Genomic DNA, 72,089 nt, shown 5'->3' with positions numbered 1-72,089 from the left:
TGCTATTACTATGGGCAAGCAGGTCACCTGTGGGTCGAATGCCTGCAGCTGTCAGGAGAACTGATAAACTGTCCAGTGTTGGGAGAACTGTGATGCTAGCAGCCACTACACCCAATACCATGGATTCTGATCTCTCTCTGAAGGCAGAGATCTTCTGGGGTAAGGTCTTTGAGTTGAAGGCTTTTGTGGACTCTGGGGCAACTGGTAATTTCGGGGACTTGGGGACCACCCATTGACTCAACACACCACAGCAAGAGTTGAGCCAGTCCATGCCTACAACTGTCCTGGTCAGCCGTCCACTTGGTTCTGGGAAGCTCCAGGAGTAGACATTGGGTTTGCAGACGAGGACTGAGGATCACATGGAAGACATTAGTTTCTATATTATTGACTCACCTTGCATACTCCTGATCCTTGGGCCAACATAACCCTCTGTGAACCTGAAGGAAGGGAGGGTCATAGCTTGGTCCAGTCATTGCAAAAGGGTATGTTTTCAACATGGTGTTCCAACCCTCAGACTCTCACAAGACCATGGACCAATGAGGGATGGACTTCAGTTCGGGGTAACCAGAAGCATTCTGGAGATCCAGTCCTGCCCTCAAGGACAGACAAGCCAGCTCTCACCACCAGAACCGTGTCAGTCCCAATCCTGTTGAATCAGGGGGTGTGCTGGAACTGGAGAGAGGGGACCTCTATAGGAGGGGCAAACCAAGGAGGTGCTGAAGCAGTCTGAAACTCTGGCAGCTAAGCCTAAGGATCCTGCTGCCTGGTTCCGACTAAAGGAAATTCTCTTAGATGCAGACCCTTGTTGCCAAGTCCCGGGGGTGCAAAGACTTTTTGTAGTGCCTTGTTGCATTGTCTGAGGATACAGACAAGGATTTGGATTCTGGTTCGGCCACTGTTTCAACGAAAGTGTCTTGTGAGCCTATAGAGGAGACTCTGAGGCCTGGAGAATTGCCCCACCATCTAAGGTGCTTCTGGAGTCATCCTTGAAGAACGGTTCAGAGGTAATTATAATACCCAAACTGGTTGAAATCCCTTCCATCTACGTGGATTTTGAGGAGGTCTTCTGCAAGGGAAAGACCTCAACTCTACATCTATGTCATTGATCTACTGCCTGGTACTTGCCCTCTGCAGGGTTGATCATACACACTCTCAGACCCAGACAGAAGAGCTGTGCAGGAGGGCATAAAAGAGGCTCTTGCCATGGAACTTATTGAGCCCTCCATCTCACCAGCTGGCACAATTTCTTATTCATTCAGATAAAAGACGGGTGCCTGCTGCCATGTATTGATTATAGAGGGTTGAATCGCAGAACAGCCAAGAATTGTGACACCTTTCCACTCATGAACAGTGCCTTCAAGATTCCCCAAGGAACAAGATTATCCTCAAAGCTAGACTTGCAGAGTGCATACAGTCTGGTTCACATAAAGGAGGGTGATGAGTGGAAAACTGAACACACAAGGACACTGTGCCCTTTGACCTTGCAAATGCTCTAGCAGTTGTCCAGGCCTTTAGAATAACTTACTCCAGGATACTCTCCGTAAGTATGCCTTTGTCTACTTGGATTATATCCTAAACTTCTCAAAGTCCATGGAAGAGCATGTCGCTTATATCAGGGGCATTTCAAAAAGGCTTCTAGACAATGGACTTTATGTGAAGCTGGGAATGTCAGAATTTCATGTGACCACTGTTTCATTTTTGCGTTTAATCATCTCTAATGGCAGTCTCAAAATAGACCCCACTAATATCCAGTCAGTGAGAGATTGGCCACCACCATCCAATGTTGAACAAGTCCAACAATTCCGAGGATTTGTCAACCTTTACCGGAAATTCTTCAGGAACTTTAGCTCAGTGGTAGCTCCACTGACAGCTGTAACCATGGCTCCTTTTGCTTGGACCACTGAAGCTGAGGCTGCTTTTGCAGTTCACGGCAGCTCCCATTTTGGTTTCACCTTTCCCAGACCTTCCCTTCATCGTGGTAGTGGACGCCTCAGATGTCGCAGTGCTAACTCAACACACCCCTTTGGACAATAAACTGCACCCATGAACATTCTTCTCCAGGTGAACTGTGATATCAAGAATAGAAAGCTGCTTGCGGTCAAGCTGACTTTGGAAGAATGGCATCACTGATTGAGGGGATCAAAAATCCTTTTATCCTTTGGACAGATCACAAGAACCAGGGTTATATTCAGGAGCCAAGAGACTGAATTCCAGGCAGGTCAGGTAGTCTCTTTTCTTTAACTGCTTCAATTTCATCTGGAACTATCGTCCAGGGACAAAAAAGCCAGAAACCAAATGCCTTGACCTGTCAGTTCAATCAACCTGAATAAGGGGAGTAGCCTACCTCCATTTTGCCCCAAGCCAAGGGGATAGTGCCAATTCACTGGGTAATCGAAGCAGTCATTCTCAAGGCCCAAGTGCAAGGGAAGATTCCTAAGAATGGCCCTCTGGTTTGGCTGTTCATCCCAAGTTCTGTCCAGTCTCAGGTACTTCAATGGGGATAAACATCAAGAATGACCACTAACCCAGGAATTGCCAGGAGCCTCAAATTCATCAGGAGAAGATACTAGTGGCCAGGAATGACGAGAGAGGTGCAACAATATGAGCAGGCGTGCGAAGTGTGCACCTGGAACAAGGAACTCTGTATCCAACCTCAAATGCTCTTTTACTCCTGCCTGTTCTGGACAGACGTGGGCATACATCTCCATGGACTTTGTCACAGGTCTTCCTCCTTCAAAGGGGAAGACTGTTACCATGGTATTTGTCAATCATTTTTCAAAGGCCTGCAAATTCATTACCTTGGACAAGATACATTCCGCGGAAGAGACGGCCAAAATTGGACATTGTCATGGATCGTGGTGCACAATACACATCATGCTTCTGAAGGGCATTCTGTAAGTAGATTGGGACAACAGTGAGTCTTTCCTCTGGGTTTCAACCACAGCCCAATGGCCAACTGGAGTGGGTCAACCAAGATTTGGAACGAACCCTAAGATGCCTGGCCTCGGGAAGACCTGGTGAGTGGTGCGACCACTTGATGTGGGCAGAGGTCGCCAACAACATCTTACAACATTTGATGCGTGGATGTCACCATTCGAGTGCCAGATTGATTATCCTCTTCCCTGAGCTGAAGGCCAAGGTAGGGGTTCCTGCAGCTGCAGATCTCATCCAACGCTGCAAGGAGAAATGGACAAGGACAAGGGAGATTTTGCTGGCCTCTACTGAGAAAGCAAAAACCAAGACTAATCAAAGGACAAGACAGGGACCCAGTTTGCAGCCAGGGCAACTAGTCAGGATGTCCACTCAGGATTTGCCTCCCTGGGTGGAGTCTGGAAAGTTACTGCCCAAGTTCATTGAAAAGTTCAAGGTCCTCAGAAAAATAAACTGGGTGTCTAACACCCTAGAGCTCCCCAAGACCTAGAATATCAATCCCGCTTTCCACATCTCTAAGTTAAAACTTGTCAGTACCAACTCCTTACCCTCTACCATCAGCCCCACTGCCACCCAGGTTTATCAATGGGGAGCAGATCTTCACTGTAAGAAGCGTTCAGGACTCACAAACTATTCAGCCTTACCTTGTGGAACAGGCAGGATTCGGACCCGAGGAGAGGTACTGGGTGCCTGAAAAGAACAACTTGGATCTGGCTCTCATCCGCAACTACTATTGTTGGTTTTCAGAAATAAAACAGTGGAGATGTTTTACGTTTTAGAAAAACCGTCGCAACACATTCATTGAACACAAAAAAACTGACCTCAAATCGTGCTAAAATCTGTTTACGTAATTGCATCATCATGACAGACCGGCCTCTTAAAGTGGAACTCCAACTCAATATTGGTAGTTGGGAATTCTTTACGTTTCCACCAATTACATTACCTACGCAGCTTGCCAAGAATTCACTAAAACCGACAGTGAGCCTGTCCGGAGCTCAGAGGAGCTGCTCAGCTTGGGTCGTTTGTTCCAAGAAAGAGGAAGAGCAGATGCCTCCGATTTGTCCAGAAGTGCATTGACACGCTCATGGTCATGTCACAACTCCAGGGGCATGGCAGCAGAATCCTCCAAATCTTGGTGGGCTGGTAAAAGGTGACCGACCAAAATATATTCAGGTTTACCCCTCTTATAAAACTCTTTTCTCCCCATTCCAAAACGTGGAATGGGTTTTCATCAGAGGGCCTAAGGGGATGTTGCCGTGCATCATGGCAGACGAAAACAAAGAAGGTTAAGTGTAGGGCGACAGGAACCCGAAAGTGCTGCCATGCCGTGGTGTGATGTAGCCTAATGCCGAGGTTCTGGGCCATCACAGCCCAGTGGTTTGACATGATTTGGGGACCGCAATCTGAGGAAATATCAGACGGGATGCCAGACCAAGCAACCCATGTTCTGATGCCTGCCTGAGCCACGTCTGTGGGCACATTGGGGTGAGGGCGACTGGTTGAGACGTCACACAGGAGAGAAACTCCAGCTTCCCCAAACTTAATGCAAGCCACGACTGCTGTTCTGTATGCCTGGACCTCTGGATCAGTAGCTTGTTCGGCTGCCATGCCGGCACAGCTGACCGCTATGTGTATGGCTTCAACCGCTAGCAGAGAGAGGCAATCGGGCATGACGTTATTTTTCCCCTTGATATGTTGTATATCAGTTGTGAGCTCGGATATGTAGGCCAGGTGGCGTAGGCCGTGCAGAACAAGTGTCTGATATTTTGGCCATCTTGTGCACGAGGGGTTTGTGATCAATGAACGCAGCGAAATGGCAACCCTCTAAAAGAAAATGAAAATGGTGGACGGCCACCGAGAAGCTCTCAGTCAAACATTCTGTACTTCATTTTGGGGGGGACAGAGCTGGTGTTTGAAGGCGAGGAATGGCACAGCACCCTCAGCATAGTCTAAAGTGTCAGTAGTAATGGCTATGAGTGCATTGGGTAGTGGGTGCGTCAGTAGGTTTGTGCTAGAAAGAGCTCGTTTGAATTCATCAAATACCCTGGTCATGTCCACTGACCAGTTAAGCATTTGATTAGGGGTTTTGCCTTTAAACACACTATACATCAGGACCATACATTCAGCAGCTCGTAGAAAGAAGTGGTGATAGAAATACACCATGTCTAAAAACTCCTGTAGTATTTTTAGTAGTGTGGGGTGGTGGGAAATCCATAATAATTGCTTCTACTGATGGAGGGGTTTTCACAGCTGTTTTGGGAATGTACTTCGAGCACACGGGTACCTGATGGTAGCCCCCAAATGAATAGACTTTGGGAAAAAAAAATTAAACTCTTTTCCGGCTAAACGTGCTGAGAAGTTTTGGATGTGTGGGATTGGGGTGGTGATCCCATTAAGGCATCAGTAATTGCTGCATGAGTGGCAATCACCAACAGACTTGGGGACCATATGGTGGGGCAAAGTCCAGGGGCTATCTGACTGGCATACAATTCCAAGTTTTTCCATGTTGGCAAACTCAACCTTCGTGGTTGCCAGGTTTTCTGGGGCTAGTCTCTATGCACAGCATGGACTGGAGGGCCACTTGTGGAAATGTGGTGATCGACCCCATGTTTTGTGACTGTTGTGGGGAACATGGGCTTACCGAGGTTTGGGAATTCACCCCTCAGTCGAGTAAGCTCACATGGGGTGGTGCATGCACCTGATAGAATTATTGTGGGGAAATTAGTGGGGGAGCAGGGTAATGACCCAAAGTCCTAAACATTCACAAGTCAGAAGTTCTTAAGGTCAACCAACAATCTTTGGGCACATAGGGAATCTGCACTGAGCAGAGGTCCGGCTGCATTAACCAGGATCAACTATCACATGCAACATCCACTGCTGAAGCAGAGAATCACCCATCGTGCCTGTAGATCTGAATCTTGCTGCTGTTGGATTCATCGCTCTTTGCCCTCTCGTCAATAAATGAGGCTGGGAGCACACTCACTCGAGCACCCAATCACACAGTAAGCGTCACCCTGAGAGGGTGTCCGTGATGAACAGTAGACAACCCTGGCAGCTGGGACCCACGGTGTTCACAGACCTCTGATGTCCCGATGTGCTGGCAATGATGAACCTGCAAGATTGTCAGAACTTCTTAGTGTTCATGTCAAAGTGATCGTGGTAAAAGCACAGGCCTGGTGTCGTCTGTTTCCCAGCCACAGGCGTCCTTATGTTAGGCCTTGCTGACTGGGCTTACTGAGGTAAAGAAAGGGGGAGGAATGATGCATTGCTGCCTGGCAGAGTGTAGACTATCAGCCATTTTAGCAAGCTCCCTATGGTCTATCACGGGTACATTAGCGAGAGCTACAGTATACGAACTTGATCAGGCATTTGCTGCATGAAGAGTTCTTTAAAAATATAACAAGGGTGGTGATTTTCCAGAAGAGCCTGCATGGTCCATTAACACTGAAGGCTTACCATCGCTGAGGCAAAGCAAGAAGAGCAGCTGTTTGAAGTAATGTTTGAAGCACCAGTGAGGTAGCAGAGAAGTTTTATGTTTCAGTAAAGCTGTAGCAACTCATTTATTGAACTCCAAAGAAATGAACTCAAAGTGTGGGAAAAGTCCTTATGTAATGACATCACCACGTCAGACTTGCTTCTTGAAGTGAAACCCCAATTTTATATCAGTTGTTGTGAATTTCCACCAATTCTGTTACCTTACAGCATCACCATCTCTCTGCCAGGCCCATCAGCAGCTTGCTGTAAGGGGGGGTGGGGAACTGTTATGATACCCACCCAATCGTGCCAGCTTCCAGGGATTAGACACTCTAATTCTCTGGAATATGCATTGCTGGCAAGGTGCCTTTAAGGATTCAGGGCCATTTCACTAATTGGCAGCCATGTTTTGATGCCAGGGTTCAACATTTGAGGAGAATCTGAACAGTGGTTCAGTGCTTAATCAGTAGTTGGATTTGGATTATCGTCAAGTGTCTAGTTTAGTATTCTGTTCTTGTTTCAGTCTCATACCTCATCTCTATTCTAGTCTCCGATTCTCCAGCACTTGGGTCCAACCATCTCGCCTAGGTCTTCCATCACACTATGACAACCTTGTTGTGTGGCATGGTAGCATACTGTTAGTGTAACACAATTACAGTGCTAGTAACCCAGGTTCAATTGCTGCCGCTATTTGAAGGAGTTTGTATGTTCTCCCCATGGGTTTTCTCCAGATACTCCGGTTTCCCCTCACATCCCAGGTTCATTGATCACATGGCTGTACTTGGGTTGTACAGGCTTATTGCATGGGAACAGCTTGTTACCATGCTGAATCTCTAAATAAGAATAAAAATCAAAAACCTTCTACACTATGCACAGAACCACCAACTATCATGGCATCTACTAACTTGCCACGACACCCTTCCACTTTCTCACCCAAATGCCTTATAAAATTCACCAAGAGCGGGGATCTCAGAACATATCCATGTGGAACTCCACTAGTCATTGACCTCCAGAGAGAATACACTTCATCTATCTTTGGTGGGCAAGCCAGTTTTGAATCCACACGGCCAAGTTTCCTGCGATCTAATGCTTCTGACTTTGTGAATGAGTACAGGAAGGTGATCCTTGTCAAATCCATACACACCACATCCACCATTCTACCATCACTAGTTTGTTTTGTCACTACCGCAGGGAATTCAAAAGGACTTGTGAGGTATAAACTGGCCCTCACAAAAGCATGTTCTCTCTAATCAGTCCATGCTTCTCGATATGCTCACAAATCCTATCTCTACGAATCATCTCCAATAGTTTATCCACTGACATCAGACTCACTGGTCTATAATGCCCCAGTTTATCCCTCACAACTTTCTTAAATAAGGAAAAATATCCTCCAGTCTTATGATACTACTGCTGTGGCCAGTGGGGACACAAAGACATAATAATCTCTTCCTTCACTTCCTGTAGTAAACTGGATATATCCTGTCTGGTTCAAGAATGATCTATTCTAATATTTTTTCAAAAGATCCGACTTATCCTCTTTTTTAATGTTGATGTGTTCTGGCACACATCCCCTACCTGCTTTGACTCTAGGTACATGATTCCTCTTTTACCCCTGATAGGGCACTCTAGTCACCCTCCTGTTCTTAGTCATTCTCCTGTTGTTGTTTTTCATTCAATTCTATCTTTTTATTTGCATTATGGAAATACACCAGAGTTCCAAATTGATATTTTTATTTTCATGATTCAGATAATGTAATTGAGCAAGACAATAAGATGTTCAGTACAAACATGATTAGGCCATTTGGACCATCGAGCCTGCTCTGTTGTTGTGTCTGATTTTTCCCTACCTATTCTGCTGCCTTTATCCCCTTACATATTTAGAGCCCACTGATCTTTGCTTTAAGTGCACCCAGTGACTTCACCATCACAGCATTCCATGGCAATGACTTCCACAGGTACACCACCTTCAAATTTCTCTCATCTCAGTTCTAAAGGGACATCCCTTCATTCTGAGGCTGTGCTCTTGGATCCTAGACCTTCCTAATAATGGAAACATCCTCTCCATATCGATTCTATCCAGGCCATTCAGTATCTGGTGGCTCCCCCTCATCCTTCTGAACCCCATCGAATTCATGTCCAGGGACATCAACCACTTCTTATACATTTTATTCCTGTCGTTGTCCTTGCGAACCTCCTCTGGATACGTTACAGGACCGTCATACATTTCCATAGATAGGGGATCCAAAATTACTCACAGTAATCCAAAATATAAATCTCAGCATGATATCTTTAATTTTATATTCTAGTTCTCTTGAAATGAATGCTAAAATTGCATTTACCTTCTTTACTGCTGACTCGACTTGTATGTTAGTCTTAACACAATCTTGAACTTCAAAGTTGATTTGCACATCCGCTAGTCAATAGCTGATTGGTTCTTTTCTGACAAGCTTTATCAATTTTATACCTTTATAAGTGGATATAACCTCCTTCCATCTCTGTTGCTGATCAAACTTTATCAGTAACTAATTTGGACTTTTCCTGCTGACTATTCAAAGAATGAATATATTGGAATACAAAGGTGTCACAGAAAGATCAGTTGTTGATAAATTCCAAATTACTACTTAACACCAAACTCTCAGTAGATCTGTGAAAGCCCCATCAAAAACTAAGTGAAATTCTATCAAAAACAACTGAGAAATACTTGGATGGTCAGTTAAGCCGAATGCCCAGTTTTGTCAAAACGTTCCGATATGGACCAAGCTTGGAAAGAGAGATACAGACGTTGAAACACGTTGACAGTTCTCCAACTTTAATGAGAGCTGTTGCAGAATTTAAAGGAAAAGAAAAACAATAAATGCTAAGCCAAATAGGGCTGTATCTAAAACTCGCAAACTGAAAGTTAAATGCCAACACTGTGACTGGAATAAATAACTAAATACTAAATGAATCCCAGCAGGTCAGGCAGCATCTATGGAAAACGAGTACAGTTGATGTTTCGGGCCGAGACCCTTCAGCAGGACTCACTGAAGGGACTTAGTCCAAAACGTCGAATGTACTGTTTTTCCATAGATGCTGCCTGACCTGTTAGGTTCCTCCAGCATTTTGTGTGTGTTGCTTGGATTTCCAGCATCTGCAGATTTTTTCTTGTTTGTGACTAAATGAATTCCATTCCCTTACGTCCTTCGAAACAATAGTACTCTTTCTCGGACAAGGACAAGGTTTAATCGAGAGCATAAGCATTACTGTGCTTTTGGTTAAGTCTCGACAAGACTAGAATGAAAAGAAAGGAGTTAAATACCAACACAGTGGAACAACAATTAGCTGGAAGGTGCATACTCACAAGTGTAATTGCCGAACATGTCGTGCAGACCAGTCCACCAATGTGAGAGCGTAGATCCTGCAGCGGAGTCTGTGTTTGTGACAAGTTTAGTGAGCTGTCAAACTTCACAAGCATTATGAATATTTCTGTAAATCTTTGAATTTCAAGAACATTTAAAAGCATTCATATCTATTGACATAAATGAATCATTTAAAATCATAAAAGTATTAAAATTAAATAATTAAAGAGAGGACGCTTAAAAATACCAAAATACAACTAAAAACATTTCATTAAATTCAATTAACTTAAAACATTTATTTTCACATATATATATATTCTCCCTTGCATTCACTTTTCTTCATTGACTTGAATACACACAATTTCTAAACCAGAATCCTTGGATACAACCCATTCCATCAACACAGTACAGAACTATGAGAGAATGAGGAACTATGGAGGGAGCAACCTGGGTAACCTTCACATTGACTCTAGATCTCCAAGGTCTTGAAGAATCTTGTTAGCCATAGGATAGCTCCTTCTGATAGCATCTCCCACACTCCCTCAGCTGATTCATTGGCGGTCCTTCACATTAAACTCTTGGAGGAAGCATGGAAATCAATAAAGTCACGGAATGTGTTTGGGCCTTTTGCTTTTGGTTGATCTCATGTAATCTAGCCCTAATTTTCATCTTCAAAGAAAGACTAAAACAGTCTCGAACTGTTGTTTCAGGACACTAGTTTGCAATTAATACTAAGGCAATTTTAATGCAAACCAAGAGGGTATGTGGTCAGTATTGACCTGAATATTTGCTCACATTGAGAAAAGATGCTTGGCATCTTAAAAATTACTCCAAATAGATAGATTATGTCACAGATAGATTATGTCACATGTCAGGATGCATTTTCTCTTATTTTATTTTTGCATCTCTTTGTATTTCAGTTTTTAGGTTTAAGTTTATGATCACTTGTGTTTGTCATGAAATTAATTGTTTTGTGGCAACAGTACAGTGCAAGACATAAATATTTATAGTAACTTACAGTAAATTAACATTGCTAAAGAATAGTGAAGTAATATTCATGACTTCCTGGTCTGTTCAGATGGCAGAGGGGAAGAAGCTGGTTCTAAAACTGTAAGGGTACACTTTCAGGATTTTGTACTGATAGAAGTACTGAGGAGATGGCAGGTCCCAGACAGTGAGTGTCCCCAACGATGGATGCTGACTTCTTAAGGCATCACGTTTTGATGACGTCCTCACTAGTGAGGAAGCTTGTGCCCTTGATGGAGCTGACTGAGTCTCCAGATCTCTGCAGCCTCTTCTGATCCTGTGCATTGGAGTCTCCATACAAGGTGGTGATACAGGCAGACTAAATGTTCCCCAAAGTGCATCTCCAGAAGTTTACAAGAGGCATTAGTGACATGTCAAATCTCCTCAAATTACATATAGAACTAATTTATTAAAAACAAACTTAACCAGGCAGGAATCTGCTGTCAAGATTCTCTCAATGTTGCCCTAGCTCCTAAAGGTGAACATCTCTGCTGTGCTGACCAGCAATTCAACAAGCCTACAATAGATGGGAGCATCCTCTGGTCAGATGGCCAAAATAGATAGCTGCTTTAACAGAGATACAACCCCAAATAATTGGCTCACAAAGGTGAGTGATCCTGAAGGTGGCGACCATCAGGCTCCTGAACCAGCATGGACAGCTTCACTGACTACACACTGAACCGAACATTGAAGACAACCTTTGGACTCACTCTCAAGGACTCTACAACTCATGCTGTCAGTATTCTTTATTTACTTATTAATTTACTATTACTTGTTTCTTTTTGTATTTGCACAATTCGTCCGTCTTTGTGTGCAGATTTTCATTGTACTTCTTTGTTCTACTGTGAACGCCTGCAAGAAAATTAATATCAGGGTAATGTTTGGTGACATATACATACTTTGATAATCAAATTTGACTTCACCTCAGACATCCTTTTTGAAGTCTATAAGGATTGTTTCAGGCATCCAAGGAGCAGATGATAAATTAAAATCATCCTCAAGCCTGGAAGTCACAAGAGTGTTAGACTGAAGTGCCTTTTCAGGAATATAATATGCCTTTCAAATCACATAATATGCCTTGTACATCCCTCACCTTCACAGTCTGAAGCTGTCCAATGATGTACTGTCATGGATCAGTCTGATCAAATTTTCTCCTTCCACCTGTACAATGCAGTGCTATTAAGACCAATAGGTTTGATAAGGCAAGCCAACTGAATGTCAGATATTGTCCCTTGCTACGTGATGTACATGTCACTGAGCTGTCAGACACTGAGAGACAGCAGATGTGACACGGCAATGACTGGGCTCCCACAGATGTTTCCATTTATTTCAGGGAAATTATTTCACCTTTTAAGGGAAGCATGGATCAGCATCCAAGCAAAGGAAAATCCAAGAGTTTGAGATAAAATAGGACAATGGAATTGGTTCAAAAGTGTCCCAGGATACAACCGACAATGACACGAAGAGCCCTAAACTTCAATTTTATCCTTTGGGCTTTTGTCTTAACATTGGATTCCATTGATTAAACAGTTTAATGGTATCACAACCATATAACCATATAACAATTACAGCATGGAAACAGGCTATCTTGGCCCTCCTAGTCCATGCTGAATGAAACATGAGAGCAAGCATGAGAAAAATCTGAAGATGCTGGAAATCCAAAGCAACACACACAACTTGCTGGAGAAACGCAGCAAGACAGGCAGCCAGTTGTCGATTTCTCCTTTCCATAGATGCTGCCTGGCCTGCTGAGTTCTTCCAGCATTCTGTGCATGTTGGAACAGTTTAATTGTTTATGTACAAGTTTGTCAGTAAGGCAGCATTCACTAAACAATGTGCTAACCTGAGGCAGCCTCCTCAGAAAGGGTGAGAGTAACCTAGTTGTGCCAAAGTGAAAATGTGTTTTGGTTTTCTGAAATAATTCAGTAATTTTCCTTTAGAAAATACAATATTGGCACACAATATACAAGCCTCCGTGGGGGTATCAGTGAATCGCAGAGTAAAAGTGTTCCACCTTGTATTGTAGCAACACAAATAATTCCAGGCATTATAGATTCAGTGCTTTAACAACTATTTATTCCAGCATTTGGATTATCCATGATTCCTACTTGGGGATATGTAATTTTCTCTCGTGAGGTACTCCTCTCTGAAGCAATGCATCAGTAGGAATGTAAATGCCTGGTAATTATAGTAACCTTGCTTATGCACTTAAAGTCATGTAGTTTTATTCTTAATGGCAGAAGGAGGCTAAGAGCTCGCAGGATGATCTTGAAGCCAACTGGCTATCAGAAGCAACCACAGTTTCTTTTCATCTACTTTAAGCACGGGTATACTTTCATGGCCCCATGTGCCACCTGGGCACTAAGGGTTCAGACGATGCCAACAATACTTTCATACAACCAATGGTAGCATCTTGATTTGAATGACGCTGTTCCAGCTTGGGACATCAGAGTTCGCAGTTCTATTCTGGCGTCCTCTGTACGGAGGTTATACACTCCTCCTCTGTGAATGTGTGGGTTTCCTCCAGGTGCTCCAGTTTCCTCCCATGTTCTAAAGGTCGTAGGTTAATTAGTCATTGTAAATTGTCCTGTGATTAGGCTAAGGTTAAGTAGTTGGGTTGATGTACCTTGTGGTTTATTGGGCTGGAAAGCCTTGTCATATATAAAATAGCTAAATAACTATTTCACAGAATATATAGGAATGACAAATGTGACAACTGCATAACACCAAAAGACAAAGGAGCAGAATTAGTCAATTTGGCCCATTGAGTCTGCTCGGCCATTCCATTATTGCTGATTTATCATCCTCCTCAACCCCATTCTCCTGCCTTCCCTCTGTAACCTTTGACACCCTTACTAATCAAGAACTCATCAACCTCCACTTTAAATATACCCAATGACTTGGCCTCCACAATCATCTGTGGCAATAAATTCCACAAATATATTAGCCTGTGCCTAAAGATATTCTTCCTCATCTCTGAACTAAAAGGATGTCCTCCTGTTCTGAGGCTGTGCCCACTAGTCCTAGACTGCCTCACTATAAGAAACATACTTCCCACAACTAAGGCCTTTCAATGAGATTTCCCGTCATTCTTCTAAGCTCCAATGAGTGTAGACCCAGAGTTATCAAACTGTCTTCATCTGTTAATCCTCTCATTCCTGATATCATTCTTGTGTATCTCCTCTGGATGTTCTCCAGTGCCAGCACATCTTTTCTTAGATAAGGAGCCCAAAACTGCTCACGATACTCTGAGTTTTCTGACCAATTCCTTGGAAAGCCTCAATATTATACTTTACTCTTATATTTCAGTCCTCTCAAAATGAATGCTAACATTTTTTTTTCCTTACCATTGAAGTAACCTGCAAGCTAACCGTTGGGAGATTCTGTGCAATGAATTCCAAGTCCCTTTGCACCCGTGATTTTTGAATTTTCTCCCTGTTTAGGAAGTAGACTACGCCATTATTCCTTCTTCCAAAGTAGATGAAAGTGCACTTCCCGACACGATATTCCATCTGCCACTTCTTTGCCCATTCTCTTAATCTGCAGATTCTGCTTCCTCAACAGTCCCAGACATTTCATCTATTATTGAAACATCTGCAAACGTGGGCACAAAGCCATCAATTTCATCATCCAAATTGTTGACATATGATGTAAAAAAAAAATTGGTCCCAATTCCAACCCTTGCAGAACACCACTAGTCACTGGCAACCAACTAGAATAGGCCCTTTTCTCCCAATCTTTTCCTTTTGCCAGTTAGCCAATCTTCTATCCGTGCTAGAACTTTTCCTATGATACCATGGGCTCTTATTAAGCAGCCTCATGTGCAACGCCATGGAAATCCAAGCAGGCAACACCCATTGACTCTCTTTTGTCTATTCTGTCTGTTATTTCCTCAAAGAATTCCAGCAGGTTTGTCAGACATGATCTTTCATGAAGGAACCAGTTATATTGTAGGAATTCTACAAATTTCCTCTCTTCGAATCCAGTACCAACCTAATTTCCCAATCTACTTGCATATTGAAATCCCCCATGACTATCGTGCTATTACCATTTTTACACTCCTTTTCTAGCTCCCATTGTAATTTATATCCCACTTCCTGGCTACTGCTTGGGGGCATGTATATAATTCCCATTAGGGTCTTTTATCCTTACAGGTTCTTAACTCTAACCACAAGAATTCTACATCTTCCAATTGTATGTCACCACTTTCTCAGGGTTTGATTTCATTTTGTTTTTATCAACAGAGCCACCCCACCTGTGCTTTCAATACAAGGTGTAATTTTGGATGTTAAGCTCCTAACTAAGATCTTCTTTCAGACATGTTTCGGAGATGCCCAGAACATCATACCTGCCAATCTCTACCTGTGCTAAATGATCTTCTGCCTTACTCTGTACATTGCACACGTTCCAATATAACACCTTCAGTCCTGTATTCACCACACTTTTCAATTTTATCCCTATATTACAATTCAACTCATCCCACTAAGTGCAAATTTGCCGTCTTCTGCATGTCCTTCCTTACATTCACACTACACAATACATTGACTTGTATGCTAAACTGCCCCATCCTCAGCCCCGTCATGCTGGTTCCCGTCCCTCTGCCAAATTAGTTTAAAACCTTTCCAACAGCCCCAACCAGCCTGCGATAAACATCTTTAAATATTGTGCGGCAATGCAGAAACACATTTTCACACACACACACACGCACACATACACAGTCACTTTTACATGCACAACCATTCCCTTACACATACATACAAATACACATCTATCACATACATACACAGGTATATCTGGCCCCAATATTTCAACTAATTTCCCCTGATGAAAAATAAAGCATTTTATATAATTTGTGCTGTTAAAATGAGCTTTCCTGGATGCTGCATGCTACTGTGACTCATTCTACAATAATGAGTTACCAAAGTGTAATATTTCTGTTTTCATATTTGCAGTTTCAAGAGAACTTGCAACGTTGTGAATTCTACAAAGATTAGGAAGCATTCTAAAGGAAAATTTAACCATTTTTTCCTCTGATGCTCTACTCAACCATCTTCCCTTTCTGTGCCCCTCAAAAATGTTGGTGCATTTTCTGTGTCTGAGCATCCAGTTTTTGTTAGGTGTCAGTTTAATGGGAGATGATTATAGAGCTTAGAGTCAAGGAGTCATACAGCTCAGAGGCAGGTCCTTTAGTCCATTACAACTTTTGATCTTTGTGCCCGTCTGTATTGATCCCAGTTGCCTGTACAAGATCATATTGACTGTTATATAAATATATAATATTTGTGTATTTTTCTGTTTTGCTCAGCTTTTTCTTTCAGAGCCACATATAACAGCCCAATACAATACAATAAGTACAATATATTTATATTTATTTGTGTGTTGCCTGAACTTGTGTCCATGATGCAGCTGCAAGCAAATGTTTTCAGTGTCTGTACCTCACTGTGCTTTATTTGATGTGTATCTTTCTCTGCTTTGTCTATTTAAGTGATTTGAAATGCCTCTTCAATGTGGTGATTGCATTTGATTGCCCCACCGCCTTTGGCAGCACATTCCAGATATCTGTCGCTCTCTATGTCATCTTGTTTAGCTGTCACAGTGTGCTCTTGGAGAACAAGGCTGCTCCCAAGTGAAAAGGGACAGCAGTCAGTCAGTCTCAGGAAGCACTGACAATGACTCAAGCCCAGGAGAGTAGGATGGCAGGCTGACAACTTGACCTAGGAGTGGAGGGCAGCAGATTTCCCAGAGAGAGACAGAAGCAAGAGGGTCGACATAGGAATACCAAGAGAGACTTAGGGGAGCAACACCACAAGACAATTCATTCTCTCCAACACGATGACTCTGCTGAGGCACCAAACAAGAGTCCCCTTTAAAATAACCATTGATGAGGGAACCATGTGACAGTCACAATTAACTTGACCTTCACTCTCCAGGGTCCAGTTTCTGCAAATGCTGGAAATCTTGAGGAACTCAGCAAGTCGGGCAACATTTATGTCGGGAAACAAGACTAGGCAGGACCTGATGAAGGTCCCAGTCCAGAACATCAATTGTTTCATTCCCTCTGTAGATGCTGCCTGATTTGCTGAGTTCCTCCAGCATTTTGTCAAGAAGCCTACTATTGACTTAACTGACACTGCAACCTAATCAGAAGAAGAAACAACAGTATCTGTTAACCTAAGGCTTCAGCTGTCCTGAGCTGATCAATGCAGTTGTGAAAAAAAATCACTTACAGCTGAGGTTGTTACCAGCTGATTGGCAAAATATATATATATATATTAGAAAGGGTGTCAAGAGCCCTGTGGGCCTATACAGTGGGTCCCAGAGTGTTAGGCTCTGAGGTTTCTAGAGCACCGGTATTTGTAAATTGTTGTCCTATCTGGAGTCATTAAGCCCTTGTGTTTTCTGTTTAATCTTGTCCAGTTTATTTAGACTGGCATGGGGTTTCCATATTCTGTGATTATTTAATGCAGACTCCGAATAGCACTTATCTTAGGGTCCTTGTTTTGAGAATGCTACATCACGTAGTGTTGCTTGGTCAAGCCATTGATGCTCTGTTGATATATCTATGTATAAACTCTTGATCCATCTCTACATAGGAGTCTGTCCTCTCTTAGCATCTGAGTTCTGTCATTGCTAGTGCTCACCATGACAGAGGACCTCGTGAACAATGGACCCAACGGAGGCTCAACTGCATTTTGGACATCGTTTGGCTGGAAACAAGGGTGCCATCTATTCTCAGTGCATGTCCCAAGTCTACATTCCGTACTTCTCCAGTCTACATTCAAGGCTTTTTCCAAGTTCTTTTTACCGGACCCTCACTCCATTTCCACTCCATCCTGCGATTTACCAACCCTCTCCACTAGCGTCTTCTCTCTTCATCTCTTGCTGACAAAAGACGGCGAATACTTTCTCTCAGACACACAAGAAGAAACAACACGCCTCTCATTGGATCGCACATATTCCAAAGCCCCCATTATCTCTAGTCATAACCCAATCTCTGCTGCTACAGAGAAACCATTACATTAGCAATGAAACATTACATAGAGGCCATTAGATTAGCAGTGAAACCTTACAGAGCGTTACATTAGTCTTTGATTTAACGGTTCAAAGTTTTGAGGTTCATTTATTATCAAGGTATTATAAAACTCTGAAATTCTTCTTCTCCAGATAGCCAGGAAACCAAGAAAGACAACACAATCATCAACCCCCAAATCCCTCCTCACAAAAAGAAAAACAAATAAAAATGGAACAGATGCCTCAACCCCCAAATCCCAACTCAAAAAAATGAACAAAAGCCGCACAAGCACATTGACCCTCCCCCCAAATCCCTTCTCTGCACAAAAAAAACAAGAACGATTGGGTGAAAAACACAGAATATAAACAAGTTATAAGACTGAAAGAACACCTATAGTCCAAATCAATCTTCAAGATGGAGAAAACCTGGGCAACACTCTTTGGGCACGGCGGCAGGCTCTCTTTTCTCTGGTACAGAGCAATTGAAAGGCAGGCAGCCGGCACTCATCTCAAAGCTTCAATCTCCCTTGTTGCTTCAATCAGCAAACAATGGATGCTTTAATCAGCGAAATGGAGTCAAATATCGGCTTCTGCGCCATCCTGGAGGTTGTTAGGTTGATATAGCTTAACCTCCATAAAGTTAGGGGATGATAACTATTAGACTTAAGTTCTTAGTTAAAGTTTAAGACTCTAGAATGGGTGTGATGGTATTGGGTTCACTGTCCACTAAGCCCTAAAGTCAAAAAGAGATTTTACACCTTATCTGTTATAGCTATTTGCGGGTACCTTCACTCTAGCAAGGTTAAACTGTATCACCCAACTCTTCAAAGACTAGCTTACTTTCCTACCTGTTCGCTATGCTAAGGTCTAGCTGCCAATACCCACTATTTGAGTGGTGGGTCCACTTCCCTACAAAAGAGAAGATACTTCCTGCTAACAAAGTAGATTAAACACAGTCTACTTTATTTTAAATTTGCACATTTAAATTTAGAAAAGTAATTCTTAACATGCAGTTAAAACTCACAGAAGATTTCTGATTTATAAAAGATTTCTGAATTTCAAAAGGTTTATAGCCTATGAAGGATTTCCAAGCACAGGTACAATTCTTGTGAACTAAGCACAACACCAAGTTGCAGACAAATGACTCATCCTTTGCAAAAATCAAAGAAGGAATAGTAGGACTGCTGAGAGAATCATTTGAGTCTCTTTCACCCCATTCAGAACATATGGCAGTAGTGCTGTGTTTGCAGAAGTCTTAGCATTGTCAAGTGCCTTTCCCGTTCATCCCAAAACCTCCTTGATCTCCTGCCATCAAGCTGAAGATACCACAGTAGAAGAACAAGGACTGTTAAGTTGGGTAACAGCTTCTTCCCCCAGGCTGTGAGACTTCTGAACACCCTGCTGCCACTCAGTAAACATTACTTATGACAACATCAGTAACTTCATACTGCTGTATATTTAATGATATGCTGTATGTGCACTTTATGTACATCTTCAGAATGTTTTTATTATCTGTTACAGAGCCTTGAAAAAGTATTCAGCCCCCACAGCTATTTTTATACTTTAGGTCTCATTTTCAAAATGTAAAGTATATTGTAGTAGGAACATCTGAGCTAATCTGCAATACATTGTGAATCGCAGCAAATCAAAAGGGAAATTCCAAAACCAGTCAACAATTTACAGAAAATTAAGAACCAAAATTGTGAGGTTGAAAAGTATTCATTCCCTTTATAATTACTACACTAATTTTTATTTATGGAAAAGTGGCAAGGACGAAGCCCTGGTAAAGACTTTGCAAAGCGTCACATAGAAGATAATATAAAGATGGGGATAAAGCGCTTGTGGTCAGATGAGGCTAAAGTGGAACATTTTGGCTGCAACATCAAGCAGTACTTGTTGCACAAATATAATGCTGGCCATCAGCCAGGTAACACCATCCCTTCTGTAAAGTGTGGTGGACGTAGCATCATGCTTAGGGGGTGTATTTCAGCAGCAAGGACTGGGAATTTGGTCAGGATTGATGGGAAGATTGTTGCTAAATACAGAAAGATTGTCTTGAGCCCTACAGGCAAGTGCACTTTTAATTCACTATTTTTAGATTCTACACAGTATTATTCAGTGATGCGGTTAAGTTTAAAGGAATGCCCTTTAAAACATCCTTACCTCTTTGCCAAAACATTTGACAATCTTCTCTTGTCTAGATCGGTCTCAATGCTTATTTGATCACTCTCCTTCGGTGCCTTGGGACACTTTGTTGGACTTAAAGTGATTTATAAATTGTTCAACTAGTGCTTTTTGATGTTTGCAGCCTTGGATGATTCTTGATCGTATTGATTGCAATGTAGAGGTGAAATGAGAGTTGATGATAAACACGTGAATGAACAGATTTTCCACAGTAGGCTATAGTATATCTAATCTGTTGGAGTTCCTGAGGGTATTCACTTTACAATGCTTGAAGATGTGCAAATATTAAAAGAATGGCTCACAATGGACCAATAAATATGATGAATGGCATGTCTTAATCACCATGCTAACCCTGTGGCCTCACTATCCTTTCATAGCCAACAGTTTTAAGATATCACCTCTGCAGTCATCCCTCAGAGAGGACGCTAAATGGCAACCAGACTGCTACTTCTCTACTTGACACACCACAAGGTCCCAACCCATCACCATGCCAATAGCCTTTGACAGTTGATATTGTCCCAGACTCAAATCTACGTTTTCACTCTGATAATCGGAAACATTTGTAGCAGGTATGAAATTGACTTTGGTAATGAAAACTGAAATTAAATGTTAAAAATGTAAAAAAATTTATGTCATTTATTTTAGTTAATTAAACTACAGCTAATTATTTCAAACATACATACACACACACGTGTGCACAAACACAGAGCTTTTGTAATAAAAGTATTAGCTTACCTTTCTTTTTTAGTTTTGTTGGGTAACCTTATTCAAGGGTGAGTGTGAAGATGAGGGGTGAGATGAGGGGTGGTATCGAACACTCAACACATTCTATGCTTCACAGTTTAATGTGCAGGCATGGGAGCCCAGACCACACTGCTGCAGGCCAGTGGGTATCAGCCGAGCAGCCAGCCAGCATTCAGCAGGATCCAGACTGGCAGCTTTTACATTAACCAGTGAGAGGAGGTGAATTATATCTGAAAACACAGGGAGTTCATGCCTACTGAGGACTAGATAGAGAAGGTCTAAACTCTTTTTACCTATTAACAACATTTAAAAGCTACTTGGAGAGGTGTGCAGATTGGAAATGTTTAGCGGGATGTGGGTCACAGGTAAAAGGAACTAGTTTTACTGGGGATCTTGGCCATCATGGACTAGTTGGCCTCAAGCCCCTTTCCTGCGTTGTATGACTAGCCAGGAAACAGTAGTTGTTTTCACCATACCTACCTACAATCTGCATTTAACTCCAGGTGATTGCATTCAAATACAAACTAGCTATGTCTGTGGTCCATGTCTCAAATTGTAGACAGCATGCAGGTCCGTACATGCACTGAAGATGCTTATAACTGAGCTGTGCTGATGTTGTCCCACAACGGATTTGGGTAGGAGGTTGTCTAAGTGATCTGATGCATCAGGATATGTGGCTGAGAAGAAGATTCAGAAAGTGATAATTTGTTGATAGTGGCTTTGCTGTTTCTGTTCTCTATGGTGAACAATGAGCCACTACTGTAGAAACTTTGATGAGATAGGTGTTGGAGTAAATTGTACCTTGCATCAGAGGTACAGGAGGAACCAAATTAGTAAAGTGCTCCCTCCTGAATGATATTCATCCTATTCAGTGTTTTGTTCTCCTGTGGTGAGTCATTCCTGATATGAAACTTCAGGATGATAGAGAGTGAAGTCAACCCAGGTGCTGTCATCATGAACATAATGATGATTTAGTTAGGTTGGCACTATTTAGTAAATGTCATTATTATTGACATTTGTGCAGTTAATATTGTTTCATTGCACAAATGAAAGCATTAAATCTGAACTTTGAAAATTACAGCCAATTAAGCTGTTTTTTTTATATCAGCTTCTGACTCTCTTTTGGCTCATATCATACCATTGAACATTGATGCTCTGTACATTCAGACACACTGAATTAAATTCAATGCATCTTTCACCTTTAGGAGTCTCAGAAGACCAATGGTACTGCAAAAGAATTTTGCAACTAAATAAACCATAATTTTCTTTATCAAGTGGGTTTTAGGAAACATTTGTCATTGTTCACAACATTCTCTGGATTGTTTTTGACTCTTGCTGTTATTTCTTTGAGTATTCTGGAGTAAGCAGACCTCCAACATTACATACCATGCTGTGCACATTGGCAATCACTGACTCCAAGATCAGCAATATTTTTAATATTTGTATCTTGGCTTTCAGATCTGTGCATGGCCTGGTCCCCCCCTTCACTCTTTCATCCGTCAACCATATGGATGAAATTTCCTCCTTTTCTGGCCTCAGGAAGATTCCTTCACTTTATTATCAAGCTCCTTCACTTCAGTTATCTAGCTCCAGATCTTTGGATTTTTTTTCCAGACAACAGCTGTTTGACATTCCATTTGCTTCTCCTTTAAAACACACCATGAAACATTTCTTTCCACAAACATTTGATCATCTTTCCTTTGGATCTGTAGATGATGTTATCCAGAAGGGTCTTCAGAATTCAACAGTGAGGTGCATACCTTATGCTTATAGCCATTTTATTAAATGTTCATCATAATATAAGCCAGACAAGGGCAGCCTGCACCAGCGTGCAATGCAAAAAGATAAGATAGCACTGTAAATGCAACAAACTGAAAGCGGCTGCAACTGGATGTAAAGTTCTAAAGAGTTCAAACTAAATTCATTGTCACAGCACATATACGTCACTGTGTACCACCCTTGGATTCATTTTCTTGCCAGCATTCTAACTGTTCCTGAAGATGGTAGTGGTGGTGCTGGTGTGGTCTGTAAGAAAGGAGCATGAGCACATGGTTTCCTTTTAAACTGCAAATCAGTTTGGGGCAGTTTAGATAAGAAACCAGTTCAACAATCACACGTCAGCTTTGCAGACAAAAGCACAACAGAAGTCCAGAACCAAATATCTGACAAGTTACTAAAAGTCTACGCATAAACATGTGATTATATAAACATCGTCAACCAGGATGCCAGCTATGGGTAAGTAGCCCCACTGCCTTGCAGACAGCCTCAGGATAGATGAAGGCTATGGGAGTGAACACAACAGAAAACCTGGAGTGGAGCCCTTAGGATGGCTGGATATCACTAAATATCCATCCAGCAGCTCCTGCAGCTAAGCTGGTGCCAAGCGTATTGCTTTGCTTTCCTCTGGACTACACCAGTGAGGCCAAGAGGGGGATCTTGACAACTGGGCATCCAGGATCTCCATACCTTCCGCCCAGGCTTGTGCCCTGGAGAGGTAAGTCTGATGCCGCCGTCTGCAGTTACAGGACCAACACGGGAGGCAGCAGTAACAAGTGATAAGCCCTCACCAACTGGCATAGGAATGGGGTGCTACGGGCTGACACTACTACAAACTGACCCATAACACACACTCCATTGTCCTTCAAGACAGACGGATGGCATCATCTAAACATCTTAGTACATGTAAAGAAAGCTAAAGCTACGAGGAAAGACACAATAAAAACAACAATCTAGACGTGAGTTCCAACATTCCCAATGGGCTTACTGCATGAGGAGTTTGAGGAGATTTGGAATGTCCTTGAACAATCTTGCAAATCCGCACCACATGCACCAAACTGCAGCTCCTCAGAGAATATCTGGAGGAACTGGAGCTGCAGCTTGATGACCTTCAACTCATATGGGAAAATGAGGTGCTAGATAGGAGCTACAGGGAGGTAGTCATCCCTAAATTAAGGAAGCAGGTATCTGGGTGACTGACAGGGTAAGGAACGGAAATGGGAAGCAAGTGCATAGCAGTCCTGTGTCTGTTCCCCTCAGTAATAAGTATACCACTGGACACTGTTGGATATTGTTGAGGAGGGATGACCTACCAGGAAGCCATTGTGACCAGGTCACTGGCACTGAGACACAGAAGAGAATTGGAGAGAAGAGGACTGCAGTAGTAATAGGGGGTTTGCAATGTCCAATTAGGTTTCTGGGTCTGGCAAGTGAGATAGGAAATGTGCTGACTCTGAATAGGTATATTAATGATTTATTTACAAACAGTAAAAATTTGACCAAACATTCATGTTCCCCAGGTTACAGACAATGCAAAGCTGAATATTCAACAAGCATACTTAGTTATAAATGCGCATGGAGCATACCTTCCCAATCCTCTCTCCTTAAACAAAGGATGAAGAGAGCAGGTCCCTTTCCCATGCAGCTTTATATTCCCAGGATAGTTAAAAATGGACACCAGGCTGCCATCCAATGGTAAAAGCAACAGCAGTTTCTAAACTAACCAATCACAATGGAAGTGACTTTCAACAAAAATAATAAGGCACGCCCCTACAGGACAGGCTTCCACAGTCAGAGGAGTGGACGTGATATAAATCACTATATCACGGATGGATATAAAACAGACAGCCAGACAGTATGTTGCCTCTCAGATCCAGAGACTGGGAATTCTCGGATCTTGGCATGGGGGTGGGAGAGTATTAGCCGGAGGCCTTGATATATTCTGGCATCAGTGACATAGGTAGGAAAAGGGAGGAGGTCCTGAAGAGAGAGTTTAGTGGAAAGCTGAAAAGCGTAGCAATCTCAGGAATGCCGCTTGTGCCACATGCCAGTGAGAGTGCGAAAAAGGTGATTTGGCAGATGGATGCTTGGCTGAGAAACTGGTGCAGGGGACAGGGCTTGAAGTTTCTGAGTCACTGGAGCCTCTTCTAGGGAAGCTACAACCTATACAAAAGGGACAGGTTACATCTGAATCTGAAGGAGTCCAATATTGTTGTGGGCATTAGGCCTAATTCTGCTCTAATGATCTTATGGTCAAACTCTATAGATTTACGACGGGGAACATTGCATCGCAGCCTGGTTTGAAGACTCCAATGACTGAGGCTGCGGTGAGTCATAGACTCAGGCAGTTCCATCGGGAGCAAAATGCTCCCCACAGCTGTGGACATCTTCCAAAGGCGGTGCCTCAAGAAGGCATCATCCATCACCAAGAAGCCTCGCAATCTGGAACGTCCATTCACCATTACTGGCTTCAAGGAGGAGCGACAGGTACCTGATATCCCAGAATCAACAAGTCCTTCCCCTCCACCAGAAGATTTCCAAATGGTCTGCAAACCCAGGAACACTGCCTCGTTATTCTTTTCCTTCGCCCTATTTATTTCAGTATTTTGTAATTTATAACAAATTTAAGACTTTGCACTGTACATCTGCTGCTGCAACAAAAAAAAAACAAATTTCACATCTTCTAAGACTGTGGCATTAAACCTGATACTGATTCTAACTCTGAGTGTAATTTCAAGTTATTTTATGAAGTGATATCAGAACAGCTGGTAACGTACAGCAGTCAAGCAGCATCTGTGCTAGAGAAAAATGACATTAAAGCTTCAGATCAACAGCTCTTCATCAGAGCAAAGGAAGGTTATTTGTATTGGCATTGGTTTATTGTTGTCACAGGCATCAGAATCAGAATGAGGTTTAATATCACTGGCATATGATGTGAAATCGGTTGTTATATGACAAGAGTACATTGCAATACATAATAAAAACTAAATTACAGTACATCATTCTGGGGGGCATGGACAACAGCCCACCCTTGCACTTCTAATGACTAGGACTGTTTATTGTTCTTGTGTTAAAATGTGGGATTTGTGAGATTATGGTGGCAAATTCCAGTTCATTTATTGTTACATTTTAGCTTGGGTTATACAGTTATACACTTGTGTATTTGGGGGCCACCCTGACTGTAACCAGGGTGTGTGATGGTCACCTCCCTTGTCCGTGTGAGACCGGTTGGGTTCACTGTCCAGGTCATCGTGCCCGGTCTGTTTTGTGTCTATCACAATAAAATTGATGTTGAGTTAAAAGCTTCCTTGTCTGTCATTATGGACTAAAAGCCCGTCACATTGGTGTCAGGAGTGGGATGTGAGATTGACAATGAAATTGAAGAGCTCCAGTGCCTTAAGGCAAAGGGATAAAGCTGAGGGAGTGAGCAGTAGGCCTCCCCTGCACCCATGGGCAGGGCTCATGAAGACGAGACCCAGAGGGATGACCTGGGAACCGAGCATCATGCTTTCCCAGGGAACCCTGATGGAGTAAAGCATACCCAGACTCCCCTACCTGGGGGACAGAGCAGAGAGCATCACTCAGCTCCGTCGCAACCTGTACCAGAGAACCGAAGACGCCGGTAGCCATGGGAGGATGGGCACCATAGCAGGCCCTGCCAGAGCAAGAGGAAGACCACAAGGCCTCGACGATTTGTGTCTCAGCATCTACCCTGAAGCTCCCCAGAGACAACGATGTCAGCCACCTGCAGCTTTACCTGGCACAAGTTAAGCTTGCCACACGGCACAACGGGCGAAACCCCATCGAGACTGCGGTGCGCCTTGCCCTGGCACTGGAGGGAGATGCCTTGTGGGCCCTCCTCGATCTAACGCCGGCGGAGCAGCCTGACTGCAAGGCGCTTGTAGTGGCGCTGGAGCGGTGTTTCGAGCTGAGGCTGTTGGTGGAAGCAATGAGGGAAGAACTGTGCAGCAGACGACGCTGTATGGGAGAAAGTCTGGGGGCATTGGCAGCTGATCTCCACCACTGTACTCGGCATGTCACCCCGAGTTCCCTCCCACGGCCCAGGAAGAGCTTTCCCTCCATGCCTTTGTAAAGGTGCGGACACTGGAACGCCGTCGGCAGCAAGTTCACCTGACATTGCCAACGTCGCTGGACGAGGCAGAGAGGGCAGAAGCAATTTTAGCCCCCCCAAGGTGTTTCAGCATCGTCCCGCATGCAGCAAACCCAGGCTTCTGTCACCGAGAGAGGGGAGAAAACTGACGAGGAGGAGCCCATGAGATAGGTCCGACCAGTGCTGTGCCAACCACACACCCCCGCCACAAAATGATTTCTGCTACTGGTGTGGTGAGGCAGATCATTTGACCCGGGAATGCCCCGCACCGACAGTGCGTCACAGCTCAGAGCAGACACTGGGAAATGTCAATCGGGCAGTACCTTCCGAGTCCTCCAGATGAACCCCTCCATTGTGGCCCCTCTGGATGGGCCATTTGGGTGAAGAACAAGGCTTGTACGTGCACCACGTGGTGGACATCAGATGCCATGCGTTGGTGGACAAAGGGTTAACCATCCCTATCATCCGTCCCAGTGTTCTCCCCAACATGGTCCAGCCACCCCCGCCTGGGTGGACAATGATGGCGGAACAGCTGGCTACGGTCACCAGCAACTGTGCAATGTGAAGGAAGAGGAGGCTGTGCATCGCAACAAGGAAAAACACAGTGGAGCATGAGGTGTGGCTCGTTGCCGACCGAGAATCCTGCATCCTTGTCCTGGACCTGCTGTCCCGCTGGGGGACCCATGTGGATGTGTCGGGGTCAAAACTCTACCTCGGTGCTGACGCCGTGGCTCTCCGGCAGGGCAGCTACGGGAAGCGGTCCCAGCGGGAGCAGCAACCACTGCGGTTTCACCGCGGCCCACAGCAGGGCAGCACACTCCGCAGCGGCCCAACGCAACGCAGCTGAACCGGGGGCAAGCGACAGTGACGGCCCTTCAGGTGACAACCACCCCACTGTGGACCAGAATCTGCACAGCAAATAGATGAGTGATCTCACGCTGGCTCAGCTGAGTGTGGAAAGACGGCTGGAGTGGACAGAGCTCTCTGCCCTGGACCAGAGACCAAAGACCTATACTCGCATTGGGGAACGCTGGAGGTGCGCGACGTCCAGGCGGTGACAGAGTTGTCCAAAGGTGACAGACATCTCTTGTAGCTGGTGGTCCCCTGGCGGCTCTACGCCACAGTGCTGTAGTCAGTGCACGGGCTGCTGGGGGCCGGCCATTTTGGAGTTACAAAGATCTGCGAGAACGCTTCCACTGGCCTGGGTACTGACAGGACGTGGAGCTGTTCATGCACTACTGCCACGCTTACATGTCCAGAAACAGCCCGGCTGCCAGTTTAGGATGCCAATGCAGCAGTACATGGTGGGGCCCCAGCGTGGGTCTACTGCCATTCCCAGAAGGGATTATCCTCCAGGCTTGGAAGCCACTGGGACAAGCCGGGAGAGGTGCTTTTCTGATGTCTTATGTCAGGTGTGGCTGCCTGAGCGGCAGTGCCTGGTCAGTTTTGTGTTTATCACAATAAAACAGTTGAGTTCAATCAGCTTCCATCTATATATAAATATATCTATATCTATAAAGTTAAATTAAATAAATAGTCCAAAAATATAATGAGGTGCTATTAGGTTTAATGTCCATTCAGAAATCTGATGGCAGAGGGGAAGAAGCTGCTCTTGAATCATTGAGTGTGTGCCTTCAGGGCATGTCCTGGATCCTTAATGACAGATGCTGCCCTTTTGAGGCATCACCACTTGAAGATGTCCTGGAGGCTGGGGAGGGTAGCTGACTGTTTACAACTTTCTGCAGCTTATTCTGATCCCGTGCAGTGCCCTCCCCCATACCAGATGGTGTAGCCAGTTGGAATGCTCTCCATGGTTCTTCTGCAGAAATTTACAAGTGTCTTTGGTGATATACCACATTTCCTCAACTCCTAGGAAAATATAGCCGGTGTTGGGCCTTTTTTATAACTGCTTCGATATGTCAGGCCCGGGATAAATCCTCAGAGATGTTGACACCCAGGAACTTGCAATTGCTCACTCTTTCCACTTCTGATCCCTCTATGGTGACTGGCATGTATTCTTTTGTTTTATGTACCGAGATACAGCGAAGTGTTTGTATTGCACAGAGTACTGTTCATTCAGATTAGTTCATTTACCCAGTGCACTGAGGTGGAACAAAGCAGAATAAAGTGTAACAGCTACAGTTCCGTACAGGTAAAAAAAAATAAAGTCTATCATCATCATCTTCTGGAGAATGGCAAATAGTCAGACCTGTGTAAAGATTCAGAAGAATATTATTGGAAATAATGAGCAAATCTATAGGAAGCAGCTTGCAACAAGTATTTTAGAGTGAGTGTGCATTTCCAAGAAAAGGGAAGCTGAAATTGAGGGAATTGCTCTGAGATGAGAGGGAAAAGATTAAAAGGGACAGGAGCCAACTTCTTCATGTGGAGGGTGTTGTGCATATGGAACAAGCTGTCAGAGGAAGTGCTTGAGGCAGATGCCATAATAGCATTTAAAAGTCACTTGCTCAGGTACATGCATGGAAAAGGTTTAGAGGGATGTGGCCCAAAAACAAATAAATGGGTTTCTTGGCTATCGTAAATGTTGGGATGGTTTCACTCTGGAAAGAAGGTATAGGAAGGTGGAAGCCTCGATCTCACTGAGAGACCTTGCTGGTGTCGTACAGATTGCACACTGATCTTGCGCTCTGTTGAAGTCCAATGGGTGGTTGTCAACTTCTTTCTAGCTTGTTGATATCTTTCCTGTAAGTAGATGACCAGAAATGAACACAAGACTCCAAATTTGGCCTCAACAATACCTAATGATATAAAAATAACATCCTAACTCCTGTACTCAATACTCTGGTAAAAAGACAATGTGCCAAAAGCTTTCTTTACAAACCAATCTATCTGTGATGCCACTTCCAAGGATTATAGATCTGGATTCCCAGGTCCCTTTGTTTTACTGCACAGCTCAGTGCCCTAAATTTCATTGCATATGGCTTATCCTGGTTTGTCCTTCCAAAATACAACATATCAGACTTGTCTCCATTAAATTCCATCTGTCTTTTTTAGCACATTTTTCCAGCTGGTCCAGATCACTTTGCAAGCCTCCGTAGCCAACGTTGCTGCCCTTTATACCCCTAATCTTCATGTCTTCTGGCAATTTGTTGAACTAGATTGCAACATTATCAACTAATTCATTAACATAATAATAAACAACAAGGGACTCATGCTGATCTCTTCACAAGTCCCCACTGAGAGGGACAGCAATCTACTACCACTCTGGCTTCTCCTGCTAAACCGGGGTCGGCAACCCGCGGCTCTTCCATCTCTGTGCTGCGGCTCCCTGTGGCTTTGGAAAATAAATGATGAGTATTTAATTAAAATGTATTTTATGTTAGTTTGTCAGTTTTTGAAATGTAATTCTAAATTTGAAGATTATGGTGATCTTGTACAATCTAAATAAAACGTGTTTTTTGTCGCTATTAATATACGTCACCACTGCCAATGCCTGACACCCGCCAGTGCGCGATTTCTTTAATTTTTCGATCCAAGGTAGGCTAACTATGGAGAATTCTAAAAAAAAGAAAAGTGACTGAAGAAAACAGAACGTTTAATGATACGAGGGGAGATTCATTTGCTTTCACTGCTGACGAGACTGGTTTACCGGTATGCTTCATATGCAATGAGAAACTAGCAAACAACAAAAAGTCAACAGTCGCAAGACATTTCCAGAATAAACACGCAGCCTTTGCTCAAAAATATCCAGATGGAGATGAGAGAAAAAAAGCCATTTCGGAACTGATGCGGAAGGTTGATCTGAGCAAAAATCATTTCAAGAAGTGGATGAAGTCTGGAAAATCAACGACCATATGCTAGTTTTGTTGCCGCTCAGGAAATAGTCAGGCACGGGAAGCAGTTTACAGATGGTGAATATATAAAAGAATCTTTCATTAAGATTTCAGAACATCTATTCATGGACTTTAAAAACAAGAGTGAAATTGTGCAGAAAATCAGGGATATGCCCCTCTCTGCAAAGAATGTCAAAGACAGAACCATAAAAATGGCAGAAGACATCAGAAGACAGTAAATTAAAGACATCAATTCAGCTGTGGCCTACTCGATTGCCTGTAACGAGTCTAAAGACAAAGGTGATATTGAACAAATAGCGCTGTTCTGCCGGTATGTAAACTCTGCCGGGCCACAGGAAGAAATGATTGAGTTGATACCTCTAAAAGGCCAAACACGGGGGAAAGACATCTGTGAGGCTGTCTTGAATTGTTTAAGAGCCAAAGGAATAAAGACCACCCACCTGGTGTCAGTAGCTACTGATGGGGCACCAAGTATGACAGGAGCGCACAAGGGATTTGTGGCTTTACTGCAGAAATCGCTGGACAGAAAGCTGCTGACTTTTCACTGCATCTTGCACCAAGAGGCACTGTGCGCTCAAACATTTCCTCCGGAATGCACAGAAGTAATGGATGTTGTCATTCAGATTGTCAATAAAATAATGGCAAAAAGTTTAAATCACCGTCAATTCTGTTTGTTACTGGACGAGCTGGAAAGCGCATATTCTGATCTCCTGCTGCACAACAAAGTCCGGTGGCTGTCAAGAGGGGAGGTGCTGAAACGCTTTGTCGCGTGTCTGGAAGAAGTGAAAACTTTCCTGGGCAGCAAAGGGCTCACCTTTCCTGAGCTGGAACAGCCAGAGTGGCTGGAAAAGCTACACTTCATGGTAGACATGACAGCGCACCTGAACACAGCTCTTCAGGGGAAAGGACGCACAGCCCTGCACATGTTGGAGGATGCATTCGAGTGCAAGTTGACAGTGCTTGCCAGAGATTTACAGAAAGGCACATTGTCTCACTTCCCCAATTTGAGAGAGTTCAAACAAGCTCACGACATGATAAATTCGGAGTATTTACATTCTGTAATCATCGCAATGCAAACATCATTTGGGAAATGCTTCTGTGAGTTCATAGAGGTAAAAAACACATTATCCTTCCCGGTCACTCCCCTAAGCATCGATCCATCCCTACTGAATACGACTGCATTGGCAGGTGTGAGTCAACCTGATCTTGAGATGGAACTGGTCGACATAGCCGACAAAGACATATGGGTGTCCAAGTTTAGACGCTTGACAGCAGACCTTGAAGATGTTGCCCGTCAGAAGGCTGTTCTTGCTCAGAATCACAAATGGAGTGATATTGAAAACCTCCTCAAACCGGGCAAACTTGTGTTCGAAACATGGAATGCTATCCCCAACATTTATGTAAACATTAAAAAGTATGCGCTTGGTGTCCTGTCGATCTTTGGATCCACATATGTACGTGAGCAGGTGTTCTCCAACATGAACTTTATTAAAAACAAACATCGTGCACGCCTCACAGATGACAGCTTGCGATCCTGTGTAAAGATGAAGGTGACATCATACAGCCCTGATGTGCAGACGCTGTGCGCTGAGGTCCAGGAGCAGAAACCCCATTAACCAAGTATGATAAATATTTTAATTGCCTATTATTTTACGTATATTCATATTTTTTCATTGTTCAGTGAAATAGCCCTTTTATTTTTCAGGTTGACAGCTGGCTGACGTTATTTTTGGTTTGCTGCTGGCGGACAATTTAAGTTCGGCATTTTTCATAAATACAAGAAGGACTCAAATAGACATTGAGTATTTTACTTAAAAGTAACCTTCAACTCAACGTCTTTTTTTTGGAGTTCAAAATGTTTTTGTTGCATGCAGAAATGTAATTTCATTTTTTCTGCAGGAGTTCATCGATTTCATAAATGCAACACATTATAGTTTGTTTATACATAGCATAAAGGCAAAAAAAATGTGTATGCAGTGTTATTTCATTTTAAATGTCAAACTGGTTTTGTGGCTCCCAGTGTTTTCTTTTCCGTGGGAAACGGTTCCAAATGGCTCTTTCAGTGGTAAAGGTTGCTGACCCCTGTGCTAAACCAATGTTGAATCATATTGATTACTTCCTAAAGCCAAAAGACTTACCATTTTTTCCATAGATGCTGCCTGGCCTGCTGAGTTCCTCCAGCATTCTCGGATTTCCAGCATCTGCAGATTTTCTCTTCTTTGTGGTCTATAAACAACAGCAGTCTGGCCTATGAGAGCTAGTTTTCCAGGTGGGACAGGACAAAGTAGGGGGCAAAGGCTATTGTAACATCAGTGGATCGATTTGAGTGATAAGTGAACTGGAAACGGTCCACTGTAGCTGGGGGGTAAGGCTTTAATGTGCTCCATGACCAGCCACTCAAAACATTTCATAATGGTTGACGTTAATGCTACAGGATGATAGTCATTTAGGCATTGTTACTGTGCCACTGTGCTGTCTTATGCCATTGGAAAGTCTGATAAAGAGACCAGTCCTGCTGCTCATTAAATAAGACCTGATTTTGTCTCAGCTACATTTCCCCCAGCCCTGATTGCCTATGGTAAATTGTCATAGGTTTCCACGTTAGGCCTTCATCATGTCTGTCTATCCCAACTCTGCATTCTCGCCTGGAATGCAGATCTGCTCTGCACAGGTTTTCTCATGGGACACTCACTGTGCATCTGTCTAGGCTGTGGGTAGTCTTATCAAGTGCACAGATCTCCAAATAAGCTCTAAAATACATGTGATCTCTGAAGCCTGAAATCTGCACCAATTTGATGTTGATTAATGCTGGCTAATGTTGTTCCTTCAGAGATTGTGACAAGCTATGGATAGAGAAATCATTGACATCAATGTCAATGGAGGTCCATCCGTCCATGGATAAATCTCCCAGCTCGCTCCCTTGTCTCCTGGAAGCTGTTACCATTAACAAAACAATGCAGCAATTCAGAGGGGAATTAGAATGCAAATACTGTACACAGTAAACCTGTAAGTACCGATCCAAGAATAAATCATGGAAGTTTGTAAATCAGAGCTGGCATGGTGTTCACAGTCACACAAATGGCACTTTAGGAGTCCAGCAGCATGTGGCTATGCCTGATCAAGCTGGAAAGCACAGTGAATGGGCCATGAATTCTCTGTTTGGATTCAGAATTATCTAAGACTTAAAGTGGTGGTTGATAAGACTGTTTCTGGCTAGAAGTCTGTGATTAGCAGTGTTCCTCAGGAAGCAGTACTGGCTGGCTAGGTTACTAATTTTGCAGACAACACAAACAGTTGTAAAGCTGTGGCTAGCACAGAAGAATGGCAAAGTATACAGTAGGATATTGATCAGTGCAGATGGGCAGAGAAATGGCAGGTGAAGTTTAACCCAGCTCTTTGGGATATCAAATGGACAGAGACAGTGCACCTGCAGCTTGCTTGCTGTTTTTAGACCAGGAACTGAGAGTAAGAGAAGTTATGTCGCAAATTTATAAAAATCTAGTTAGACCACATCTGGTGTATTGAATTAATTTCTGGTTGCCCTATTATTGGAATGAGGTCAATACTTCAGAGAGGGTGCATAAGAGGTCAGGATTAAAGGGCATGTATTATATATGTAATGGCCTGGTTCAGATTTTTTTACTGCTTTGCTCTTGGTATCTCATTTTGTGCTGTTCTGAATGAGCTACTTGCTTTCAGCTTATGTTTGGGTTATTGTTGAAGATAAGAGATGAGGGGAAATGTCTGCCATCCATTTAGGATGGTCAAATTGAAGGGGAGGTTTCACTGGTGAGGGGTGTGAAGGTTGGGCTTGGGTTTTTTTTTGTTGAAGAGGAGATGAAGAAGGAAGATGCCGAAGAGAAGATGTCATAGGATTTGACCCGGAGCGGTGCTGTGATTCAGTGAAGCTCGTGGTGAGATCAATTGAGGATCGGTGACCTGGGGAAACTTGTGCTCATTAGACTGTCTCATTAAAATGGGCCCTTATCTTCTTTTGTTCTTTTCTTTACTAACCCTTTAGTCAAATTAAGAATTATAAAACTAAATCTTTTAATTCTATGTGGTGCACTCTCTGTTATTTTGTGGCACTCATTTGTAACAGGGTAGTGAATTACTCAGCATCCACTCAAAGAGGGGGTTTGGGGTGGGCTCGCACCTCAGTCTCACACATCTGGCAGGACCAGAGATTGTCTTTCCCAGACTTACGCTGCCGAGAAAACCATAGTGTTTCATATGGATGGCAGGGACAAACAGGGGTTGATTTCTTTAAAGTGGCAGAGGCTGAGATGGGGGGGGGGGAGGAGTCCGATAGAACGTTACAAGAATATGAGAGATATAGAGTAGACCCCTAATACCTTTCTCCACAAGGGCACACTTTACTGGTGAGAGGAAGTAAGTTCAAAGGAGATGTGCAGGGCAAGTATTTCCTGGAATATGCTACCTGGGATAGTGATGGAGGCAAATTTGATAGAGGCGTTCAAGAGCCACATAGATAGACACATGAACATGTAGAGAATAAATACATACTATTTCTGTTTTTGCACATTTTAATAATCTATTCAATATATGTAATTGATTTACTAGTTTATTTATTATGATGTTTTATTTTTTTATCTCTGCTAGATTATGTATTGCATTAAACTGCTCCTGCTGAGTTAACATATTTCATGTCACATGCCAGTGATAATAAACCTGATTCTGATTCTGAGATGGACATTGTGGGGTCAGAAGGGATTAGCTGGCCATTTAATTAGTTCAGTATAACATTGTGAGGCATAGGGCCTGTCCCAGTAATGTACCATTCTATGTTCCCTGTTCTAACGCATAGCAGCACTCTATTCTCTTTACAAAGACAATTAAAGATTCATTTTAAGGAGCATTAGGCCAGTTAACTGAATTTTAGCTGCATAGATACACTAGGGAGTGTAGAATATAGAATCCAGAGCAAAATATAAACTACAGGAAGAATTCAGCAAAGGGTTACCCATTGTGACCCTTCACCAGTGACAATTACTTAAACCAGATCTATGTGTTATCCGAATTACAAATAGGGAAAGAAGAAATTGATTGTGTGACATCCCCACCCCGCCCCACTTCCTTGGGTACTGCTGTCAAGACATTGCATGTTGCTGCTTGTAGCTTTGCTGAAGGATTAAGTGGTTGCCATAAAGACTCTAGGCTGAAATTTGGAAAGTGTGGGGATAGAGGCTCTGAAGAAGTCGCACATCACCTTATGTTAGCAGTCTTCCAAATCAATGGGTGGTGGCCCTACATATTACTCTATATAACAATTTGTCACCATTGCAATCCTTCAGCAAATGTGGTCAGTGGAAAGTATGAGGCTCAGGAGAGAAAGGTAACTGGAAATTTAGGTTTCAATTGGTTTGTGCAGAGCAATACAAACATATTATGTCAAATGTCTTTCATCCAAACTGTACAGATAAATTATTCTATGGTTCTTAACAAATCGTAACCAACATAAGTCAACATAAATTAACAGGTGAATGTTAATCCCTGATTATGTAAGCTGGTCAAACTGCAGATGCTGGAACCTAGAGCAAAAACAAACTACTGGAGGAATTCTGCAGGTGAGGCAGAATCCATGGAGTTAATTGCACCATCCCAGATCAGAATCAAAATGTAAAGCTATTTAAGTGTCCTGCAGATGTGGTAATAAGCATAACAAGCACAACAAAGTTACTTAAGCCTAATTTATTACCGTAAAATAGAAAGCACAGAGAAACCACACAAATTACTACATAGCTAGTAATAAAGATGTCCACAAAGATTTCAGGGCTCGTGATTCTTAGTTGCCACTTGATTGCTGCTGTTCTCAGAGGAATTCCAATTTCCAACTCTTGTGAAACCAACCTGGGTCCTCGGTACTGATTGTGATTTCCGGCCCTTGGCTGAAATCCAATGAAACTGGGAAATGCAGCCCAATATATTCACAATCTTCACAAGGCAGTGACACACAGAGACAGACAAATTCTTTGTCTCAACACAGCCTGTCTTTTGTCAGTATATCCTGTGTCTATTAATACAGTCCTCATAAATTAATTAGACATTGTAATAGTCACTCATTGCATCCTTTGGACTTACAAAATTAATGCTTATATATAAACAATAAAATAAAATCCTAAACAATATGTCAAGTCAACTTGACAGACATTTGCATCTTAATCATGCCTAAGACTAAGGAATAATCCAGCTACTATAAACAAACATTCTACAGACATTAACAGACTTCACAGAGTTCAGAAAGAATTAGATTGTCATTTTGACCTTCCAGACATTCATGCAATATTTTAGAAACTCTTAAGTAACGCTCAGAATCAGGTTTATCATCACTAACTTTTATTGTGAAATTAGGTGTTTTGTGGCAACAATACAGCGCAATATATAACATATAAATATAAATTACAATAAGAAAGGAAGTTGAATAAATAGTGCAAATTAGGAATAGTGGGGTTTGATGTTGTGGTGTTCACCAAGTTTGGCAATTAGCATTCAGATATTTATTTCAACACCAGTCCAGGTGACATCCTCAGTGTGCAGTTGCTGGCATTGCTCTTTGTAAGAGCTGACATATAAACAGTCCCACCTCCTCCCTTCATTCGTTTGCCTAGGTCCTGATTTTCTATCCCTTCATTTGACCTTTGAATTTTATTGGCTTGTTTTTTTTTACTCTTATGGAAACAGAAACTGGTGGTACAGAGAGATAATCTCAGTACATGATGACCAAGGCCACCACTTGAACTGGAACATCATGGAGATTCTGGCACAGGCAAACATGAAGCAGGCATAAGCATTTTTAGAAGCATGGTTCTCTTCTGATAACTTTGGAAACAACCGTATAGAAATAAATCTATGAGCCCCTAAGAGTCAAAGAAATGTGAGCAGTAGAATTCAAAGGTCACCTGAAGGGGTAGCCAACTAGGACCAAAGCAAGCAAATGGGGGATTATATAAAGTGAGTCTCCCAAAGAGAAACATGAACAAGTGCGCAATGAGTTTGTCTCCTCGACTGGTGATGAAATGTCTGCAAGCTCATTGCTAAGCTTGGCGAACACTGCAACGTCAAACGCCTCAACTCAACCTGCCAATATTCGCCACCATTCTTAATGAGTTCATGGACCATTCAGAAACCTAATGGTTGAGGGGAAGAAGCTGTTCCTAAAACGTTGAGTGTGTGCCTTCAGGCTCTTGCACCTCCTCCCTGATGGCAGTAACAAGAAGAGGGTATGTTGCAGATGGTGAAGTTCCTTAATGATGGATGGCACCTTCTTGAGGCACCACGTTTTGAAGATAACCTTGATGCTGGACAGGTTGTGCCCATGATGGAGATGGCTTAGTCTTTAACCATCTACAGTCTCTTTGCATCCTGCAGACTGGAGCCTTCATATCAGGTGGTGATGCAACCAATCAGAATACTCTCAATGGTACACCTTTAGAAACTTGCACACCCTTGGTGGCATACCAAATCTCCTAAAGAAGTATAGCCACTGTCCATTCCCCTCCACAGATGCTGCTTGACCCACTGAGTTCCTCCAGTAGTTTATTCTTTGCTAATGCATATGTGTCTTCCTCATTCACATCGCAGTTGGCTATCCATTTGGCCTTCATCAGTGGATGGGTTCATAGGTCAACATCAAGACACGGTGGACAAAAGGTGAAGGCATTGCCCAGAACACCCCAATGTCCATAGATAGAGAAAATCCATCCGATTCTTCCTTCAATTACTTTTTCTGATCTACTTCCTCTTAAACTCTAAAACAGCTTAAAGAGGAAACATGAATGGCTCTGATGAATTGTAAACAGTGTGTAATGGTTTGATGGCTCGATAAATGTAAAGAAGGATGTGTGCTGATCATACTCTATTTCCTGTATATATCTTTGAAAGAAAAATCCATCTGACACAGTACCTCTCACAGTAAGCATCAGTTTTCAATAGATGTTTGTGAAGAACACACTTTATGTATTAACAGTTTGATTTCCCTTGCAATATAGCACATAGAGATTAATTTAGCCCTTATGTTTGCACCTAGATAATCCACATAATGAGTGTACTCTGACTTGCTAAGAAGGCGGCAGCTTCTTTCATTGAAAAAAAAATTCACTTCAAACATGAATGTCTGGCACCTTCATATTTCCAAAATGATCTCCATTAGGTTGCTGCTGAGTTAAACAGACTTATGGTTAAACAGTGGCAGGCCTACCTTGGGATTGAAATTCTCTCTCCAAATTTCTCATCTTCTATTCGTTTTCTTCGGGTTCCTTTCTGCTAATATCAAACATTCCCAGGTCAGTAACTATATATATATATTATCTTTGTGGAAAAGATCCCTCCACATCATTGCAGACATGTATTTAAAGCCACAGCATTAGGAGACCAGCCAACATTATTAAAAACTCTATCCACCTTAGACTCTCTCCCCTCTGCCACTGAGGAGGAAAAAGCACAGACGACCAAAGTTAAGGGCAGTGTTGATTTTATTATTATTAGACTCTTGAATGGAGCCTTTACATGATAAGCTGGACTTTTTGCTTCACAATCTACCTCAATATGATCTTGCACTTTATTGTTAACCTGCTTTTTCAGTAGCTTTTACACTTTATTCTGCATTGTTATTGTTTTACCTTATTCTAGCTCAACTCCTTTTGTAATGATTTGATCGGTATGAACAGTATGCAAGACAAGGGGTAGCATGGTAGCGTAGTGGTTAGCGTAATGTCATTACAACCCCAGTGACCAGGATTCAATTCCCACCACTCTTTGTAAGAAGCATGTACAATCCCCCCATGACCATGTGGGTTTCCTCCGGGTGCTCCAGTTTCTTCCTACATGCCGAAGATGTATAGGTTATTAGGTTAATTGGTCTCTTGGAGGTAATTGGGCAACGTGAGTACATTGGGTCAGAATGGCCTTTAACTGTGTTGTATCTCTAAATAAAATAAAAAATAAAAAACAGGCCTTTCACTATACTTATGATAATAATACACCAACACTAATACCAATGCAGAGGCATGTAATGGAAGGATTTTTCTGGGCATCAAACCACAGGATTTCTCTGAATGGGACTGGAGAGTGGTGAGTCACTCTGCGTTGATTCTCCTCTTTGGCTGAGCAGAAAGGTCTCAGCATCCTGACTGACACTCGGCCTTCACTTTATATCACCAGGTGAAGTGGAATCTATCATGCAAATACTTGAAAGATTTTGGCGCACACTATGGCGTCGGCATTTGCTAATGATGATAGTTTGTGGGAACCCTTTAGGATGCTTCTGCAGAACATGGAAGGAGGCTAAAGGAATCCAGATTATTTCAATCCAGATTCCCATCACCACCCAAAAAAGCGTTGGTGTGGAACAGATTATTTTTCATTACATTGCTTTGACTTCTGAAATCATAGACAGAGTTAGGCAGAGAACCATAGAGGGTAGAGCATGGAAAGTAGACCCTCTAACCCAATGAGTCTATTCACAATATCAACCACCTACTTACACTAATCCTACATTAATGTAACATTTGTTCTCCCCATATTCTCATCAGCTCCCTCCAGATTCTTCCACTGGGTACAATTTGCAGTGATTAATTAACATAAAAACTTGGATGTCTTTGGGACGTGGAATGAAACTGGAGCACCCACTGGTAACTCTGAACATGGAGGCAGAAGTTAGGACTGATCTTGGATCCCTGGTTCTGTGAGGCAGCAGCTGTTGTTGCACCACTGTGACATCCAAAGTTGAGGAATCTTTACAGTCTACATGAACTATAAATCTTGACCTGAAATTAATTTCAGTGGAGTAAGATGAGCTTTGATGATTTTGTCATTCAATTCTAAAATAAATGGTTGTAATTTTCTTTAACTTCACTGAGCTCAACACTCAAACAATCTGGCCTGCTTTTGTTTCACTAAGTCTTGAGGGATATGACAGAAAGAATCAGTTGACACAGACAAGAGTTTCAAATTTCAGAACATACTGGAAGTAGTAAGAAATGAAAAACGAGGAAAGTCAGGAACCAAAGTAAGAAATTTAGGTGCTGAATTCATCTTCAAATATTGCATAAAGTGTCTAATTGCAAATTGGCACCAAATTTCAATTAAGAAAAATAAAGCAAAAACAACTTACAATTCAATACATTCTGTTTCATTCTACACCAAAGACAAATTTTGCTTTCTGAATATTATTTTCAAAGATTAAGCTCTCTCTTTTTTCTTTTCTTTCAGCTTGCTGAATTATTTTGCCTGGCCAATCTGTTCAAAGATGTATCTTTTCTCTGAAGAATAAGCTGAAAAGTTAGCAATTACTTCTGTTCCTCTTTCATTCTTGGCCTGTGTTCAGTTGGTGTCATCAACTGCAAAAATAATTAGCATCACTGCTTCTGTGTAAGAAGAGGACAAAGTCAGATTGGAACTGGAAACGGCATGTGTGACCATTTGGAGAGAAGAGAATTAAGCCTGGCTGCAAAGTCATCTCCAATTGCCCCATGTATCCGTATAAATGTGGCAAGTACCCAGCTCTGTAGGTTTTCAATGAAGAGTTTTCTGGAGAAGCAGGTAAAGGTGGCTGAAAAAAAAATTGCTTAAAAAAATGCAGAAACAGAGGGGCACAAAAAAATCCTTTACACAAAGAGGGTCCTTGCATCTTCTGAAAGCTTAAAGGGACAACTGAATCCAAATCTTTCCTTTCATTTTTTTTCAGAAGTAAACATGTTGACTTCTCAAAATGCTAACCTACAAAAAAAGTGCTGACTATTAAAGATCACAAAATGAACCACTCTATTTATAATTCTACACCAACTGTTTTAATGATATATCTTCCAACATTTTCAATTTGCAATGCATATTTCAAAATTACTCTTTTTTACTTCTTAGGCAGATCCCCAGGATCGAAGGTGGTTTGTTTTTGTTCTGTTTTTTCTGTGTTCCAAGATTGCTAATGAGACCAATGTGGGATTGCAGACTGTTCCACAAATGGAGAAGCGGTTGTCTATCAGGATAGGTGTTGGGTTATGAGGTGGTCTGCTCCTTGGACCACTTAAGCCAACTTCTGTGCAATCCTAATGCATAACCTTGAGATTGTCAGTACCACACTGAGTAGGAGAAATATTGGGGAGATTGCATTTCTTCAAGGAGAGATGGTGCACATGTTTGGATCATTTCCTTTGCCCACTTGGTGGACACAGCCTAGGTCAGCATATCATCAAAAACCAACCTCCACTCTATAAATACAGTCTACACTTCTCACTGCCCCAGTAAAGCAACCAGCATAATCAAAAACCCCTCCCAACCTGGACATTCTCTCTTCTCCCTCTTCCCAGGCAGAATATAAAAAAAGCCTGAAAGCACATAACACCTTCTCTCGTAGTCTTTCAAGCCATGCTGCCCCATCAATCCCAGTACCCAATTAACCCTAACCTAATCACGGGACAATTTACAATGATCAATTAACCTACTGTGTATGTCTTTGGACTGTGGGAGGAAACCAGAGCACCGAGAGAAAACCCATGCATTCCACAGAGAGTTCGTACAGAGAGTCCTTACAGAACGGCATTGGAATTGAACTCTGAACTCCAAATGCCTCAAGCTGTAATAGGGTCATGCTAAATGCCACACTACCCTGGCATCCATCTTGTACCATGATGGACTATTAAGCTCACAATCCTCTTTGCCATGAAGTGGCACCTTACTGTTGCCTACACTGCACGCTCACTGTAGCCAGAACACCATGTTCTGCATTCTGACATTGATTTTCTATCGTACTACCTCAACGCACTGATGAAATGAAAAAATCTGTATGGAAGGTACACAAAGATTTCCACTGTATATCCGTACATGTGACGATAATAAACCAATTTAGCTCTTCCAATTTCAGTTCTCGGAACAGGATGCTTGTTTCAAGAGTGTGGTTTTGGGAATGCTAGTGGCATGGCTCGTCCAGTGTTGCTAACCAGCATAATTAGAGCTTCAATGCCGTAGATGTAGCCTAGCAGGGGAATTACAGTTAGTTTATGCTGCCACACAATTTAGAACATAGAACATTACAACACAGTACAGGTCCTTCAGCCCATGATTTCCTACCAACCCTTTAACCTCTAAAGTCAATATAATCCTTCCCTCCTACATAGCCTTCTATTTTCTATCATTCATGTGCCTATCTAAGAGTTTCTTAAATTCCCCTTATGTTCCTGCACACCTAACACTCTGTGTAAAAAATCTACTTCTGACATCCCACTATACCAGGGGTCGGCAACCCGCGGCTCCGTAGCTGCATGCGCCTCTTTCATCTCTGTGCTGCGGCTCCCTGTGGTTTTGGAAAATAAATGATGAGTATTTAATTAAAATGTATTTTATGTTAGTTTGTTAGTTTTTGAAATGTAATTCTAAGTTTGAAGATTATGGTGATCTTGTACAATCTAAATAAAATGTGGTTTTTGTCGCTATTAATATACATCACCACTGCCAATGCCTGACACCCGCCAGTGCGCGATTTCTTTAATTTTTCAATCCAAGGTCGGCTAACTATGGAGAATTCTAAAAAAAGAAAAGTGACTGAAGAAAACAGAACGTTTAGTGATACGTGGGCAGATTCATTTGCTTTCACTGCTGACGAGACTGGTTTACCGGTATGCTTAATATGCAATGAGAAACTAGCAAACAACAAAAAGTCAACAGTCGCAAGACATTTCCAGAATAAACATGCAGCCTTTGCTCAAAAATATCCGAATGGAGATGAGTGAAAAAAAGCCGTTTCGGAACTGATGCGGAAGGTTGATCTGAGCAAAAATCATTTCAAGAAGTGGATGAAGTCTGGAAAATCAACTACATATGCTAGTTTTGTTGCCACTCAGGAAATAGTCAGGCACGGGAAGCAGTTTACAGATGGTGAATATATAAAAGAATCCTTCATTAAGATTTCAGAGCATCTATTCACGGACTTTAAAAACAAGAGTGAAATTGTGCAGAAAATCAGGGATATGCCGCTCTCTGCAAAGACTGTCAAAGACAGAACCATAAAAATGGCAGAAGACATCACAAGACAGCAAATTAAAGACATCAATTCAGCTGTGGCCTACTCGATTGTGACGAGTCTAAAGACAAAGGTGATATTGAACAAATAGCGCTGTTCTGCCGGTATGTAAACTCTGCCGGGCCTCAGGAAGAAATGATTGAGTTGACACCTCTAAAAGGCCAAACACAGGGGGAGGACATCTGTGAGGCTGTCTTGAATTGTTTAAGAGCCAAAGGAATAAAGACCACCCACCTGGTGTCAGTAGCTACTGATGGGGCACCAAGTATGACAGGAGCGCACAAAGGATTTGTGGCTTTACTGCAGTAGTCGCTGGACAGAAAGCTGCTGACTTTTCATTGCATCTTGCACCAAGAGGCACTGTGCGCTCAATCACTTTCTCCAGAATGCACAGAAGTAATAGATGTTGTCATTCAGATTGTCAATAAAATAATGGCAAAAAGTTTAAATCACCATCAATTCCGTTTGTTACTGGACGAGCTTGGAAAGCGCATATTCGGATCTCCTGCTGCACAACACAGTCCGGTGGCTGTCAAGAGGGGAGGTGCTGAAACACTTTGTCGCGTGTCTGGAAGAAGTGAAAACTTCTAGTGTTTTCATATTTTTCATTAACTGTTAAGTTGTGCTTCGGCCATTTTTCCCCCTCTGTTTTCCTGCAGGTTACACTTCAGTGGGGGCAGTTAATCTTTTCCCATCTTTCCTGGGTTGTCATTCTTCAGGGACACGTCTCTGGGCCCCAGAATTCTCCCCTGCCAACCAATGAGCCAAGAGGAAGGGGGCAGTGCAGCTGATCTTAGTCCAAATGGAGATTGCGATCTTCGTCCAGATCAAGATTAAGCTAGTCTACATGAGCTAATGGTAAAATTGCTGAACTCAAGGTGCATGCTATGCAAAACTATTCAATTTGTATTCCAGCTAGAGTTAGCCCATTTGAATGAACAATATCACACTAAATAATGCTGAGAATCTGAGTATTATTTAGTGTGATATTGTTAGTCTTAAATGTTTCTATTAACAATGCACCATTTGGCTGTAATTATTTTTTCTACTTGTGGACCAAGTTGTAACAGTATTTGTCAGCACATTTACTTATGGCCTGAATTTGAGATGTCAAACTTTCAACTTTATGTTCGTAGAACATTCTTATCTCTTCACTATTTTAATTTGCAGCATCTCACTGAGATCTAGCATGCCACTAATGACTCGTAAATCTCTATTATGTATTGGTGCTTCTCAGGTTGTGATTACACAAAGTCAGATCAAGGGGAAAATGAAAAGATTTGTTGCTGATCATTTCAGTCATGGAAATGATTCACCAGGCGAGGCAAAGCTCTCATCACGAGCCACACTTGCAAAAGAAAGAAGGATGGAGATTTGAGAATAAATTACACAAGGTTTTCAAATGAGTGGATTGAGTTTATTGGGTAATGTGTAGCAGGATTTTTGTTATGCACTGGGAGCTGGGGATGTTTTGACTGTCAATGAGCCCCTTGCAGCAATGCCATGACCTTTGATCGGTCAGTTCACACGTTGGCATCTATTAAGTGACATAATAATAGCTATTCAGATGCCATTGCAAGCCTATGTCCCACAAACACACACCTACAAAAGCATGGGTTGTCAGTGGAAGATCACAGTTCCTTGTGGTGTTGAGGGAGCCATTGTGAAGTTTAAGCATGTATGCCGGATGGGTGTATTTATATGTTATTTAACATTAAGTTCTTTGTCTACCCACCCACCCACACACGCTCTCTCACCCATTTCCACTGGCTCAGTAAAGACAGCGATGATGAGTCCTAGCTATAGAGAAAGGTTGGACAAACTTTGAGCATTGGAGGCTGAGGGCAGAACTCATAGAAACATATAGAAGCATGCTCAGGGTGGAAATGGCACATACGAGAAGACATAGCTTTAAGGTGAAAAGGGAAGTTCAAAGACTTAAAAGGCAAGTTTATTTTTGTGCAAAAGTTGATAGGTACCTGGAATGTACTGTCTGTGGGAACAAATATGAGAATAATGCTTAAGAGGCATTTAGACCAATGCATGATGGGATGGTGGGATATGGACCGGGTACAGGCAGGTGTGCAGTGAAAAATGGCATAATGGTCAGTATGAACATTATGGGCTGAAGCGCCTGTCACTGTGCTGTATTGGTTCAACACTGTATGACACCAAGTGGGATCCAGCTCATCCCTCTGTTGTACAGCATCAGCTGCTTCTGGCACAGATATGCTTTGATTGGGCTCAGGGTGAAGTGGCTGCCTCTCAAAGCCCTTACTGGAAAGGGAAATATGAGAGTCAACATGAATCCTTTGATCTGTCACCATTAATGCTCACACTGCCACAACCTGCCAGCTTCACATTCCAGATGCCAATATTTTGCGGAAAACCCCAAATGGAAGTTTGAATTCTGCGTCAGGCTGAGGGAGATTCTGGATTTCTGGGGGGTAATCAGTGGTCCTGGGGCTGAGACAGAAGAGTGAGGCTGTAGTTCAGCTTTGGTCTCTGTAACTGGCAGGGCACTCAAGGTCAGCTCCAGATACCTAAGTGATTACGAAGCATGGAACACTAGCACCAGAAAAATCATGAGAGCTACGGGCCAGCCAATCAGTTACCTCCTTTTCTTATAATTAGACATACCTGTCTAGCCACTTATTCTGCTTTCTGCCCACTGCTCATTCTCCAAGTCCTGCTCTATTCCAAGGGGGATGTTGACTGTGCCAATGATACCTGGAAGCAAGTAGTTAAGTGCCAAGCTGAAGTCTGTCAGCATTCACAAGCAACTCACAGCAACTTTACAAAACTATACAAATCACATCATCATTGTAAAAATCATAGGAATAGTCAGTGGAAATTAATCAGCAACTAACTTGCAGGAAGTTAATGATCCCTTTAATGGTTCCTGCTGTTTAACACATGTTCATCTGTGCAAAGTTAGTGAAGAATGTGAGTTGGAGCATTGAGCTTTAATTCAGCAAAACTGGTGTCAAACCTGCATGACATATGGAGGGGCTACTGCACAGGACAAAAAGAAGCTCCAGAAGGTTGTAAATCTAGTCAGCTTCATCTTGGGCACTAGCCTACAAAGTACCTCGGACATCTTCAGGGAGCGGTGTCTCAGAAAGGCAGCGTCCATTATTAAGGACCTCCAGCACCCAGGGCATGCCCTTTTCTCACTGTTACCATCAGGTAGGAGGTACAGAAGCCTGAAGGCACACACTCAGTGATTCAGGAACAGCTTCTTCCCCTCTGCCATCTGATTCCTAAATGGACATTGAAACTTTGGACACTACCTCACTTATTAAATATACAGTATTTCTGGGTTTTTTTAGAATCTATTTAATATACATAATTGATTTACTTGTTTATTTATTATTATATTTTTTTTCTGTCTGCTAGATTATGTATTCCATTGAACTGCTGCTGCTAAGTTAACAAATTTCACGTCACATGCCGGTGATAGTAAACTTGATTCTGAAGTATGCTCTGCATACTTCAACTGGACACTGGTGTTGCACATCCAAAAAGCTTTGTCCCTATCATGTTAGCTGTTTTAATCTCATTCTGTACCTTCGCTTATTGTTTTCTCTGCAAAAGGCACTGCTAGTTTTGAAAGGCAGGAATGGGCCATTTGGCCTTTTCTACTTGCTCCACTACAACACCATCATGACAATATCATGTTGGACGGCAAGGTAGCACAACACTTTACAGTACAGGCAGCCGGGTTCAATTCACATCACCACAAACTGTAAAGAGTTTGCACATTCTCCATGTAACCATATGGGCTTCCTTCGGGTGCTCCGGTTTCCATAGAAACATACGATTGGTAGGTTAATCCATCATTGTAAATTGTCCCGTGATTAGGCCAGGCTTAAAATGGAGGATTGCTGGGCAGTGTGGCTCGAAGTGACAAGAGGGCTGTATCTCAATAAAATAGAATAAAAATATTCTTACTCTGTCCCCATACCTTAATGTCACTTGTATCAAAGAATATTGCGATCTCTGCCCGAAATATATTCAAAAGTGTAGACTCCATCATGTTCTGTGGTAAAGAATTTCACTGATTCACTAGCATCTAAATAAAGAAATTTCTTCTCTTTGTAGTTTTGAATATTTTACCCCATATCCTGAAACAATAGTTTAAGAACCGCTATAAAACAGAAACTTCCTTCCTGCATCACACAGAACAACTTTTTCATAAAGCTGCATTGACTAAACATTTTCTGATTTTTCAAGTGCATTGTAATTACCAACAGTGTCTGGAATGTTCATTGTTTTCAATCATTCTTTAAGTTTCTTTCAACAGCTTACTTTCTGCCCCAGATTCCAGTGCCTCCTTCTCTTGTGTCATCCCATTATTATAAGCACCTTTTCAGAATACCAGATCAGAAGAAAACAGTATTCCTGTCTGCTAATCCAAAGGGAATATTCTTGAACCTAATGATTGATGGAAGATTACAATGGCACATTCATGATTTTCAAATTTTTTAATGCAGGTTATGAGGTCAAAGGGATTAACTTTTTGTTAACCACTGATTTGTCCAGAATTTATGCTTCACTAATATTCTATTTATATTTATTAAACTCTTGCATCTCCACAATCTCTATAATGTGTCTTCTGCTGTGAAAATGAACCCTAAAGGTAATGAATTTGCACATGAAAATGTGCTGAAGTAATGCATTAGAGAGAACGAGACAAGTTATTTCTGGTGTTACAGGAAGGTTCTAGCTTGAAGGTGAATCATTGGTTAATTCTATTTCCATTACTGATACAGGAAACAGGAATTTGATCTAGCCTGTAATTCAACAAGCTGCCTATGTATCATCAGGAATGGTGTCATTATCATTCATTTCTTCAGCATCAATAATCAGGTTAAACTTGGTGTGGAGTTTTCTCAATAGTTAAGCAAGTTAAACAACTATCATCTATCTAGCGAACCCTTTAACTCTTGTTTCTTCAAGGCTTATTTTAACATGCTGTTGATCTTTGGAAAGACTCATCTGAATAGGATTCAGGTTCATGATCAAACCTGGGCTGTTCTTATTGCTGTCTAACTCCAGCGGAGTAACCAACAATTTACTTTTTCACCAATAGGTCTGTTTTCTTACTCACAGCTCACTTCATTTTTGCTCCAGTGTTGCAGCAAGATCTTTAAGTGTGGTTAACATGGCTGATGCATGGCCAGCACTTCATGTGCTTAGCCCAATGCTCTACTCCCACTATACCTACAATTGTGCTCAAACGCCATTCATAAATTTGCTGGTGACACAACTATTTTGGCAGAATTTCAGATGATGGTCAGGATATGTGCAGGAGTGAGATAAATCTTCTGATTGATTGGTATCACAGCAACAACCTTGCACTTAAAATCAGTAAGACCAGGAGATCAACAGTGGAAATGGTGAGCATTTTCCAGTACTGGGTGTCAACAACACAGAGCATCTATCCTGGGCCCAACGTATCAATGCAATTCCATGAAGGCACAACAGCTGCTATATTTCTTTAGGAACTTGAGGAGAATTGGTACGTCACGAATGACACTTGCAAATTTTTACAAATGTACGATGGAGAGCATTCTAACTGGTTCACTACCATCTGGTGTGGAGTGGTCACTGCACAGGACTGGAAAAAGTTGCAGAAGGTTGTAATCTCTGCCAGCTCCATCATGGGCACTAGCCTGCCCAGCATCAAGGACACATTCAAAAACCGATGCCACAGAAAGATGGCATGCATCATTGAGGATCCACATCACTCAATACATGCCCTCTTCTCATTCCTTCCATTAAGGAGTAGGTACAAGAGCCTGAAGACTCACATTCAACATTTCAGGTACAGTTTCTTCCCGTCTGCCATCAGATTTCTGAATGAACAATTAACCGATGAATACTACTTCAGTACTTTTTTTCCTCGCTTTTTGCCCTAATTATTTAATATAATTTTCTTTGTTTTTATATATATATACCTCTTTTTATAAGTTACAGTTTTTATTATTATGTATTGTAATGTACTGCTGCCGCGAAACAACAAATTTCACGGCATATGCTGGTGATATTAATCTTGATTCTGATTTTAATTCACGTCTTGTGATTAATGCTTTGTATTTTTCAACATATGGACAAAATGGGCAAAGCTGGATGCCTGTAACAAGAAGCACATTCACTTTTCCAGGAAAGTCTGTGTGTTCACTTTAAATCATATCTTATTTCTATCATGGTTGTTAAACTTCTTAGAAGTTATTTCTATACTTTATGCTAGATGACTCCCATTTGCCATTTTCTCCTACTTCATCAATTCCTTGATCATTCTGCGCCAAATTTTTAATGTCATTCCTCAGCCGTATTGCTTTTTTAATGCAGGGTTGTAACAGCCTAATGTTGTTCTTAGCTTTACCAGCTGGTCTTTAATGAAAGACCTTTCCATGAGATCTTTATTCATCAGTCATTCCTCTCACCTCTCATTGGGAATCATGAATCATCTCTTTAAAAGTTTGCCTTGCCACTGTATCATTTAACCTAATTCCTTAGATTATTTGACCTTAACTGTAGTAATGGGCACCTTGCAGAAGGTTCAGTGACTGGACAGTAAATAGGTGGGGACCTAGACTTATAACCATTAGCCACAAGTGCTGCAGCAAGTTCCTATTAATCACTGTCTCAAAGATCATGGTACCTTGTTTCAATTCTGGTCTGTGTGGAGTATGCAAAGTCTCCCTGTGACCTGCTGGTTTCCCTTCTGGTGTTCCACTTTCTTCCTACCGTCCAAGGACATAGGTTCATTGGAGGTGAACAGCACAAACATAGGTTATTTGTCCCACTCGGTCTGTGCTGATCCTTTGTCTTTCTGCACTGATACACTTTCATATTTTATGTTGGTAATGAAAGGGGGGAGATGTCAGAATAAAAAGGTGGGGGAGGGGAAAGAGGCTAGCTGGAAGGTGATAGGTGAAGTCAGGTGGGTGAAAAAGGTAGACCACTGGAGAAGGAATCTGATAGGAGAGGAGGGGGGAGCACAGGAGAAAGGAAGGGGGAAGGGACCCACGGGAAATGATAGCAGGTGATCAGAGGTAAAAGCCTCCTTTTTCATTCTGACATTTCCCCCTTCCAGTTCAGTCCTAAAGAAGGGCTTTGTCCTGAAACATGAACTGTTTATTCATTTCCATACAGCATTTTGTATGAGTTGTAGTTCACTAATGTTAGGCAAGAAAATCCATTATCCTCAGCTGAGATGTCTGTCTGCATGTTCTGTAATTCCCAATGCACCAATCTTAATTGCCTTCTTAGTTCAGGTAAATAGGGACGGACAATAGATATTGGCATTGTTGGGGTAGTCCATCTGTTTTAAAACTAACATAGTTACAGTTACTATGTGGTACATATCTAGTACACGCACTAACCACTCAGAGTATTGGAGACCAATGATTAAAAGAGAAGACATACATAAACCAAGATGAAGGATTAATGAAAACAGCTTCTCTGTAAAATCCAATTAGCTCATTGCTCCTGGCCTCACAAGGTTCAGATCTGTCCTGTTTCGGATTTGACAGATGAGATTAAGCGGCTGTGCACCATTTCCTAATAGATGAGTAAAGTGAAAAGATTTCCTCCAAAATTACCCATAAGGTTTCCACCTCCCCACCCCCGTAAGCCTGTGTTGAACATGTCAAAGCAAGTATCAGAACTAGGAAATCTCCATCCTGATGTGATAGGTGGCCCACAGCCAGTAGATGAACTATCTGACTGCTCTGGTGACCCAGGCTGGATCCCAAACCACGTTGCATGTACTCCCTGTAACCATGTGAATTTCATCTGAGAGCTGTGTTTCCTCCCACATCTTTAAGAAACATTGGCTGGTATGTCAACTAGCCTCTGCATATTGATGTAAATTCTCCCTAGGGTGTAGAATCTGAGGAAAGACGGGGAGGTTGATGGAGACATGGGAAAATTAAATGAGTTGAGGTAAATTACTGATGGTTGGCAGGGACTGTCAATTCAGATGCAGTGTGCAGCTCGATGGCTTCACCATTCTCTGCAAATGCAGGAATGGCTCAGTCTTTAAAAGGCAGAGGAGATGCTATGTTCTTTATGATTCATGGTGCACAAATGCAGTGGTTCTGATTCAGCCATGTTGATCCAACCTGGATTACCCAGTAGTCAAATGTTGTCCATTTTATCTGTGAGGGAGTTTTCCACCATCATCCTCGTAGTGGTGCATGCTCCGCCCGGGCAAACGTCAGGCAGGTACTGGAGGACTCAGCAACGTGATCAGCAGACACAAAATAGTGTACCCTGATGCCTTCTGTATCATTGCAGGAGATTTCAACGAGGCCAGCTCGAAGAAGTTTCTGAACAGCTGCAACTTGTTGACTTGGAGGAACCAACACGCTGGATCACTGTTACGCCACCATCAAGAACACTCACCGTGCCATCCCACATCCGCACTTTGGAAAGTCCTATCACTTGGCTTCCAGCACGTAGGCAGAGACTAAAGCCCTCATCGCCAGTGGGGAGGACCAAGAAGGAATGGTCAAAGGAAGCAGAGAAGCACTTGCAGGACTGCTTAATTCAGTGGACTGGACAATATTTAAGGACTCATCTTCAAGCCTGAATGAATACGCCACAGTTGTCACCAATTTCATCAAAACCTGTGTGGACGAGTGCATGTTTTTGAGAACATACCGGACATACTCAAATCAAAAGCTGTGGATGAACATTGTCTGCGGAGGAATAGATCTTTGCATTCAGGACTGGTGAACTACAGGTATACAAGAGATCCATGAACAAACTATAGAAGGTTATTTTAAGGATGAAAAACAATTCCATTTGAGGTTAGAGATGGAATCAGATGCACGTTAACTCTGACAGGGTTTGCAGGCCATTACATTCTACAAAGTGAAACCTAACACATTGAATGGCTGTGATGTTTTACTCCCAAAGTGAGCTCAATGCCTTTTATGCTTACTTGGACAGGAAGGAGTCCCTGCAGCAACTGCTGATCCTGTGATCTTTGTCTCAAAAGCAAAAGTCAGAATATCTTTCAAGAGGGTGAATCTTTGTAAGGCATCAGGCCCTATACTGTACCTGTGTGGTGAACTACATATACCTGTCTGGACACGCCCCCCCCCCCCCCCCCGGCTCACTGCTCCTGTGGCTCCTCCCACAGTCCGTAGCTCCTCCCATGGACCGACCCCGGTATAAAGGCGATTGGAGACGCAGACCCTTCCTCAGTCTCCAGGATGTCGTGTGGTGGTCACTTGCTGCTTGTGCTTTCTTGCAGCCAATAAAAGCCTACCTCAACCCACGTCTCAGAGTTATTGATGGTGCATCAACCTGCTCAGGATCTGAAAACTTGTGCTAACCAGCTGGAGGGAGTGCTCAAGGACATCTTCAATCTCTCACTGCTGTAGTTGGAAATCCCACCTGCTTCAAAAACGAGCATCAATCAAACCAGTGCCCAAAAAGACCAGGGAAGTTGCCTCAATGGCTATCGCCTAGAAGCATGCCTAGAAGTACTGTGATGAGGGGCTGGCCATCACCAGAATCAACTCCTACCTAGGAAAGGACCTGGACCCCACAGCAATTCACCAGTCACCACAACAGGTCTTCTGGCTGTCCACGTGGATCACCTGGACAAAAGCAATACTACATCAGACTGCTGGTTGTTGACTACAGCTCAGCATTTAACACCGTTATACCCTCAGTCCTAATCAACAAGCTTCAAAGCCTGAGTCACAGTACAGCCCTCTCTGCAAATGGAATCCTGACTTCCGCACCAGGAGACCACAATCTGTGTGGATCAAAATAACATCTCCTCCTCACTGACAATCACAGTGGAGGACTTCATGTACATATGCTAAGCCCACTGTTCTGCTCTCTCTGCATCCATGATTGTGTGGCTAGGCACAGCTCAAACGGCGTCTATAAATTTGCTGAAGACTCCGTAAGTGGTTTCACACCAAAAACCTTGTACTCAACACCAGCAATCTCAAAGAATCGTTTGCGGACTTCATGAAGAGAACGTTAAGGGAACACACACCAGACCTCGTCGAGGGATCGGAAAGGGTGGGAAGTTTCAAGTACCTTGGTGTCAACAACTCTGAAGATCTCTCCTAGACTCAACATATTCATGCAATTACCAAGAACTACAACCTCGGAACACCGCCTCACCAATGTTTTCCTCTCTTTTTGCACTGCTTATTTAATTTAATTTTTATACATCTTATTGTAATTTATAATTTTTATTATCATTCATTGCCATGTACTGCTTCCACAAAACCACAAATTTCACAACATATGCCAGCAATGTTAAAACTGATTCTGATTCTGCTTCTGACTCAGCATGTCAAAGTGTCTGCTGCCCTGCTCCGTGACTCCTTGCCTCTACAACTCAAAGAATCCCTGAGGAAACCCATGACATTGTTAACCCAGCCTTGCTATCCATTTTGGATCAGATCTCATTCACTCTCTGTTTTTCAGTTGTGATTTCAAATGCGCTACACACATGACAATTGGGTTAGGAAACAAAAGGCTCATCAGAATGAGAATCAGAATCAGGTTTATAATCACCTGTTGTGTTGTGCAATACATGATAAATACAGAAAAAAACTGAATTACAGTAAGTATCTATATGTATGTAAAATAGTCATATTAAGATAAGTAATGCAAAAAACAGAAATTAAACAAAAAGAATTTTGTGAGGTTGTATTCATGGGTTCAATGCCCATTTAGAAATCAGATGACAGAGGGGAAGAAACTGTTCCTGAATCGCTAAGTGTGTGCCTTCAGGCTTCTGTACATCCTCCCTGATGGTCGCAGTGAGAAAAGAGCATGTCCTGGATGGTAGAGTCCTTGATGATGGAAGCTACTTCTCTGAGGCACCACTACTTGAAGATGTCTTAGACACTACAGAGGCTAGTACCCATAATGGAGCTGACTAATTTTATAACTCTTTGCAGCTTACTTGTACTGTACAGTAGGACCCCCCCCCCCCCCCCCCATATCAGACAGTGATGCAGCCAGTCAGAATTCTCTCCACAGTACACTTGGAGAGGTTTTCAAGAGTTTTAGGTGAAAAACTAAATCTCCTCAAACTCTTGATGAAATCTAGCCACTGTCTTTCCTACTTTATAGCTGCATTGATATGTTTGGACAAGGTTAGATCCTCGGAGATATTGACAGTCAGGAAGTTGAAATTGCTCACTGTTTGCACTTCCGATCCCTCTGTGAGGATTGGCTTGTGTTCCCTGTTCTTACCCCTTCTGAAGTCCGCATTCAGTTGCTTGGTTTTAATGATATTGAGTGCAAGAATGTTGCTGTGACACTACTCAACTAGCTGATATATCTCACTCCTGTATTCCTTCTCATTTCCACCTGAGATTCTACCATCATTGGTTGTATCATCAGCAAATTCATAGCCCTGTCTCTCCATCTACTCATTCAAAAAGTTTAATCATTGACAACGGGCAATTTCTTGAAGCAGTGCTCTCTTAAAGCAGGACCTGTGCCTAATGAATGTAAGCCATAGGAAGGACCGTAGGAAGAAGTAGGCACCACAAAGCCCTTCAGATCATTGATTTACCTTGGGGTAGAGATACATCTTTACCAAAGGAAGTGTAAGGGACTCCCTACGTCTGCCAGCCTGCCAGTCACCCTTGGGCAAGGTGAAGCCCTTGCTTAGCCCCCCAATCAGGGTCACAGGAAGCCATGGGAGCAGGTGGAGAATGGTCCTATGAGCAGCTGGTGCATGTCACAAGTCCTGGTTATGTGACCACTAAGGCCAGACAGACAATCTCTAAAGAGAATTGATAATGGTTGGGGCCATCCGTCTTGTAAAGACACTGCCCACGAGAAGCCAGTGGCAAAATATTTCTGTAGAAAAATTTGCCAAGAACAATCATGGTCATGGAAAGACCATGATCACCTACGTCATATAACATGGCACATAACAAACAATCGAATAAGCCTTATAATCAAATCTATCCACTTTAGCCCCATATTTTCAAGAAAATAAATAACTGGTGTGAACTAGATATAATGAATGATACTTCCTGTCATTTTGAAGATGGAATATTAAAATCATTAAATGTCACTTCATAAAAATGCTAGATTGATGTGACCTCTCCTTACTCCTCCCCCACACCACCCCCCTTCATCGTATTTGAATGTAATTAGTCTTACCCTGTCCATGTTCTAAAAGGATTTCACTGCACCAGCAACACTACTTGCAATGAAAGGTCATGGTTAAAGTATAAACATATCATTTGTTTGGATGTTAATTAATTTGTTGTACACTTCCAGCATCTTGTTTTTAAATCCTGACCCATGGTAATTAATTAACCATATATACCATCATAACGCCAATACTTTTAGAACTGAAGCAGCTGCTGGCCCATGCAAAAGTTTTCAAAGTGGTCATTTATCAAGCCATCTGTGGTCTATCAGTTTTCACTCTACTACCTCTTTCATTGTCTGAAGTTCTTGCAGCAAGACTTCTGAATAAAGCAGGACAATGCTGGACAGCTTTGAAGGAGATATTATTCTGCCCTGTAACACCCAGCCTGGCTTTATTAGAAATTGTTTTACTGGTAGAACTTCACTTCAGTGGAAAGTAAAAACCTTTATACTTTCTCAATGAGATAGAGGCAAAACTGAGTGAAAAATCAGATATAACTAATGTAACTCTACCCAAATAGGATGCTTTGTACAAAGAATTAGGGCACATTCATTATAACCACAGTAAGTAATCCACCTTAGGGGTTCTCATTAATCCTTGCTACTGAACTCATCTCATAGCAAACACCAATTGTCAACTTAACATTAAATTGTTTCGCCTTTAGGCTGGTGATTATGATTACCTGACTCTACTTTCAAAAGCCTCTCTAAGTTAACGTGGATCAGATATAGTAGAAATTAATGAAAGTAAATGGAGCCTGTTCTTTTTTAAAAGAAGATGAAACCATTTCTATCTGCATGACTTCCAGGAACCAAATGCTACTTAGCAAAACAATTAATTAAAAATATCTGTCTCCATATTTCCAATCATAAACTTTCCCGGAACTTTAAAACTGTGGAATTCAATATTTCCCTCATTCTTCTTATGGTTTCATGATTTTAGAAGTTTAAAGTTCCAGCTTTGTAATGGATTTAAAGTAAATGCATAAATAATTATTAAGAGATAAGTCATAGAGTCACAGATAACTACAAAGCAGACTGAGGCCCTTCAGCCCATCTAGTTCATGCCTAACTCCCTAGTCCCATCGTCCTGCTCCTGGATCATAGCCCTCCATACACCTCCCAGCCATGTACCTATCAAACTTCTCTTAAACATTGAAATCAAAATCACATCCACCACTTGCACTGGTAACTTGAAGAGGCTTTGGAAAGTAGGGTCAGGTAATCATAATTGCAAGTATCTTAATTTCACAGGCCCAAAGGCTAAACGACTCCACACTCTCACCACTCTCTCAGTAAAGTATCCCCTCATGTTCACTTTAAACTTTTCACCTGTTACCCTTAAGCAGTAACCTTTAGTTCAAGTGGAAAAAGCCTACTTGCATTTACTCTATCTATGCCCCTCATAATATTGATGTAATGTTGTTCCTTAGACTTGGTGAAGTGGTGTGCAATCACTCCTAATTAAATATGAAAAATAAAGACTTCCATTTACCAAAGACTATTACTCGAGAAAAAAATGTAACCTCTCCATGCAGAGGGTTGTGTTGTCAATGGCAACAAAAATGATCAATGAACTCAAGTGCTGTTGTTTATAAATTACTCTATCTCACCAGCTCTCTCGTGCTTGCCTCAATATTTGTCTCCCCTCTTGTTTAAAAATAGTATTTTTAGCATATTACATTGTAAGAAGGTAGAGATTTGCCTCCCTGGTCAGTATCTATTCATGCAGATATCTAGCACATAAACAGGCCACTTGACTCATCATGTTCATCCCAGCCTTTACTGATCTCAGGTACCAGCAGTCTGTCTTCAGCTTACAGCTACCCAGGTAGATACTTCACAAGCGTGGTGAGCATGCCAGTCTCCACCACACAAGTTAGTGCTGTTTTCCAGGTTCTGATCCCTGCATGAAAAAGTTCTTCCCCAGATCCCTTCTGAACGTCTTTCCTCTCACCTTAATCCTCCACCCTCTCATTTTAGATGCTGCAGGGAAAGATTTCTTACTATCTAGTATTCTGATAATTTTGCATCTGTCTGTCTGATCTCCACTCAGCCTCTAGTACTCTGAAGTCTAACCATTCAATCCTCAGACATAAAGTGCTCCATCCAGACAGCATCCTGGCCAATTGCCTCTACACCCTGTCCAGTGCAAAAACATTCTTTCTATGCTGTGGAAACAAGAACTTCACACAATACTCTACTGTGCTCTCACCACAGCTTTAGAAATTTGTACCATGACATGAAAATCTTTCGAAAATCAAGCATGCATGTGAAAAATATGCCATACCCCTTTATGCTATCCATATAACGGTATAACAATTACAGCACAGAAACAGGCTATCTCAGCCCTTTTAGTCCATGCTGAACACTTACTCTCACCTAGCCCCACCTACCTGCACTCAGCCCATCACCCTCCATTCCTTTCCTGTCCATATGCCTATCCAATTTTTTTTTAGTAACAATATCGAACCTGCCTCTACCACTTATACTGGAAGCTCGTTCCACACAGTTACCACTCTCTGAGTAAAGAAATCCCCCTCGTGTTACCCCTGAACTTTTGCCCCTAACTCGCAACTCATGTCCTTTTGTTTGAATCTCCCCTACTCTCAATGGAAAAAGCCTATCCGCGTCAACTCTATCTATCCCCCTCATAATTTTAAATACCTCTATCAAGTCCCCTCTCAACATTCTATGCTCCAAAGAATAAAGACCTAAATAAATCACAAAATAAATTACATTTGATATTGAAACTGAAACCCTGAGGGGCAACAAAGTAAACATAAAATATCATTATTCTTCATATAGCAGGAGAGTTGCTTTTCCTGAAAGTTTAAATTAATATGGCTTCCCAGCTCTAGATACAAAAGGGATAGCATAGTTGCAAAGTTTTGGCATAAAATAATATAGTTAAAACAAGGGCAATAAAGAATTTCTGAACAGACTTTGACATGGATCAATTTTAATTTAATTAATAAGTGATAGTTTAGTGACAAAATGAGTAATTTAAAACACACCTAAAATACCAACTCTAAAATTATATACAAATGATAAAAAAATCTTTAATTTCAGAGTTATGTGCTTTCCTATTCTCAGCATAAGGGTCCTGGATTTAAGTACTCCGTGTGACTATCAAATGTTCATTGCGTTGAGATGTTAAAATCCTCCTCACTCTCCCAAAAATATGAAAGAAATATTAGCACCTTTCTGACTAGAAACCTTGGCACCTTACTTGTTAAGTGCGAATTGTGCACAAAAATGTTTGCAGCAATTTTGAAGTGTTTTTCTGATTTCCTGCTGAAGTCTTGCTTATAAGGAAATTGGTCCTGGCACTTCCTGTTGCAATACACCCAAATAATGGTGTGTCTTTTTATCTCAATATATTTTGAGGAAGTAATGCTATATTCAAATTAATTTAACAAATTAACAATAGAAAGGGGATCAGAGAGACAACTCAGAATCAATTGGTTGCATGGCCTCCAACATTTTATTGTTTTTAGTGAGATACAGTGTGGAGAAGATCCTTCAGCCTTTTGAGCCATGCCGCCAATCAATCCCCCAATTTAGCCCTAGCATCATCATGGGGCAATTTACAATAAACAATTAACTTACCAACTGGTACATCTTTAGACCATGGGAGGAAACCAGAGTAGCCAGAGGAAACCCACCCCATCACGGGGAGAATGTACAAACTCCTTAGAGACAGCGGCGGGACATAGGAAGAAAATATGAGAAAATTTATGACTTTTACAAGTAACTTACTGTAAAATGTGGGATGCATCATACTGAAATTAAAGTCACACAGGACATTGTTTTACATGTAAAGATACCCCTGACAAGTGCCCTCACTCTATACTTCTTGTTGGCTCAGTAAAGTAGCCAACATATTCGAAGACCCTTCTGACTCAAGACTACAATACCTCAGTCATGGTCAATTTGAAACTATTAAATCTGGGCTACTGGACAGCAACACTGAGGCCAATACAACTTATTTTTAAAGCTGACTAAAGGAAACCTAAATTTTAATACTAACCTCAAAGGATTCAAAACTAAAGTAATCTGTATTCCTAAGTTACCAGTAACATGTTCTCATTAAAGACATTGAAACAATGCACATAAAGCTGGACAAACTCAATAAGTCTTGCAGCATCTATGAAATGAAGCAGACAGTCAAAACCATTCTTTGTCAGGACTGGAAAAGAAAAGGGAAGACAGTCAATATAAAAAGTTGGAGGGGTAGGGTTTGGGTGGAGTAAAAGCTGATGGGTGACAAGTGGAACCAGGTGTGGGAGACAATAACCAGGTGAGGGAGGAGAAGAGGGGGATGATGTTAGAACCTGGAGTGGGGGCTGATATGTGGAAGTGACAAAGGGCTGGAGAAGATCGAAGTTGAGAGGAGAGGACAGTGGACCATGGATGAACGGGAAGAAGGCACCCCTAGAGAGGCGGCTGAAAAGAGTCTCATTTGTGTTGGGAGATTAGCTCAGCCCTTCTGGTTCACTGGAGGAGTGGTGTCATATAGAAACAAGTAAGGGTGAGAACAGTTGGAGTAATGTCTCATCCTTGCCTGACCCCAGTCTGCACAGGATTGTGTCTGTGCCGGGACGAATTATCATGGGGAACCTGTACGTCTCTCTCACTGAGTAAGGATGAATTGATCTGTGTTGACTAGTGGAAGATTCACTGGCACCCAGCCACCCACCCATACCTACCATGAGACCACAGGCAGTAACAGGTAGGGGATCACAACTCTCTCAGCTGTTTCAGAGGCCCAGGAAAGGTTCCTGCTGGATCTCAGGGCTCAGACAGCCCATCTCTGTGATCGAGCAGCCAGAATTGAACTGAAAATTGTAATTGGTATATTATTGTCACATATACGAAGATACAAAGAAAAGCTTTTGCTTGCCTACATTCATATAGATCATTCCATACATGTTTACACTGAGGTGGTGGAAAATAAAAGAAGTTCAGACTGCAGAATAAATTATCACAGTTACAGAGGAAGTGCAGTGCAGGCTGACAAATAAGGTGCAAGTGCCATTACGAGGTGGACTGAGAGATGAGGAGTCCATCTTGATTGTGTAAAGCACTTCAGGTGTCTGACGTGCCTGATAACAGTGGAATTGAAGTTGTCTGATGTATATGTAGCAGACTCGGTACTGTAGCGGTTAGCACAATGGCTACAGTACAGACGGTTCAGATTCAATTCTTGTTGCTGCCTGTAAGGAGTTCGTACGTTTTCACCAAGACCACATGGATTTCTTCCGGGGGCTCTGCTTTCTGCCCACAGTTCAAAGGCCAGTTGTTAGGTTAATTGATTATTGTAAATTGTCCTGTGATTAAACTAGGGTTAAATCGGGGGGGGGGGGGGAGTTGCTGGGCAGCGAGGCACGAAGAGCCAGAAGGGCCTGTTCCACACTGCATCTCAATAATAATAATGTTCTCAAGCTTTTGTACCTTCTGCCCAAAGGAGGGTGTTGAAGAGAGGATGACCATGGGTGGAAGGGGTCCTCGATTTGGTTGGCTGCTTTCCCAAGGCAGTTGCAAGTGTAGACAAAGTCAACGGAGGCCAATTTGTGCATGGACTGAGCTGTGCTCACAACTTGCAGCAGTTTCTTAAGGTCCTATGTGCAGCTGTTGCCACTTGAAGCTGTGGAGCATGAGAACAGGGGGATAGTTTGTGGTGATAGAGAATGGTGAGGTGTCTGAGAGGGTGGTGGAGATAATTCCTCTTATTACACTGTGATGAGCACTTGAATTGCCAAGTCATAGAAGCTGAAGACCAATGGGATTAAAACAGATTGGTACAATATGGTTGCCATGGACATCATGGGCTGAAGAGCCTGTTCCTGTGTTGTATGACTCCCTAACAATCGATACAATTATCTGCTTTGCTGACAATAACTCACCTACAATTCTGACAGACTTACCTTAGCACACATATCATGTAAGTCCTCACCTCATTGCATGAAATGGATGATATTCAATATATGAGATACGTTCTGTGGCAAGAAAGTCTTGAATTTGCTTCCTGTGCCCTTCTTGAATCATTAGCGACTACAACTCCATTTCAAAAGGCAGTATTTTCAGTGAACAGTCATCCACATTCCTTTACACTGTCAGTCACATGCTGAAAATCTTTCACAGAAATGATTAACAAAATTGCTTACTTTATAAATCATTCATATACTCACCTATCACCAAGTGTCACACAGCATAAAATTGATGTTAGAACTCCTTTTATACTGAAAAAATTTAAGAAAATAACCTATGTATGTATGTACACTGCTTTTAACTTTGAACTAAGGACTGTCCTGAGATGGCTAGTGATAAATCAAATGAAACATAGTGTTCTTTCTTGTAGTTTTCATGCTCTCTCGAGCAAAAAAGGCAATTTTTTTTTTATCTTCAAATGAAAAAGTTGGAAATGTGACAACATGTCAGGCAGCATCTGCAGAAAGAGAAGCAGATTTAAAGACTCAGATTAATGTCCTTTCATCAGAACTCTTAAGATTAAAGTATAAATTTAGATCGATAGATGGAGACTTTATTGATCCCAAAGAAAATTAAAGTGTCACAGTAGCATTGGAAATGCACATATGTACATGTCTGAACAACTGGCGTCCTGTTACACTCACCTCAATAATAGGCAAATGCTTTGAGAGGCTGGTCAAGGACAAGCACTCACACTGGACCCCCTACAGTTCCCCTACCAACACAAACAATCGACAGCTGGTGCAATAGGCTCAACTTTACACACCATCCTTACACACCTGGAGAGGGGGGATGCTTAAGTGAGAATGCTGTTCTTGGACTACAGTTCAGCATTTAACACCATAATACCCTCCAGACTTTACAAGAAGTTCAGAGACCTCGGCCTTCACCCTGCCTTGTGCAGCTGGATCCTGGACTTCCTGTCATATCTGTACACACATGACTGTATCACCACTCACAGCTCCAATCTGCTGATTAAATTTGCAGATGATACTACATAAATTGGCCTTATCTCAAATAATAATGAGACAGCTTACAGAAAAGAAATCATCAACAACTTTTCCCTCAATGTCGCAAAAACAAAGGTTGTGGACTACAAGAGGAATGGAGATGGGCTAACCCCTATTGACATCAATGGGTCTGGGGATGAGAGGGTGAACAGCTTCAAGTTCCTTGGTATACACATCACCGGGGACCTCACGTGGACTGTACATACCGGCTATCTGGTGAAAGGAAGCACAAGAGCACCTCTTTCACCTCAGACAGTTGAAGAAGTTCGGCATGAGTCCCCAAATCCTAAGGACTTTCTACAGGGGCACAATTGAGAGCATCCTGACTGGCGGTATCACTGCCTGGTATGGGAACTGTACTTCCCTCAATCGCAGGACTCTGCAGAGAGTGGTGTGGACAGCCCAGCACATCTGTAGATGTGAACTTTCCACTATTTACGACATTTAAAGTGACAGGTGCATAAAAGGAGTCCATAGGATCATTGGGGACCTGAGTCACCCCAACCACAACTGTTCCAGCTGCTACCGTCCAGGAAATAGTATCGCAGCATTAGTGCCAGGACCAAAAGGCTGCAGAACAGCTTCTTCCACTAGACCATCAGACTGATTAATTCACACTGACACAATTATATTTCTAAGCTATATTGACTTCTGTTGTATATCTCACTGTATATACTGCTTATTGTAGTAAGTAGTATTATGTAACACACTGTAAGGGTCACTGCTATGTAATAGTTTCTCTGTAGCAGCAATGTTTGGGTTATGAGCAGAAATAACCGGTCTGTTGATGCATGTTAGCCAATCAGGATTTTGTTGCTCTGTCCTGTGATTCTGGAAGCAGTTTTTTCACGGGCTTTTGCAAGAAGGAGAAGGCACGAGGGGAATGGAGAGAGGAGTTGCAACTTGAGAGTCGGTGGGCTCCAGACAGGAGTCGGTGACGCTCGGAGGAGACAGAATGGTGGAAAGAAGATCTTGCTGAATGAGCTCCAATGATATATGCACGGACCTTTTTCTTTTATATTTTTTCTTTTGATTTTTTTATTTTAAAAATTGTTGGTGAAATAAATTACCCTACAGCTCCTTCCACCTACATTTAAATGTGAATTATTTATTCTCCTTCACAGTTTTTACCAAGTGTCTTTGACCTGAAATGTGAACTCTGGTTTCTCTTTCCACAGGTGCTGCCTCGCCTCCAACAAAAGTGGAGGAACTCACCCATTCAAGCAACATCTGTGGAAAGAAGAATCAGTCAATGCTTTGGCTCAGTGACTCTTCCTCTGAATTATGGGGGAAGATGGAGAGTTTACAGCTTTCGAAGCAAAGTTGGGAGAGGAGTAAGATGCAATAAGTGAGGAGGTGTGATGTTGTTGGCTCTGGGCTTGTACTTGTTGGAATTCTGGAGTTTGGGCATTTCATTGAAAACTACTAGGTACTGAGAGAGCTGGATAGAGTGGACATGGAGAGCCCTTTTCCATTAGTAGGTGAGTCTAGGATCTGAGGGCACAGCCTCACAATGAAGTATCATTCCTTTTAAACTGGGAAGAGGAGGAATTTCTTCAGCCATCTGAATCTGAATGGTGAATCTGTGGAATTTGTTGCCACAGAGGGCAGTGGAGGCCAAGTCATTGGGTGCATCTAAGGCAGAGATTGACAGGTTCTATATTGACAAAGGAGGTAAGGGTTACAGAGAAAAGGTGTGTGATTGGGATTAAAGAAACAATATCAGTCATGATTGAATGGTGGAACAGACTTGATGGGCTGACTGGGCTTGCTCTGTGTCTACATCTTTTGGTCTTATGATTGTACAAAAGACTATATGGAAATATCTTCAGACTGATCAAACAATAAGAACCATAAGTAATGACTATCGGGGAGGCATTTTATAGAAATGAGGTGAAAAGGACTTACTTAATGAAAGAGATAAGATAGTAGCTTACCTGAATTTGGAAAATTCGCTCCTCATTCCAGAAGATTTCAAATTTTCACTTCCCCTCCAAAATAAAGATAAGATGCTGTTCCATGGATGCTGCTTGACTGGCTGAAGTCTGGTAGTATTGTCAGTTTTTCTTTCCGAATCCAGCAACTGCACTTTCATTTTTTTTTGCCTGTCTGATCTGCTGAGAGTTTCCAGCATTTTCAGTTTTTTTCTTCAGATTTCAATATCTCAGGTGTTTTAAATGCTCAGACACAAACTCTTTATTCCATACTTTCATGGACTGAATAAATTGGTTTATTGGTTTATAAATAACTAAGTTACACAGAAATATCCATTGATTGATGTTTCAGAGAACAAGGGAGGCACCAAAGGAGATTATCTACTCATGTTGTACATGTGAGATTATTCAGTTTGCACAGATGCCTAGATAATGCATTTTCCTAAAGCAAGAATTATGCAGTAATTGGAGGGAATATGGAGAGTGAAAATTTAGTTGACACACAAGAGAGTGCAGACAATGGAATCTGGAACAGCACAAACAAGCTGCTGGAGGAACTGAATAGGTTGAGCAACTTCTGTTGGGGGGAAGTAACTATCCATTTTTCAGATCAAAATTTTACATTAGGAGTGAGAGTGAAGGAGAGAGGTGGCTGCTATAGAGTAGAACGGGTGTGTGGTGTGTCAGGAGCCCAAGGTGATTGGTGGACTGAGGTGAGGTGAAATATCATGGGCAGGTAGTGCCAGCTAGGGGAGTGAAGAGGAGGGTAGGGAGGATGGAGTTGAGAGGCAGGGGCCATGTTTGATTGATGTAGAAGAAAGAGAAAACAGTTGAGAGGCAGACGGAGTGAGGTGGAGGAGGGGAGGGTGAAAGTGGTGACAGTGACTGGAGGGAGATAAGCTGGAACGCAAAGCTCTACCAGAGCTGGATTCTGATAGTAAAGGGAAACATTCAGGGAAAGGTGAACAGCAAATAGAACCAGAACCAGGCAGTGTTAGTGGGCTGGAAAATTAGTCCATTGAAACTGAATACATGAGAGATGAGAGCAACCAGTGGCTGTTACTTTTGCATGCAAATTCCTACACCCACATGCATTTACAGATGGATGTTTTTAAATCCAGAGGATTGCAAACCTCAGATTTAAAAATCGATATTTCCCATCAAAATCTCATGCCTGGATTACAAAGTAGAAATTATGGACAATTATTCCTCATCTACAGCTCATGAGTCCATTCCAGCAAAGCATTGAGAAACCCCACTTCACCATTTCATTGAAAGGTGGCGAGAGATAAAAGTCAGGAGATGTTAGTCAGTGGACCCGAGTACCAAATTTCACAATCTATGCCAGTGATCTTAAACCTGATTCTGATTTTGACTACTAAGCTAGCTGCTGAACAATTGTAAATTCCAACACTGGCTAAATTCCACATCACGTCATTCAGTTACTGCCAACATTCACCAAGATTGGACAATCTTCTAAGACCTTCAAACAGGAACATGGGAATGCCGGAACGAGTGACGAATAATCGAATGCTCCAGTAAATACTTATCAAAGTTTTGAATAGAAAATCACCAAAGCTTGCAAAGTTCAGAATCAGAATCAGGTTTAATATCACCAGCATATGTTGTGAAATTTGTTGTCTCTGTGGCAGCTGTACATTGCAATACACAATAATAAAAACACAATGTGAATTACTCTAAGTATAAAAAAGCAGTGAACAAGTGTTCATGGGTTCAACATCCATTCAGAAATCTGATGGCAGAGAGGAAGAAGCTGTTCCTAAATTGTTGAATGTGTGTGCCTTCAGGCTTCTGTCCCTCTTCCTGATAGTAGCAATGAGAAAAAGACATGACCTGGGTGATGGGAGTACTTAATGACAGATGCTGCCTTTTGAAGCATCACTCCTTGAGGATGTCCTGGTTACTATGGAGTCTAGAATCCATAGTGCAGCGAACTAAGTCCACGCTCCCTGCAGCATATTTTTATCCTTTGGGCAGTAGTCTCCCGCCCCCCCCCCCACCACTTCCATAAGACCATAAAATATAGGAGCAGAATTAAGCCATTCGGTCTATTGAGTCTGCTCTGCCATTTCATCATGACTGCTCCAATGATCCTCCCAGCTCCAATCTCTTGTCTTCTCCCCATATCCCTTCATGCCTTGACCAATCAAGAATCTGTCAACTGCAACCTTAAATATACAAAAAGACTTGGCTTCCACAGCTGCCTGTGGCAAAGAATTTCACAGATTCACCATTCTATGGCTAAAGAAATTCCCCTCATCTTTGTTCTAAAAGGATGCCCTTCTATTCTGAGGCTACTTCTTCTGGTCTTAGACTCTCACATAATAGGAAACATCCACTCCACATCCACCCCATCAAAGATTTTCACCATTCGATAGCTTTCAATGAGGTCAGTCCCCCCCCCCCCCAATTCTTCTGAATTCTAGTGAATACAGACCGAGAGCCAAACACTCTTCATATGAGAAGGCATTCAATTCTGGAATCATTTACATGAATCTCATTTGAACCTGCTCCAGTTTCAGCACATCTTTTCTAAAATAAGGGGCCAAAAATGCTTGCAATGCTCCAAGTGAAGCCACATCAGTGCTTTATAAAGTCTCAACGTTACATCCTTGCTTTTACATTCTAGTCCTCTTGAAATGAATGCTAACATTGCATTTGCCTTCTTCACCACTGACTCAACCTGCAAATTAACCATTAGGGAATCCTGCACAAGGACTCCCAAGTCCCTTTGCATCTCAGTTCTTTGTATTTTCTCTCCATTTAGAAAATAGTCAACTCTTTAATTTCTTTTACCAATGTGCATAGCCATACACTTCCTGGCACAGTATTTCGTCTGCCCATTCTCTTAATCTAAGTCCTTCTCTACTTCCTCAAAACTCCTTGTCCCTCCACCTATTTTCGCATCATCTGCAAACTTTGCAACAAAGTCATCAATTCCATCATCCAAATCATTGACACACAACATAAAACAAATTGGTTCCAACACTGACCCCTGTGGAACACCACTAGTCACCGGCAGCTGGTCAAAAAAGGTTTCCTTTACAATATTCCTACCCTTTGCTTTCTGTCAATCAGCCACTGCTTTATCCACGCTAGAAACTTTCCTGTAATACCATGGGCTCTTAGCTTGTTAAGCAGCCTCATGTGTGGCACCTTATCAATGACCTTCTGAAAATCTAAGTACACAGCATCAACTGATTCTTCTTTGTCTATCCTGCTTGATATTTCTTCAAGAAATTCTGACAGATTTGTCAGGCAAGATTTTCCTTGAGGACACCATGCTGATTTTGGTCTATTTTATCATGTTTTTCCAAGTACACTGGGACCTCATCTTTAATACTTGACTCCACCATCTTCCCAACTTCTGAGATCAGACTAACTGGCTTATAGTTTCTTTTCTTCTACCGCTCTCCCTTCTAGAAGAGTGGAGTGTCATTTGCAACTTTGCAGTCTTCTGGAACCATTCCAGAATCTAGTGACTCTTGAAAGATCATTACTAATGCCTCCACAATCTCTTCACCCACCTCTTTCAGAACACTGGGGTGTACACCATCTGGTCCAAGTGACTTACTTACCGTTAGACCTTTAAGTTTCGCAAGAACATTTTCTCTGGTGTTACGTGCTCACCGATTGAACAGTGGGATGATGTAATGGCCTTGAGAGTGGGATGATGTAATGGTTGTGAGTGGGATGATGTAATTGTCTCATGGTTGTGGGGTGTTATGTCACGTGATGGCATGTTCCAAATGGTATAAAAAACAAAGCCCGCATGGTGTGGGGCAGTTATATTTTTATTCTACTGCGTAGAGTTTGCTACTCGGTGGTGAGAGTTGCTGCCGGTTTTTGATTACGCAGTTTTACTGTATAAAGAGAGAAGGAGTGAAGAGATCAATTATGTCACAGAAGCCAAAGGATTTGGGCAAAGTCAATGATGTAAGGTTCATCTTCGCAATGACTGACATGTTGGATTTGTCCATGAATAGTGGCACGCGTGTTTGAGATAACCCCTGAATGGTTGGGAGGTTTAAGCGATGATCACTCCATCGAAAGGTCAGTTATTTTAAGAAGCTTTATTTCTTCATTATCGCCTCAGAGAAGGTATTTCCCGGCTGTACTCTGCACCAGCAGATACATCATTTCTTCAAAGAAATTGCTTAAACGGTCATTTCAGGAAGCCTTCCTCTCTTCTCACTTACATCGTAAATCACTTGGACTTTCAAATTGATCACTTTAAGACTGCCTTCAAATCTACCACTTTAAGAACTGTTAAGTTCAGCAGTTTGTTACATTGCCGTGTAGCAGTTAACTTCCGGTCAATTTGTTTGTTTGTTTACTTTTCTAAATAATGAGTAGAGGTTAATAAATATTGTTGTTTGTTTATTAACCCTGACTCATTTAATATTCAATGTTGCTGCATTCATAACACTAGCAATGGTAACTTCACACACTTCAGGACCGCTGACCCCTGACCCCTGGAACTTCCACCATACTGTTACTGTCTTCCACAGTGAAGATGGATGCAAAAAACTTACTTAGTTCGTCCGCCATTTTGTTGTCTCCCACTACTACCTCTCCAGCATCATTTTCCAGCGTTCTGATATCCACTCCTGCCTCTCTTTTACACTTTATGTATCTGAGAAAACTTTTGGTATCCTCTTTGGCTAGCTGGCTAGCTTCCTTTCATATTCCATCTTTACCTTCTTAATTACTTTTTAGTTGCCTTCTGTTGGTTTATAAAAGCTTCCCAATCCTCTAACTTGCTATTAATTTCCGCTTTATGAAAAGCCCTCTCTTTGGCTTTTATGTTAGCTTTGAGATCTCTTGCTAGCCACAGTCAGTTTATCATCTTGCCTTTAGAATATTTCTTCCTCTTTGGGATGTATATATCCTATGCATTCCAAATTGCTTCCAGAAATTCCACCCATTTCTGCTCTGCAGTCATCCCTGCCAGTGTTCTTTTCCATTCAATTCTGGCTAGCTCCTTTCTTGTGCCTCTGTAATTCCCTTTACGTCACTGTAAAACTGATATATCTGAATTTAGCTTTTTCTTACAAAATTTCAAGACGGATTTGATCATATTATGATCAATTCTCCCCTTGGGGATCTTTTACCTAAAGCTCTCTAATCAATTCCAGTTCATTGCACAACACTCACTTCAGAGTTGCTGATTCCCTCAATCATGAGCTGCTCTAAAAAGCATCTCACAGGCACGCTATGAACTCCCATTCCTGAGGACCAGTACAAACCTAATTTTCCCAATCTACCTGCATATTGAAATCCCCAGACAGCAATGCAGCCAGTTGCAATGCTCTCCATGGTACATCTGTAGAAATTTGTGAGTGTCTTTGGTGACATACTAAACCTCCTCAAACTCCCAATGAAATATAGCCGCTATTGAGCCTTCTTTGAAACTGCATCAATATGTTAGGTCCAGGGTAGATCCTCAGAGATATTGACACTCAGGAACATGAAATTGCTCATTCTTTCCACTTCTGATCCCTCTGGTGTGTGTTCCCTCCTCCTACTCTTTTTGAAATCCACAAGCAGTTCTTTGGTCTTACTGACGTTGAGAGCAAGGTTACTGTTGCAACACCACTCGGATGGTTAACGTATATTGCTCCTGTACACCTTCTCATAAACTTGATAAACTTGATTCTGATACAAGTATCTACTGTGTACTGAATGGGAAGTGAGCAGGCAGAGAGGAGACATGGTTGTGAAAAGAGGAAGGGAGAAGGGAGGCAGCGGGAACCACCAGAGAGACCGTTTGTACTGATCAATAAACCAATTGCTTAGAATCAAACAACTGTACTACATTAGCTGATATATCTCACTACTGTACGCCCTTAAAACAGAAAATATATGGCACAGAGGAGGCACGTGACCCATTATTTCAGTGTTGGTTGAAAAAGACCTACCAAATCAAGTTCCACCTTCTAGGTCCATAACCCTGCAGTCACAGCTCTCTGAGTACACATTCCAAAAATATGTTAAGGCAATAAAAGTTTCAATCTCCATCCCCTTATCAGGCAATATGTTCCAGAATCTTATTAACTGCTGGGTTAAACTATCTATTCATCGAGAAAAGTGAGAAGTTATTCATTTTGGAAGGTCAAACTTGAAGGCTGGGTTCTTAGCAGCATGGAGGAACAGAGGAATCTTCAGATCCATAGATCCCTCAGGGTCGATACACAAGTTGACAGGGTGTTTAAAAATGTGCATGGTGTTCTGGCCTTCCGTACTCAGGGGACTGAGTTCAAGGGCTGAGAGCTCTGTAAATCTCTAGTTAGACCACACTTGGAGTATTGAGGTCTTTTCTAGTTGCCTCATTATAGGAAGGTTGTGGTAGTTTTGAGAGGGCAAAGAGCACATTTATCAGGAAGCTGCCTGAATTGGAGAACATGTCTTATGTGGAAAGTTTGAGCGAGTTTGGGCTTCTCACTTTGGAGCGACGGAGGATGAGAGGTGACTTGACAGAGGTGTATAAGATGATATGAGGCATAGACAGAGTGGACAGCCAGAGCCTTTTACCCAGGATGGTAATGACTCATACAAGAGTACATAATTTTAAGGTAAGTAGGGGAATACTTAGGTCCTGTTGTGTATTTGATATTTCAGTTATATTCGGATAATCTTGTACACATATATATATATATATATATATATATATATATATATATATATATATATATATATATTTTGAATAAGAATTCTTGCTTGTTTAAGTAATTATGGGTTATATGTAAAAAGTAGGTTACATACTTAAGTCATCACACCATCGCATGATGCAAGCACGCCTTAACACCTTAAAGACGAAGTTAACCCATCTTCCCAGCATTCAAGTCTTCCTTTAAGTTAGTTTAATATTTTGAAGTTACAAAGCATAACAATACCCTGTATCCAATGAACCTGCCTCAGATGGTTACCGATCTACAATGAAACTAGCCAGCTCTTTCTTGCATCCACATTCACACCAGGGGCATTTTAATGCAGCCAATTACCATTTTTGAGATTTGGGAGGGATCTAGAATACCCAGAGGAGACTCAGTCACAGGGAAAACATGCAGACTTCTCACAGACAGGACCAGAGCTCTGGACTGAACCTAATCACTGCAGCTTCTATTAACCCTGTGCTCTGTTCAGTGAACATGAAAGGTCAATTTTAAAAAGCCCTCGAGCACCATTACACAGTGAATAAGCAATATATTCAAGTAAGCCTCAGTATCAATAATCACAGAAGTGGACCCTATCTGTATGGCCTGTCGTGGAGTTTGTATTTCAACTTTGGGAAATTGTCAATACTCACTATCTTTACTATATGAAATAAACAGCAGATTAAGAGAATCCTCTACTTTTTAAGCAGTCTGTTGGCAGATCATCATTGAGTCATATACCATGGAAATGGGTCCCTCACTCCAGATTATACATGATGATCTAGATGTCCATCTAAGCTAGTCCTATTAGCCTGCACTGGGCTAATATCTCTCTCAAACTTTCCTATCCTGTATCAAAGGAT

General features: G+C 42.0%; 1 long non-coding RNA gene across 1 annotated transcript; it reads right to left on the bottom strand.

The window, feature by feature from the left end:
• Nucleotides 1-38,637: 38,637 nt before the first annotated feature.
• LOC132381942 (uncharacterized) lies at nucleotides 38,638-61,611 on the bottom strand. Its single transcript, XR_009508143.1, has 3 exons — nucleotides 61,571-61,611; nucleotides 59,224-59,306; nucleotides 38,638-38,690 (listed from the first exon to the last, which is right to left on the bottom strand). It is a non-coding gene; the product is annotated as an uncharacterized LOC132381942 (long non-coding RNA).
• Between the last annotated feature and the right edge of the window lie 10,478 nt (nucleotides 61,612-72,089).

This window comes from Hypanus sabinus, chromosome 27 (genome assembly GCF_030144855.1).
Source record: "Hypanus sabinus isolate sHypSab1 chromosome 27, sHypSab1.hap1, whole genome shotgun sequence".
NCBI lineage: Eukaryota > Metazoa > Chordata > Chondrichthyes > Myliobatiformes > Dasyatidae > Hypanus > Hypanus sabinus.
The sequence above is the reverse complement of the archived record's forward strand: the minus strand, read 5'-3'. Positions and strand labels throughout refer to the sequence as shown.